Below are 72,089 nucleotides of genomic sequence, written 5' to 3' on the forward strand. Positions count from 1 at the left end.
CGGAATGCGGCTTTGGTGGTTGCTGAGACAAAAACTCGGGCGTGGGAGGAGTTTGGGGAGGCCATGGAGAACGACTTTCGGACGGCTTCGAGGAGATTCTGGTCCACCATCCGGCGTCTCAGGAAGGGGAAGCAGTGCAGTGTCAACACTGTATATGGTGGGGATGGTGTGCTGCTGACCTCGACTCGGGACGTTGTGGGTCGGTGGGGGGAGTACTTCGAAGACCTCCTCAATCCCATTAACATGCCTTCCAATGAGGAAGCAGAGCCTGGGGACTCAGAGGTGGGCTCCCCCATCTCTGGGACTGAGGTCACCGAGGTGGTCAAAAAACTCCTTGGTGGCAGGGCCCCGGGGGTGGATGAGATACGCCCGGAGTTCCTCAAGGCTCTGGATGTTGTAGGACTGTCTTGGTTGACACGCCTCTGCAACATCGCATGGACATCAGGGACAGTGCCTCTGGATTGGCAGACTGGGGTGGTGGTCCCCCTCTTTAAGAAGGGGGATCGGAGGGTGTGTTCCAACTACAGAGGGATCACACTCCTCAGCCTCCCTGGAAAAGTCTATTCAGGGGTCCTGGAGAGGAGGGTCCATCGGATAGTCGAGCCTCGGATTCAGGAGGAACAGTGTGGTTTTCGTCCTGGTCGCGGAACAGTGGACCAGCTCTATACCCTTAGCAGGGTCCTGGAGGGTGCATGGGAGTTTACATGTCTACATGTGTTTTGTGGACTTGGAAAAGGCATTTGACCGTGTCCCTCGGGGAATCCTGTGGGGGGTACTCCGGGAGTATGGGGTACCGGACCCCCTGATAAGGGCTGTTCGGTCCCTGTACGATCGTTGCCAGAGCCTGGTCTGCATTGCCGGCAGTAAGTCGAACCCGTTTCCAGTGAGAGTTGGACTCCGCCAGGGCTGCCCTTTGTCACCGATTCTGTTCATAACATTTATGGACAGAATTTCTAGGCGCAGCCAGGGCATTGAGGGGGTCCGGTTTGGTGGGCTCAGGATTGGGTCACTGCTTTTTGCAGATGATGTTGTCCTGTTTGCTCCATCAGGCCGTGATCTTCAGCTCTCTCTGGATCGGTTCGCAGCCGAGTGTGAAGCGGCTGGGATGAGAATCAGCACCTCCAAATCCGAGACCATGGTCCTCAGCCGGAAAAGGGTGGACTGCCCTCTCAGGGTTGGTAGCGAGATCCTGCCCCAAGTGGAGGAGTTCAAGTATCTCGGGGTCTTGTTCACGAGTGAGGGAAGAATGGAGCGTGAGATTGACCGGCGGATCGGTGCGGCATCCGCAGTAATGCGGGCTCTGCATCAGTCTGTCGTGGTGAAAAAGGAGCTGAGCCGCAAGGCGAAGCTCTCAATTTACCAGTCGATCTATGTTCCTACCCTCACCTATGGTCATGAGCTATGGGTAGTGACCGAAAGAACGAGATCACGAATACAAGCGGCTGAAATGAGTTTCCTCCGCAGGGTGTCTGGGCTCTCCCTTAAAGATAGGGTGAGAAGCTCAGTCATCCGGGAGGGGCTCAGAGTAGAGCAAACTGAAGCTTCTGGATTGGTATACAGTAGTTTAATCCATGCACAAATATTCGGGCCAAACCCAAATTTCTCTAATGTAGTGAAAAGGTAGTTTCATTCAATCATATCAAATGCTTTTTTTGCATCCAATGATAATAATATCCCTGGGGTGTTTGACTTTGCAGGTGAATATATTATATTAAACAGGCGTCGAAGATTGGAAGCTAAGCCTTTATTAAGTCCAGATTGATCTTGTGATATTACCGAAGGCAGCATTTTCTCCATCATTCTAGCTAGGAGTTTGGAGAGTATCTTAACATCATTATTCAGAAGTGAAATTGGTTTGTATGATGCACATTGTAATAAGTCCTTATTTTGTTTAGGAAAGACGGTGATTAATGCTTGGCAAAAAGTTTGAGGTAGAATTTGATTGTCTCTAGCTTCAGTAAATGTTGCTAATAAGAGGGAAGCTAGCTGAGTGGAGAATTTCTTATAGAATTCTACAGGATAGCCATCAGGGCCTGCTGCTTTCCCGCTCTGAAGTGACTTTATAGCATCTAGTAATTCTGATAGCGCCAGAGGTTTATCCAGTTCCTCTGCACTAAAAGTATCTATTTGTGGTATCTGTAATGTATCCAGAAATGCATTAGATTGTGTATTGGCTTCTTTAAACTAAGTAGAATATAAGGATTTATAGTAGTCTCTAAATGTGTGCATTATATTTTTATGGTCAATGATTTTATCTCTGTTTGTGTTGGTGATTGCTGGGATTGCATTGCTAACTTCTTGCTTGTGGATTTGTTGAGCTAACAGCTTATTAGCTTTCTCTCCGTGTTCATAGTAATGATGTCTTGATTTAAAAATGAGTTGTTCAGTTTCTTTGGTTGTTAAGAGGTTGAGCTCTGAATGCAGAGCCTGCCTTTTCCTATGATGAGCCTCACTTGGACAGCTGACATGTTCTTGATCTATTCTAGTAATTTCGCTGGTTAGCTCTAATACCTTCTTGGTTTCTAATTTATTTCTATGAGAAAGATATGAAATAATCTGTCCTCTTAAGAAGGCCTTTACAGTTTCCCAGGGTATTCCTGCAGAGACCTCAGAGGATGTATTTGTCTCTAGGAAGAAACTGATTTGTTTTCATATAAATGCTGTACAGTTCTCATCTGCTAATGGTAGTGGGTTAAGACGCCATCTGCGAGATGAGTATGTGGGGCATAATGATTTTAGCTCCAAGATCAGAGGGGCATGGTCGGAAATAACAATAGCGTCGTACTTGCAAGATTTAATAGTAGGCAACAAATTATTATCTATAAAGAAATAATCAGTTCTTGAGTAGCAATGATGCACTGGTGAGTAGAAAGAATATGTTCTTGAGTTTGGGTTTGGAAACCTAAAGGGTTCTGATAAGCTGTGGTCAGTTAAAAATTTTTTAATTGTCTTTGCAGTGTTAGATGTCATCCCCCCTGTGACAGGAGACCTATCTAAGAGTGGATTTAAAACACAATTAAAGTCCCCAGCCATTATAATTTTATGAGTGTTCACATTGGGAATGGATTCAAATACATTTTCTATGAATTCCTTATCATCGACATTGGGTACATAAACATTTATCAAAATCACTTTACAGTTGAATAAATTGCCCATGACAATCACATATCTCCCTTAAGGATCAGATACTACATGTGATACCACAAATGAGACTGTTCTATGTATGAGAATTCCCACACCTCTAGCTTTCTTTGTAAAGCTGGAATGGAACATTTGGCTAGTCCAGTCTTTTTGTAGCCGGAAATTATCCTTGTTTAGTAAGTGGGTCTCCTGTAAAAATACTATTTTAGCGTTTAGACCTGTTAAATGAGAGAATACTTTCTTTCTCTTTAATTCGTGATTCAGGCCTTTAACATTCCAGCTCACAAAATTAACTGTCCCATCATGGAGACATTGATTCTGAATTTTTGATGTCATTTTGTAGTCTTAACTGGAAGTGAGACAGTTTTAACCTTAATTTCCAATTTTCCCACAAGCTGTTGCCATGCAGCCTATTGTTACTTTGGTAGTTATAATTATAAAGATTAAAAGGATAGATTAGATATAGCTTACTCTCTTTTTCTCCCCCTCTTATCCCCCACCCCCCCCATTGTGACCTGCCCACGTGAGGCTGGACCCCACTTCACAAAGTCCCAGTCCTCTGACATACCTACAGACAGAGCACGTCCAAAACAAAACAAGCCCCTCAGCAGCGGCGTTTGAGGATTAAAAAGTAGAAATATCTATTGCTGATAACGTCTAAATACTATAAGCATAAAATATAATCTTCAGCAGTCTTGAAATATTAAGACAGTAAACCCAGGGAATGGTGTTAAATAGTCCCCTGGAATTAACTTTTAGAAAATCTGGTTCTGTTGATGGCCCTGAGGACTTGTGTTGGGCTGTAATGGGCACTCTTTGAGACCTCACAGTTGGCTCAACTCAACAAGTTGGCTCACTCTCAAAGGCAGAAGATCGCTAGGATCAAGTTGTGTCTCTCATCTTTAGAAGGCACATTCTCCCGTATAGTGGCTCTGGCTGAAGTTAACAACCACAGGTACTAAACTGAACAAAATCCTTTTCTACTACATTGAGGTGAATCTATGATCCACTGCACAAGGGCACAATATTATGTGTCAAGAGCTAAGCTTAACAAATATTGGTACCTAGACTGTGTGATACGTTCACTTCTGTCTTGGCTATTAAAATAATTCATGACTGTTTAAAAATAATTCTATTGAAATTGATTAGCTATTTTTTAATTTTTATTTTTCAAAAACTATTAACTGCTCTGCCCTTCAATGTGATTTGTCTTTAGCCATCATTTCCTTTTCTAGGCTCAATGTGGAAGAAACTTTCTGTTTGCCTCCCAAATTAGAGTTTGGGCTCTGCAGGCTCAAAAAAGTCACCATTCCCTTTTGCCAGTACCTTTCTGGCTGCTACTTTTTGGAAAATAATGCTTTATATATGACTGCATATGTGTCATTTAAAGCAGCAGCAGTATTTAAGCCCTAAAAACTTTACATTACAGCAAGATAATTGCTGCTTCCAAGTAAGTGCCAGTGAAAGGCATGGCCTAGGGTGTGTGGTAATTCAGGAAAGAATCACAATGGCTATATTTGACACCCTGCTTTTACATATTTTAGGCTAGCAAGTGCAGAAACATTATAGATAAACTAGAGGGCATACCCCTTCGCGTCTCTACCACTCATGTTGTGAAGAGGGGGGCTGAACACACCCTTAGGAGATGCGGTTGCTCCTCCGAAACCCCCTCTTAAATGGTGATACAATGGGAAACAAATGCAGTTTTTTTTTACCTCCTATTTGCTCGATCAACTGCTGCCGTGCCGCGTGATCTGTATCTCACATGGCGCTTCGAACATTTAAAAGTCTGTACAGCTGCTGTGTTTGTCATCTACTCTTTCTGTCTTTTATTTCCGGCCCTGGGCGTGGTTAAATCTCTTGGCACAAAGTTTCATCTCGTGGGTTGTGAGTTCTTGATATTTTAGTTTTTAATTTAAAAATGGAATAAGAATCTGAAAATCATTAAAGTGATAAAAACCATTAAAGAATGATACCAAACATATATATGTAGGTTTTAAAAAAAGCCTGATTTAAAGCGTGAAAAAAATGTCACATAAAATCGTTGCACTTTTAGATTTAGGATTTTATATATATAGAGCAGATAAATTCTGATTTCTGGAGCATTATGCTTTAAGCTGTCTACATTTCTGATCCCAGCTTTTTTCTTTTTTAATTTTGTGTTTTCATCAAGCTATTCCCCTCTTGTTTTCCTGTTTAGTTTATTAATAATGGATGAGTCTTCTTTTTATATAGATAGATAGATAGATAGATAGATAGATAGATAGATAGATAGATAGATAGATAGATAGATAGATAGATACTTTATTAATCCCCACGGGGAAATTCACATACTCCAGCAGAAGCATACTGATAAAAAACAATATTAATTAAAGAGTGATAAAAATGCAGTGCAAGTTAAAAAATGCGTGGAGAGTGCTTTGCAGGTATAATAGACAATAATCTTGTATAGTGTTAACGTTTACCCCCCCTGGTGGAATTGAAGAGTCGTGTGGGGGAGGAACGAACTCCTCAGTCTGTCAGTGGAGCAGGACATTGACAGCAGTCTGTTGCTGAAGCTGCTCCTCTGTCTGGAGATGATACTGTTCAGTGGATGTAGTGGATTTTCCATAATTGACAGGAGCCTGCTCAGCGCCCATCGCTCCACCACAGATGTCAAACTGTCCAGCTCCATGCCTACAATAGAGCCTGCTTTCCTCACCAGTTTGTTCAAGCGTGAGGCGTTCCTCTTCTTTATGCTGCCTCCCCAGCACACCACCGCGTAGAAGAGGGCGCTCGCCACAACCGTCTGATAGAACATCTGCAGCATCTTATTGCAGATGTTGAAGGACGCCAGCCTTCTAAGGAAGTATAGTCAGCTTTGTCCTCTCTTGCACAGAGCATCAGTATTGGCAGTCCAATCCAGTTTATCATCCAACTGCACTCCCAGGTATTTATAAGTCTGTACCCTCTGCACACAGTCACCTCTGAAAATCACGGGGTCTGTGAGGGGCCTGGGCCTCCTAAAATCCACCACCAGCTCCTTGGTTTTGCTGGTGTTCAGTTGTAGGTGGTTTGAGTCACACCATTTAACAAAGTCCTTGATTAGGTCCCTATACTCCTCCTCCTGCCCACTCCTGATGCAGCCCACGATAGCAGTGTCATCAGCAAACTTTTGCACATGGCCGGACTCTGAGTTGTATTGGAAGTCCGATGTATATAGGCTGAACAGGACCGGAGAAAGTACAGTCCCCTGCAGCGCTCCTGTGCTGCTGACCACAGTGTCAGACCTGCAGTTCTCGAGTCGCACTTACTGAGGTCTGTCTGTAAGATAGTTCATGATCCATGCCACCAGGTATGAATCTACTCCCATCTCTATCAGCTAAGGAGCAGAGGTTGGATGGTGTTGAATGCACTAGAGAAGTTCAGAAACATAATTCTTACTGCACCACTTCCTCTGTCCAAGTGGGAGAGGGATCGGTGTAGTATGTAGATGATAGCATCCTCTGCTCCCACCTTCTCCTGGTATGCGAACTGCAGTGGGTTGAGGCCGTGGTGGACCTGTGGCCTCAGGTGGTGAAGCAGCAGCTGCTCCATGGTCTTCATCACATGTGACGTCAGGGCGACAGGCCTGAAGTCATTCAGCTCACCAGGATGTGATACCTTTGGGACTGGGGTGATGCAAGATGTTTTCCAAAGCCTCGGGACTCTCCCCTGTTCCAGGCTCAGGTTGAAGATGCGCTGTAGAGGACTCCCCAGCTCCAACGCACAGGCCTTCAGCAGTCGTGGTGATACTCCATCTGGACCCACTGCTTTGCTGGCACGAAGTCTCCTCAGCTCTCTGCTTACCTAGGCTGCTGTAATTGTGGGTGGGGGAAAACTCTCTCCTATGCTGGTATCAGCAGAAGGATGGGTGGAGGATGCAGTACTCTGAGGTGAGAATGAGAGTGGGTTAGGGTGGTCAAACCTGCTAAAAAAGTTGTTCATCAGGTTTGCTTTCTCCCCGTCTCTCTCAATGGAGGCACCCCGCTTCAAGCTGCAGCCAGTGATGATCTTTATCCCATCCCACACTTCCTTCATGCTGTTATTCTGCAACTTCTGTTGCTTCCTGTACTGCTCCTTTGCCGCTCTGAGTTGGACTCGAAGTTCCTTCTGCACGCGCTTGAGCTCATGCTGATCACCACCTTTAAAAGCCCTTTTCTTCTGGTTTAAAAGGCCATTGATGTCACTTGTAATCCATGGCTTGTTGTTATCATAGCAGCGTACTGTTCTTACTGGAACTACAATGTCCATACAGAAGTTGATGTAGTCAGTAGTGCAGTCAACAACCTCCTCAATGTTCTCACTATGTGACCCCTGCAGGATATCCCAGTCCGTAGTTCCAAAGCAGTCCCTCAGAGTCTGCTCTGCTTCAGGGGACCACTTCCTGAATGAACATGTGGTTGTAGGTAGCTCCCTCTTGGTTTGTAGTGAGGCAGAAGCAGAACCAGGTGATGATCTGCTTTCCCAAGTGCAGGCAGCGGGGTGGCGCTGTATGCGTCTTTAATGTTTGCATACAGTAAGTCAATAGTCTTATTTCCCCGGGTGTTACAATCCATATACTGGGAGAAGGCAGGTAATGTTTTGTCCAGCGTCACATGGTTAAAATCTCCAGCAATTAGCACAAGCGCCTCAGGGTGCTGCGTTTGTAAATTAGCAACCGTAGAATGGATGATGTCACTCGCTATCTCCACGTCCGCCCGAGGAGGGATATAAACAATGACAACAATGACATGTCCAAACTCTCTGGGCAAGTAATAGGGACACAGACTTATGGCCAACAGTTCGATGTCCCTGCAGCAAGTGGAGATTTTGACGTTTACATGTCCAGGGTTGCATCAAATTCCTGCAGATGCTGTGGCAATAGGACATACTGCCACAGGTAAGAGAGATGTAGTACTTTTATGAGAAAGGACCAGTAGATGAAATGTGTGTCAAAAGTCATGACAAGCACATTAATGAGGATCTGTTATTGTAAAGCACTTTGGCCACAGCATTACTATGTTGTTTTAAATGTGCTATATAAATAAATTGACATTGACATTGACAGTGACATCTGTCATCAACCTCAAAACAAAGTCCAAGGGTCAAAGCCAAAAGGTACAATGCCCTAAAGTGTTTTGCTTGAGAAAATGCCAACTAAAGTACACACAGCAAAGTTTGTAGTTTCTTTCCGCAGTTTCAGATAACCAAGGAGCATACAGCCCAAATATTTAAACTGTTGTGTTTATGATATCATGCTCTGCATACTATAAAAATATACCCAAGGTTGAAAAAGGGAGTGAAATATTGTAAAACTCCTTGGCAGGCCATGAAGGCAATGGAATAAACAGATGAAAACCTAGTCAGCAGACATGTAGAAGTTTAAACAAAAATTGAATGATTAAAAACCAAACCCAATACATAACCAAAAGTCACAAAAGACAAGACAAAAATTCATTAAAACAGAAAAACCCACAGAAAATTGCATTCTAAAAGTTGAGAAAACATCCACAAACTGAGACAACAGAATGATAATCCACAGCAGTTTAAATAGCATCATGTTGCTGATGTCAGGTGATGAGACGTTGGGGGGTGGCATAGGGCATTGGAGGTCTATTTGATCTAATGAGGTTACAAGATAAACAAACTGGGGTCTTGAAATAATGATAAAATGAAACAACTCTTAAAACAAAACACTGAAACAAAATGAAAGGGAAACCAGACAAATCCATCTTCAACAGTCTAGGAAAGACTTAAGTAAAAAAAAATGAAGGCTTAGAAGCATTGGGTTGAACTGCCTGTGCTCTGGGGCAGTACTTCTACATTTGCCTATATTAAACTTCCCAAATGTATGCGTTTGCATTGAAATGTTTGTGGAACATAAACCTATACTTGAAAGTCTGTTATTTACTCTTGCCTGTTGTCATTATCACCCCAGACATCTTTATTGAAGTGTGCTTAATTTTACAAATTGTAACATAGATTGTTAATATGCTGTGTGGCGGACGGCTGAGACCCATCCCGGCCCGGCCTGGATGCCCCATTGACACTAGATCTGGGGGAGCAGCCTTGGGATCCACGCTACGTCCCCTGGAACACTTGGTGGAAGCCCCCTTGGGTTGCATCGGGGCCACTATCCTGGAACACTGGAGCTTATCCCTGTTGGGCTCCATGGCCACCACCAGGAGGAGCTGCAAGGCTTCCTGAGCCCGTGTGGGCTGCCTGGGAGGAGTGGAGGAAGAGTAGTTTTTGGGTATTTTTGTTTGGTGTGTTTTGGGACTGTGCTGTAGCTGAGGGACACGGGGAAGACGGTGAGCCCCAGCGGAAGAAAAATAAAATGTTTATTTTCATTTTCACCTGTGCCTCCACTGTCAGTCTGTCGGGTCGGCACCAGCCAAGCGTTTCTGCCACAGCTGGAATGTCCTTTCAACATACCTTCCCATTGATTTTAGAAGACTGAAAAAAGGAAAATTGTGAATTTCCAAACAGAATGGATCTAAAGTTGAATAGTTTATTGAAATGGCAATAAGAACAAGAAATGCAACAATAATCCACAAGGAAAATAAGCTCAAAAAAAGAATAAATATAAAGAAAGAACAAATACTTAAGTACTCAAAAAAAGAAAAAATACCTAAATACTTAAAAATCCAAAGAGAAAAAAAATGAAAAAACAAATCTGAGCAGAAGGATCCAAAGGGGGTAAAAACATAAAAAAAAAATACTTAATATTTTGGCCTTAAGTTAGCCTGAAGCCCATGCAGCTGTTAAATAAGAGTTCTGTTAACAGCCCCATTAGGTGCACAGCAGCAGCACCAGACTCAACATAGAGAGGAAGGGGAGAAACTATCTATCTATATCATAAAACGCTAATAACTGTGTGTGTATGTGTGTCCCCATCCATTGGAGCAATCTTATTAGTCAGTTTGGCGTTGGTCTGATTGGTCAGTATTGCTTTGGCTGCACCGTCAAATGTGATTGAAACAGGAAAGCACCTGGCAAAGGAGGCTGACACACATAAGGATACAGAGAAAAAGCATAGGAGGAATGCTGAGAGTCGCCTTCAAACACGAAAAGTATTCGTCAGAATATGAATGCTGTTTTCACAGTGGGTAATGGGGTCCCATCTACCTTTTGTGGTACTCAAAAAGTGAACAGGGGGTGAGTGAAGTGCCTAGAAATGATAGTGTCTGAAAAGCAGGCTTTACAGAACACACGAGGATACTGCAGAAAGATATAGGACAAATTCTATGGGTACGTGTAAGGCAAGCAATATCAAATATTTTTTAAATTATTCTATTACCTGTTTTCAACAGGTAACGTAGCTAGTATTATAATTAAAGGACCAAAAAATGATTGCAAAATAATTAACAAATAAGGAAAAGTCTGAAAAAGAAACATAAAAGAACAAATACAGAATAATAAACAGAAATAATGAAATGATTTATAAAAATTAACAAAGAACAAAACTCATCACAGGACAGAGCTCCAGCAAGGCAGTAACACTCAGATTTATTGACACTCAATTGATAACACTTTCACAACTAATTGCATTCATGGCTTTAATTAGTCCTCTGAATAATTAGCTTTGTTAACATTAATCAAGTTTAATAACGCACAAAATATGAAATGGCTTCCACTCACACAATATGCGAACATATAAACTTTGAACTTTACCATCTCTCCCTCATGCCTAAGTTATTAAGTGCAGCAACCACACTCTGTGGTTTGGATGGATTGAGACTCATACTTCTCCAGCTTAGGTTACTACTGTAGTTGTGTGATACTGGAGCAGAGGCTGAGACCCCACTGGCAGCATCGCTTAGGGCAGGTCTGTTGGCATCTCTTCTCATCTGGGTTTTCAAATGTCAATGTGCTATAAGTGGTTAACTTAAATATTGATTTCATTGTTGTGTATTTAAAATATAATACTTAATGACATGTGTGACCCTACATTGTTTTAATAGTGTTTAAAATGGGTGAATGGACCATTGAACTAGCTTTATTTGTTAACATTACTTCTTACTTTTATTTGTTTACATTTTGTGCATCTTTAATGAATTACCATATATACTCACGTATAAGTCTGGTTTAGAAATCCGAAAAATCCATCATAAAATCAGACCCCGACTTATACAACAACAACATTTATTTATATAGCACATTTTCATACAAAAAGTAGCTCAAAGTGCTTTACATAATGAAGAAAGAAAAATAAAAGACAAAATAAGAAATTAAAATAAGAAAACATTAGTTAACATAGAAAAGGAGTAAGGTCCGATGGCCAGGGTGGACAGAAAAAACAAAAAAAAAAACTCCAGAAAGCTGGAGAAAAAAATAAAATCTGTAGGGGTTCCAGGCCACGAGACCGCCCAGTCCCCTCTGGGCATTCTACCTAACATAAATGAAATAGTCCTCTTTGTAGTGAGGGTTCTCACGGAGTCACTTGATGCTGATGGTCATACAGGCTTCTGGCTTTTAATCCATCCATCATTGTTGGAATATCATGGTGCTTTGAGTAGATGGTGGTGGTACAAGCCACCACCAAAAGGACACCGGAAAAGGAAACAGAAGAGAGAGTAGGGGTTAGTACAGATTTTAGAGCCACCATGAATAGTTATTACGCCCAGTCAAAATAAAATTTTTTTTTTACATCTTCTTGTCTCCTCCAATCTTGCATCAGTTTCTCAGACGCATCGAATTTTATTGCAGCAGCACAGTTACCAATTTCTTTCGCTGCTTCAACAATGTTTAATTTAAAACCAGCTTCATATTTTCTTCTTATCAAACACTCCATCATAGATAAGGGATGCTCTTACGCTAAAGGTGTATAAATAAGGGTGTGAGACCCAGAAGCGTTCCAGGTGCTTGATTACCTGGTCCTAATTGACCTTCCGGGTGGGGCTGACGAGTCAACCAGCTGGGCTGGAAAGTCCATGCAGCTCCCCCTGGTGGCCATCCAAGCCCCCAACCAGGCTGTGGAGGACTCCATCTCCCATGGAGCCTTGCGCCAGGTTGGGGAATCATCGTCCACCAGGGAGGCTGCCACCAAGCGTCCCGGGGGAGGTACTGAGCTGCCCATGGTGGCTCCCCAGGAACAGATGCAGCAGGGGTGTCCCTGCCGGGCATGGGACCCGGCTGTCCTTCACAACACACAAAACACAAAACAGTGCTAACGTCACTTCGTATAGTTCATGTATTACCGTGTGGTCACATAGGCACAATACATAGAAAAAGAAGTCAGTGTGCTCCGTGGTTACTCTCTCAGGTGGGTGTTAGCATATCATAATCTTTTGGATCAATAGCATGAGTTTTCCGCATTCGACTTATATGACCGACATTATAAAATATCAGAAATTATACAGTAAAATCAAGTCCCGACTTATCAACAAGTATATACAGTGAACCTGAACCTGCAATTATGGCAACTTTACTGTGTTTGGTTCTGCCATATATAACAGGTCTAGTAATATTCGTTTTTTGTTCAGTATAGGTCTAGAATTATCTGGAGACTAAATGCAGTACTTAATATGTAATCTCTCACTGAAAGCTGAACTCATTTTAATACTGAATGTCCCATGAGCAGTCAGTCAGTTAGCCAGTCATTGTCCAACCTGCTATATCCTAACACAGGGTCACGGGGGTCTGCTGGAGCCAATCCCAGCCAACACAGGGCGCAAGGCAGGGACAAATTCCTGGGCAGGACACCAGCCCACCGCAGCCCATGGGCAGTCTTGGGGTTAATGCATTAAATGTAATGTGTGTCAGATTACTTTTTAAAGTAATAATTAACCTAACGCAATATTTATTTTATTGTAATAAAAATATCTGCATTATTTAAAAACATATGCATTACAGTACAACCTTATTCTTAATACTCCAAAAAAACAAAACAATGACTGCATTTTTTCACAAAGACATTTCACACACATGTGTGCTTCAGCCAGTCAGGAAGAGTTTAAGAATGTGCGTAGCATGTGTCATGGACAATAAAAAGTCCTAATAAGTTCCAAAAGTACTTCCATAAATGCCCACTAGAGGGAGATATCACTGTCAAACCCCGTCTAGCAATAAGGGCAACCACTGAATATTTATAAAATAGAAAGTTTTTTCTTTACAAAAAGGATACCCATCACAATGAAGCTTTGTGAAGCGCAAATATGTTCAAAATGAACCACCAGGAGACCCTCTGGATTTATAGGGCAGAGAGCAGGTCCTGTTGGAGATTGGCAGGTGGCCACACCTCTTGGGGGACCACCAACAAAACACATGGAACATAACACAGGCAAGTTATAGTCACAGTCAAAAACAAAGAATAACGCACACAATCACCAAAAGTATCATCAACAGAAATAAATGGCACAAAAAAGTCATGAAACAAGACTTTGAACCCAAGCTAGAAGAGGAACTGTCGCTGAAACATGAAAGTGTGAATTCAAATGTAAAGAACTGTATAAAAGTTATAAGCATACTTTTAATCTTGCATGTGTTGAGGGGTTAACTTAATTGGCCCATTTTAAAGTCCCAGGGAGCCAGTGATTATCACAGCACCAGTAGGTGAAAGGCAAGAAGCAAATATGGTGGACAGGGCCCTGGTCCCACTCAGGGCTCAACACACAGCCAAGCAGAAAAGACTGTGGTGCGATTTGGTAAAAGAAACCTTTAAATAAAGTGTCCGTTTGCTTTTCATCCAGCTGTTTGCTTTAGATATGTTGAAACAGTGGGATGTGGTGGTGCAGCAGCCAGTGTTCATAACGCAAATCTGTGGGTGCACATTTTAGGGATAGAAAAAAGAATGGTTGTATACTTCACAGCACATTAAAGACTGAACGTATTTATGAAACAAGAAAACCTGGCTGTATTTCTAGCCCGTTTCATGATGTTTCAAATACGGGCTTAGCATTTAATAACAAATGCTGGCCAATGAGATGTGAGGCTTTTCAGACAAAGGAAGAAGAAGTAATGTACTATTTGTAATGCATTACATTTTATAATGAGTGACTATATAATATATTTAGTAACTTTTTTGTAAGTAATGAGGAATGTAACTAAATTACTGCCCATGAGGAACACGAGTGAAATTCAGAGGAGTGGGACAAATATTAATATGAATTGTATAATTATTGAATTGTTCTGTAAAGGCAAGGGCTGATAATCATTCTTAATGCTCATGAAGGTAAGTAATTGTAATTAGGGAAAGTGTCCCAAAGCCGGAATGTATAATCAGGTAAATATCTTGATAAATTAAAAGCGTCTGTTTAGGGACAGCAGTGATATAAGCAGATGGATGGGATATGTCACTTTGGCAAATGAGCACAAACAAGCTATCAGCTTGTGGAACACATAATCTAAGAGACCACTCACAGTAAAATATTGAGAGAGAACTCTTAATCCGGAGATCACAGGGTGGGAAACTGATAGCAGACATGCATTATGACTATTCAAGACTGCCACTTTAACAATCAAAAAATAACATTCAGCCACCTAGCCCGGTGTTCCTATTGTAGCCAACGTAAGGGCCTAGTGTTTCAACAAGAGAAATTCAAGGGCAGCGTCAGTTAGCAAGCTGCATCTGAAGAGCGAGCACCCATTGGAAGAGTCGCCTGTCAATCAGTTACATTCTGCTGTCAGACTGAGTGAAATGTTGCTAGCATGGAGACCAGCACAAATGAAAAGTAGCCACACATTCACAAACTGAAAGTTAAAATAACTTTTTATGTTTATTCATGATTAAGATACAAACAAATGCATGGATTTGGAAGACATGGACAGAAATGTTATGAAGAAATTGAAGATCTGTGGAGCCAACAGCTGCCTGATGGATGGTGAGGACTGAGATTTTTCATTCTGTGGAGAAAGATGGTAGTCTTCAGATGCCTGGATCCCTGAGAAAGATATTACATCGACTAAACTGTGGCATTCAGAATGAAAAAGACATAATGCCCAGTTTGTGTAGGTTTCTTGGTGATGGTGCCAAGGTCTGTCTGTTCTAGTTGCCAGGAGGCCATACCATTCCAAGACTACCTGGCAGTGTGAATGGTTCATGCTTTTATTACCTCTCTTTGGTTATTTTTGCCCAATTCCTAATGCAATGCCCTGAGGTGCCATGCCTCTTTTGACCAGATTAGCCAGACAGTCCTCCTTAAAACCTCAGTTCATTAGTTTGATCAGTTTGGTTTAAAACAAGAAAAAAAGTAGAAGCTGACTGAAAACAGATCATCCATACAAATTCAGGTGCTCAGTGGCAGGCACATGTGTTATCTGTTGCTCTCATTATTTTCCTGGACTAGGATGAAGATGACCTTTTAGCATATGAAGTAGAAGACCTGGCCTCCATTATGCCAGAGAAGGCTTGGTCAATCAGTATGAACCTGTGACACATGTCTGTCTCTGAGTGGTTCTGTAGCCTGTCCTGGTGATATATATAATTTATACTTCCCCTCTGCTTTTCCCAAAACGTGCCCACTTCTAAGGGCTACATGAAGTGGCAGATGCTGATTTCTAAGCGGTGAACTCAAAGCAGCCCCTTCGGTACCACTGCATATCCTTCACTCTTCGGATGGACTGGATCTGAGGGTGAGGGCTTCCCCATTCATTCCAATGCTTGAAGGGCCCACTCTCAAACACATACTGGTAGCCACGATATCCAGGGTATTGGTAGCCCACCCAGCTGAAAAAAGACCAGAAGTGAAAAAAGACGTTAGAATGAATGCTGGCTTTGGTAGTTCAACTGCCCAAATCATTTTCCAAATTTTTCAAGAAGATGTCCAAGTTAAAGTAATGTTGGAGGTGTAGGTATCTACTATTTTCTACTTCCTCCATTACCAGAAATCCAGAATTTTTGATATGAGCTGTCCTGAACTAAAGGCAAGAAAGACAACGTGATGGATTTCGTGTGCTCTGTGAATGCTTTCCAAAAGGAAGATGTCTTCATGTTTACTGTGGGTTGGAATGACTCCTCCTCCTAGATGGTGTTGTTAGACAGTAATGAGAAGAGTAAAGTCCTGGAAAGTAATAATGGAAGACAAGACAGTTGTCTTGTGACAATAAAAGGTTTTCAAAGCTGTCTGCCTTATCCAAGAGGTGCTGATTGTTAAATTGTCATTTTTTTCCAAACCATCACAGTTGCCTACAGGCCCTCTGGATTGTAGAACTGGATTCCTGAATGCACTTACAAATTATCTGGACCTATTGCATTGAGACAGAGAGAGGTTAAGAGTCCAGAAAAGGTATTTGGGAATAACACAAAATGATTCCTCTGATGTATTTTAGTGGAAAGACAAAAGGGTCACCTCAACTGCCATGCAAAAGCCTTTATAGATGTTCAGTCATTTAGGCTTCTGGTTGCTTTTCAATTAAATAACAAATCCCCAACTGAAACTAAATAATGTAAGTTAACTATTACAAATATTCACTTTTATAAGAAGAGGCGACAATGGCACAGACTGACGCATGCTGGTTTTCGAATGGCTCTTTATTGCCACCTCATGGCCAAACATATTAATGCCCACTCCATTCATAAATGACCCTGCTGAAAGACATTTGTTCTGAAACAACATGACTATTGTACGACAGGGACTGGAGCAAAGGAGGCAACAACAGAATCTCCTAAGCCATAGCTGTCAAGTGAAGTTCAATCAGGGCAGTAGCCACAGAAATCAGTTTCAAACAGCTAACCAGGAAATGAAATTCTCAAATGCTCATTTTTACCACTTCCCCAGTCTGAACTGTTTTCAGACTGATTTTAGTTCATGTTAAGTTTAGTTTAGTTTAGTTAATAGATTTTTAAATAATCTTGTTAAGTTTCCTATGTGTCCTGTAGGGGGTGCTTTTGAGCCCATTCCTAAATTCACATTCACAATTCATTTATTTCCTAAAATATAAAGCACTTGGGGTGGGGGGGATGAACACAAGGACTAAATACAATACACGATTAATTAAAAAAACTAAAGAAGCCAACCGGCATTCCTTCTCAGGGTAGGATTCCTACAGCGCTTACCCACTAGTGTTGACTCCTCGAAACACCTTCTGTACTTTTCTCATCATCTCTGACATTTGAGAGCTCTTGGCAGCACAAGGCCACTCCAAGTTTACTGAGTCTTCTGACAGAAGGGGATTTTGATCTTCATGCTGGAGTCACCTCTGGGCTACCCTCATTGACAATTTTTGCTCCTGAATTCTATTTAAATCACAGTTTAACTCATTTTGATGTCTAGTTATGCAAAGTGTTGAGCGTTTTGGGGTTCCTCCCAATTTTTGCCCTTTAGACCCAAAAAAACGAATTTTAGGCAGTTTTTGGACCATATTTTGTACAGGAAATTACACCTTTGTGATAAAGAGTAAACCAACATGAGTCTCAATCAAAAATGATCAGAAGCACTTGGAGGTTGTGTATGCCACATCAACTGACCCCAGAGGTTCACCCCCTAATGGGATATGAGGAGTCAAAGTTACTCTTTTTAACAAATCTTTGAAAACATGGGGATCAGTATTATAGGCATATAGAATGTTGTTTTAGATAGATAGATAGATAGATAGATAGATAGATAGATAGATAGATAGATAGATAGATAGATAGATAGATAGATAGATAGATACTTTATTAATCCCAATTAATCTTGCTATTTCAAGATTACTGATCATGAATATGATAATATTTTTGATATCTGATTCTTTACCGGTGGTCCTATCCCTCTTAGAGCCATTCCCAGGAAGTTAAAAATCACACATTTCAAACATAAGCATGTGGAGTATTGTTTTAGACTATTTCAAGGTCAGTTATTATGAATATGATGTTATTTGTGATCCTTCACTAGCGGTCTCGGTGTCTGTGGAAAACAATCAGATGGTAAAAATGACAAATTTGAATTACAATCGAGAAAATTTGAGTTTAAACATTTAAACTGAAGCGCACATTATAATGTTCCAAATATCTGACCTAAGTATTCTTGTATATTATGTACTTCTACCTCATGGAGCAAATCATTCAATTTCTAATGAAAACCCTGAATTAGAGCAGCTTATACTAATTTAGACTTTATTTATGACACTCTGACTGATTGATCGTACTTGTAGTTGAAATTATGATTCACATACTTTCTCATCCTACTGAAATTTATTTATTGCTAGGATGTGGGAGGAATTTAGAGGGTCAGCAGCAAAAACACAGGTAGGACAATGTTCAAATGTTCTAACTACTTAGAATTTCTAGTAATTTAATATAATTCAAGCAGCAACCACCATCACAAGATGTTCATTACAACCTACAGAAGCACAGGCTCATTGATTTAAAGATATTGATAAACTGCCTGTGTACTACTTAAGGCAGCCTTTAGCAAACCTATAGAGAAATTGGAATCCATTAAACACTCAGTCTATTTTTATGTAGTGTCTTTCATGGGTCCACAATTACTGTACATGTACTAATAATAAACTACAGCAGCAAAGACTCAGTTAGCTTGGATCCAGTCAACTTCACCCTGCACAGCCCTTCCCGAACAAAATTTGGGATTGATGAATTAATCAAAACCAACCTTTTAAGAAGTTCAACTGCAAAAAGCACTCATGATATCCCGAAGAAAGCATCAGATCATTCACTTGGGAATATAAATCAACGCAAAAGCCTGTCTGAATAGGCAAGCAATACAAGCTTTGTCATCTCTGTACCTCCACCATGTTTATACCTCTCTCTGAGCCGTGGTGAGGAAAGGCGCTATACTAGTTTTTAAAAGACACAGTAATGCTAAATTGGAAGCAGGAGATGTATTTCATTATTTTAGGCTTTGCAGCCACATGGCCACAATTTTTATAACTGTCTGGCTGGCCTAAATGTTGATCCTAAGCCTTCTGTGAGACTAAAACATTGGGATGATTTCCCCAGTTAACCTTGATATTGATTACTTCTAGGGCAGATGTGGGCAATGTCGGTCCTGGAGAGCCGCAGTGGCTGCAGGTTTTTGTTCCCACCCAGTTTCTTAATGAGAAAACAATTATTGCTAATGAAACACTTATTGCTTTAGTGACATTTTGATCCTTCATTTTAGTTGTCTTGCTTGTTAAGGTTCCCCACCCTCGATTGCTTATTTCAATCTTAAACAGCTGCATTAATTGTTTTAATGGCTCCTTATTAGCAATAAAATATAAATGACAACGCAGCCAGCAGTTCTCCATCTAGCTTGTGTCACGCACGCGCGCATGGGGAGCCTTGGAAAGACCCAATGAACAGCGTAACACATCGTGCCAGGGGATTAAGGCGGGGTACTTACCTTTCTCTCTCTTCTTCCCACAGAAAGACAGAAACAACGCTACCGTAACCCTCCCTGGACTCAGTAAAAACACACGCTGCCACTTCCACATTCCATCCCTTCCTCTGGTCCACCCTTGATGACGTCACAGCTCCCATACTACACCTCGGTTCCTCCCAGCATTCTTGTCGCCAGTTTCCGGTCCCTCCTTATTTAAGTTCCCTCCAGACACTACGAGGATGTCTGTAGTAATGATTGAATGTCATAACTTTGTCCGTGTTTTTTGTTTGAAATAATTTCTGTACAGTATACGGGGCTGGAAACCCCAAACCTTCTTGACATTTCTGACTCCTTATTACAGTGGCGTAGCCGGCAGGATATATTGTCCGAAGAATGTCGGAAGGACAAGACCTAAATACAGTCCTAACTAGTTTGGCGGGCCAGCTTCAAGTCCTACAGCTGGAACAGGCCGCCACGAAGCAGGAGCTGGTGGAGACCAAGACACGGCTCGTGGCAGCAGAAGCGGCTAGACCGGAGCCCACGTGGCCTCCACCTCCTCTGATAGTACCGCTCATGGATGCGGATGATATTGAAGCCTATTTATCCACTTTCGAGAGGACTGCCTCTCGAAACCAATGGCCATGGGCGGAATGGGTGTCCATACTCGCGGCGTACTTGAAGCCGCTGTGTATGACCTCCTTAAGGCTGAAATCCTGAGTCGGTACGGCATTACGTCGGACCAGCAGGCGAGTGAGTGGAGGCTCTGGAGGTATGATCCTGATCGCCCAGGGTTTTGAATTCTGGGGTAAAATGGGGAGCCGCGGAAAGACTCGACGAGCAGCGTAACACATCGTGCCAGGGGATTAAGGCGGGGTACTTACCTTTCTTTCTCTTCTTCCCACAGAAAGACAGAAACAACGCCACCGTAACCCTCCCTGGACTCAGTAAAAACACGCGCTGCCACTTCCGCATTCCATCCCTTCCTCTGGTCCCCCCTTGATGACGTCACGGCTCCCATACTACACTTCGGTTCCTCCCAGCATTCCTGTCGCCAGTTTCCGGTCCCTCCAGACACTATGAGGATGTCTGTAGTAATGATTGAATGTCATAACTTTGACCATGTTTTTTTATTTGAAATAATTTCTGTACAGTGTACGGGGCCGGAAACCCCAAACCTTCTTGACGTTTCTGACTCCTTGTTACACTTGTTTCCATTTACATCTGTGTGTGTTCATCATGCACCGTTTGATTTAGTCAGTCAGTCATTGTCTAACCTGCTATATCCTAACACAGAGTCACGGGGGTCTGCTGGAGCCAGTCCCAGCCAACACAGGGTGCAAGGCAGGAACAAATCCTGGGCAGGGCACCAACCCACCGCAGATTGTTTGATTTAATAAAACTCTTAATAGAAAATGTGACAGACTGAAAATGATCTGTTTTAGGCTTCAAATCATTTGGATGATATCTTTGGAGAGTAAAAAATCTACGATATAAGACTAAATAACACCATCCCAGATGCCAACGTGGAGCTACCCGGGTTTAGCACAGTTAGAGCGGACAGAGACGCAAGTACCTGTGGGAAGCACAAAGGAGGAGGACTCGCTCTCTATGTTAATACACGGTGGTGTCACTCTGGACATGTTAACGTCAAAATCTCCACTTGCTGCAGGGATATCGAACTGTTGGCCGTAAGTTTACGTCCCTACTATTTGCCCAGAGAGTTTGGACATGTCATTGTTGTTATTGTATACATTCCTCCTCGGGCAGACGTGGAGTCAGCGAGTGACATCATCCATTCCGCTGTTGCTAAGTTACAAACGCAGCACCCTGAAGCGCTTGTGCTAATCGCTGGAGACTTTAACCATGTGACGCTGGACAAAACATTGCCTGCATTCTCCCAGTATGTGGACTGTAACACCCGGGGAAATAAGACTATTGATTTACTGTATGCAAACGTTAAAGACGCATACAGCGCCACCCCGCTGCCTGCGCTTGGGAAAGGAGATCATAACCTGGTTCAGCTTCAGCCTCACTATAAACCAAAAGTTAGAGTCCTACCTGTAACCACACGATCATTCAGGAAGTGGACCCCGGAGGCTGAGAATACTCTGAGAGAACTTTTTGGAACTACAGACTGGGATATCCTGCAGGGATCTCATAATGAGAACATTGAGGAAGTTGTTGACTGCACTACTGACTACATCAACTTCTGTATGGACATTGTAGTTCCAGTAAGAACAGTACGCTGCTATGCTAACAACAAGCCATGGATTACAAGTGACATCAAGGGCCTTTTGAATCAGAAGAAAAGGGCTTTTAAAGACGGTGATCAGCATGAGCTCAAGCGCGTGCAGAAGAAACTCTGAGTCCAACTCAGGGCGGCGAAGGAGCAGTACAGGAGAAAGCTGGAGCAGAAGTTGCAGAATAACAGCATGAAGGAAGTGTGGGATGGGATGAAGATCATCACTGGCTGCAGCTCGAAGCGGGGTACCACCATTGAGAGAGACGTGAAGAGAGCAAACCAAATGAACAACTTTTTTAACAGGTTTGACCACCCTAACCCACTCTCACTCTCACCTCGGAGTACTGCACCCTCCACACATCCTTCTGCTGATACCAGCATAGGAAAAACATCCCCACCCATAATAACAACAGCGCAAGTGAGCAGAGAGCTGAGGAGACTTCGTGCCAGCAAAGCAGCGGGTCCAGATGGAGTATCGCCACGACTGCTGAAGGTCTGTGCATCGGAGCTGGGGGGTCCTCTACAGCGCATCTTCAACCTGAGCCTGGAACAGGGGAGAGTCCCGAGGCTTTGGAAAACATCTTGTATCACCCCAGTCCCAAAGGTATCACGTCCTAGTGAGCTGAATGACTTTCGGCCTGTTGCTCTGACATCACATGTGATGAAGACCATGGAGAGGCTGCTGCTTCACCACCTTAGGCCACAGGTTCAACACGCCCTTGACCCTCTGCAGTTTGCATATCAGGAGAAGGCGGGAGCGGAAGATGCCATCATCTATATGCTACACCGATCCCTCTCTCACTTGGACAGAGGCAGTGGTGCTGTAAGAATTATGTTTCTAGATTTCTCTAGCGCCTTCAACACAATCCAACCTCTGCTCCTTAGGGACAAGCTGACAGAGATGGGATTAGATTCATACCTAGTGGCATGGATCGTGGACTATCTTAAAGACAGACCTCAGTATGTGCGTCTTGGGAACTGCACGTCTGACATTGTGGTCAGCAACACAGGAGCGCCACAAGGGACTGTACTTTCTCCGGTCCTGTTCAGCCTATATACATCGGACTTCCAATACAACTCGGAGTCCTGCCATGTGCAAAAGTTCGCTGATGACACTGCTATCGTGGGCTGTATCAGGAATGGGCTGGAGGAGGAGTATAGGGACCTAATCAATGACTTTGTTAAATGGTCCGACTCAAACCACCTACACCTGAACACCAGCAAAACCAAGGAGCTGGTGGTGGATTTTAGGAGGCCCAGACCCCTCATAGACCCAGTGATCATCAAAGGTGACTGTGTGCAGATGGTGCAGACCTATAAATATCTGGGAGTGCAGCTGGATGATAAATTAGACTGGACTGCCAATACTGATGCGCTGTGCAAGAAAGGACAAAGCCGGTTATACTTCCTTAGAAGGCTGGCTTCCTTCAACATCTGCAATAAGATGCTGCAGATGTTCTATCAAACAGTTGTGGCGAGCGCCCTCTTCTACGCAGTGGTGTGCTGGGGAGGCAGCATTAAGAGGAAAGACGCCTCACGCCTGGACAAACTGGTGAGGAAGGCAGGCTCTATTGTTGGCATGGAGCTGGACAGTTTAACATCTGTGGCAGAGCGAAGGGCGCTCAGCAGGCTCCTATCAATTATGGAGAATCCACTGCATCCACTAAATAATGTCATCTCCAGACAGAAGAGCAGCTTCAGCGACAGACTGCTGTCACTGTCCTGCTCCACAGACAGATTGAGGAGATCGTTCCTCCCCCAAACTATGCGACTCTTTAATTCCACCAGGGGGGGTAAACGTTAATATTTAACATTATACATAGTTATTGTCTGTTTTTTTCACCTGTATTATTATCATTCTTTAATTTAATATTATTTATTGTATCAGTATGCTGCTGCTGAAGAATGTGAATTTCCCATTGGGATTACTAAAGTATCTATCTATCTATCTATCTATCTATCTATCTATCTATCTATCTATCTATCTATCTATCTATCTATCTATCTATCTATCTATCTATCTATCTATCTATCTATCTATCTATCTATCTATCTATCTAACAAGCCATAAAATTAAGTAAGGTGCAAGACTGGCAAGGATTGGTTTCTAATTAAGCAGTTGGGTTGGAATGTAAACCTGTAGGCACTGCAGCTCTCCAGGACCGACATTGCCCACCCCTGTTCTAGGGTAAGTCGTCACACTAAAAGACCTCCGTCACCCATCTGATCAGCGTACTATAAGTACATTAAGTGCCCATGTATCACTCAATAAAATTAAATTGAGGAAAGTTACAGAAAGCAACTGATACACACTAACAGCACCCCCTCATGATTCAAGAATATGGAAGGCTTTGCTAAACATTTCAGCATCACCTTTACTCCTCGCCTGTCAGCCTTCCCACTCGTGACTTTTCTTCTGGTGTCATGCCTATTGTGCCCTGGAACATAGCAGTGTTGTGATGTGTGCCTACTAATGACACTCATTTCCTTAACCTACTACTATAATTTCTTTTTCTTGAAAAAATATATTTCCCATAGACCGTAGGTTTCTCTTTCCTTCTTTGTTACTAGAAGCCTGTGGCATTTAATTACGGCTCTGGACATATGTTGCTTGTTGATTGGACATACAAGTAAGAATTTCAAAGTATTACTTCTGCACACAATGATGAACAGTATAATATGATTGTTAGATGCAAAACAGAACTGTGCACCAGAGAGCAGGACTGATGAGTTTGTTTTAAGGAATGGTTAAAAAAGACATACTTCTAAAAACATTTCAGGACTGAACAGCAATGGGGAACAGATAGGCCTTCTAATGTATTAATAAAGGTCTAACAAGAAAAACAATTTATTTATTTATTTGTTGCTATTCAGTGGCAATACTTCAGTTTTTTTGGTAAACCTTAAACTTCGAAAGTCCACAGAATGAACTGAGGAAAACACACAAAAAAAAACAAAAAAAAAACACATTTTACTCACGTTCCCCCAGTGACTTGAATGCTGGCTACTCTATCCTGAAAGCCATATGACCACAGGCTGGGGATGTCTTCATCACACACCTCCATTTTGCGTCCTTCAAAGTTTACACACTCATAGAGACAAATCTTGTGGTCCTGTGCATCCTAGTGAGCAGAGAGAGAAAGAGAGTGTGTGGGTTCAGCCTCTCCCATTCATCAGAAGCAGTGCAGTCTACTGCGGCCTTGAAGAGAAAAGCCATCAAATCAAATCTTGTGGCTTGTCTATAATATACTATTTGATTACTGGAGTATCATGTGTAATTAAAAAATAGTAGACAAATATTTCAGCCAAAGCCATTTTTTGTTTCCTTTCTTAAATGAAGTGAAGTGAATTTCCCCTTGGGATTTATAAAGTATCTATCTATCTATCTATCTATCTATCTATCTATCTATCTATCTATCTATCTATCTGTCTGTCTGTCTGTCTGTCTAAAAGCCTTCACCACTTTGGCCATGACTGATTATGGAGATGTAATGTTCAAACCATGTGTCATTCTCCATTTGATAAGCAAGTTCACTAAAACCAGTGCCTTGTTTCTTTCCATTATACTGTCTTAATATTTCTTCTTTTACCCCTGTTCCCACCCAGGAATCCTCTCGGTGGAAATCTCCAATTGTTGAGTTGGCTGATAACGCCATTGCCTAACAACTGCAGGAAAGTTTTTCCTTATGCTTGAAAGATTTTTGCTCATATTTGTAGCCAGGGTTCGTTAAATAATTTGTTACATCCACTTACCATGCGGACAGGACGGAAGGACATGATTCGGTCATTCCTGTAACTGTTTGACCAGGTGTCCCATCGAGGATATTCTCCTTTCTCAAGCAGGAACATCTCTCCACAGAAATTCTGCTGCTCATAAGCTACCCATCTAAACAGTATGAGAGTCGAGGGAGTTTGTGTTAGGGAAAGATTACCAAAAGCAGGGCACATATACCTCAAAAAAAACACAATTGGGAACTGTTCAGACCTTCTAAGGCATAAGTAAGGGCCTAAGAAAAAGAATTTACAACTTAAAAAATGCAAATGAAGTCTAGTAAATAATAAGAGAATATCAGTACTTTCAATCTACTGTAGATGCCCTAGAGGACACATGGGCATAAATGGGGGCAATACCCAGCTGGGGCGCCTCATGATTCCCATCCCGATTAGGATGCCGAAGGCTACCGGAACCAGCAAGAGAGGACAAAAGGGAGCAGTTCATCCTCCATTATGCTAGATGGCAGTGTCCCTCATATAGAGTCCCCATTCTGGACACCCGCAGGCCTGAACGCTAGTTGGAGTTTGGAAGTGCAGCCATGTAGGGATTCCTGAGGGATAGAGGGTGCTGCCGCAGGAGGACCTCCTTGACTTCCTTATAAGTACTTCCAACTGACCATGCCACGTTACCGGAATTGTTCCTGGGTCCACCTTAAGAGGAGCCCACTGCCTTAGCTCAGTGAGTCAGAGATGAGAGGCAGTGGGCGAAGCTCATTGGAAAAGGAAAGACAAAGAGAAACGGAGAAAGAAAGCAAGCAAGCACTTAAAGTCTGCATATTGGCTGGAATAATTGTCATTTGGAGATGTGTGGATTAAATAATCTTTTATTTGAACCCAGAGTTGTGTTTGGTTGTCTGGTGTTTGGGGTCACGATACATGCATACATACAAACCTGCTTAATTCAATTCACAGGGGCCGGAGTCTGTTCTGGCATAAGGCAAGAAAAACCTCTGGACAAGGCTCTGTCAACTACAAGACCTAATGTATACCATTTATTTGGTAATGTTTACATTTTATTTTTGATTTAGCTTGTTTCACAAAGGTGTAGTTAATTTTATTTTTTTATTACATTTTATACTCCTTTAGATTATATTACAATGAATTAGCTACAAGTCAATCAGACACATGAAGCTACATCTTATTTAGAAATCTGACCTTTGCTCCCCTAACTTATTTAGAGAGCAAAGAAATCCAAACATTTAATACAAAGTTTTCACCCAGAGATACTGATGCGTTCTAAAGATTAGCAGAGGTACATCATGTTTAATTAAAGACCCTAATAATAAAAGGCTGCCAAACTCTAAAAACATTTTGAACTGTTCCTCATGAAGAGAGATTTTTTTTCTAACTTTAAATTAAATAGGACATTATCTTCCCACTGTGTTTTGGTTACAATTCTTTTGGTGGAGTAAGATAAACATTATGTGCTGGCAGAGTCACTGTTAGGTTCACTGCTCTGATTGTTCACCAAGCACAAATGTCACACTGGATGTGACTCTGAGCTGTGCTGCTAGATAGTTAGGGATCATTCTAAAAACCACAACTGTCTCGTAAATAAGTGGACATTTGATTCTAATAGGGTCAGAGTGTGGGACAGTCCCAAAAACGTGAAACAGGTGCCTGATGACATTGTCCACAATTAGGAGTCTGAACCCAGGTACATTTTGGATAATCTGAGTCAGAAGAAATTACTTTTTTTAGTGGCAGGATGAAAGCCGCCATATATTGGATTGTGTAATTGTTTGAATAGTGTAATGTTATTATTCCTGATTGCATTTTTTACGTCATGTGCTGTGCCAAGATTTATGGTGACTCTACGTTCAGAAAACAAAGCATGGGCCAGGTAAGGCTTTAATGGTGCAAATACATTGAACGATAACATTTCTGTTACGATTTGAGAGTGATAGAAGGCAAAACACAGACAGTTGGGTACAACAGCGGAAACAATGAGGAAAAACTCACGGGCCACAGTCCACTCGAATGGAGCCAACGCGGTCAAACCCCTTGTCACACAGGTTGCGGCATTCGCCATTGAATTCCATTCTACGTCCCTGGAAGTTTTCATACTCATAAAACACAATCTGCATAGAGAAAAGCAAGAAAAACAATCAAAATCAGATATACAAACTTGCCAATATTCAAATTTTAGTCATGCAGTTCTTTTCTATTGCTCTGTGCCAGCTCTTCTGCTTCCTGCAAGACCAGAGGGAGACAATCACCACCCCGGAGACCAGATTGGACTTTTTTTTTTTTTTGTTTCAATCATCTTCTATTAAACAAGCACATTGCTTCATTAGACTCCTTGTTGAGAGTGGCTTTTGGTTTCTTTTTATTTGGCCTTATAGCAAACATTCCTATTAAGCAATTTCTGAAAAGTAGACACGACTCTATCGGCAAACTCATACACCCACTGGGACAGTTTAAGGTGGCAAAATAACCTAACACACATGTTCTTTAGATACTGAAAGAAAACCAGGTACCTGAAGAAAAGCCTACAGATTCAGACAGAAAATGTGCAAACTTTACACAGTGGCTGGGCAGGGGCCCAAACCAAGGACTTTAGAGCACTAAGATGGCAGTAGCATTATCTATCCATACATCCATCTTCCTAACCCACTTATCCAGGGCAGGGCTGCAGGGTAGCTGGAGCCTAGCCTGGTAATCATAGGGCACAAGGCAGGACAGGGTGGCAGCCTATCACAGGATGAATACACACACACACGCACACACTAGGGCCAATTTAGCATCACCAGTTCACTATACTGCAAGTCTTTGGAATGTGGTAGGAAACAGGAACACGCTGAGGAAAGACACGGGGAGAACATGCAAACTCCATGCAGAGAACCGGTCACCATACTGTGAGGCAGCAGCACTACCACTGCACCATCGTGTCACCTGAATTATATTACTGTATATTATTAGGGGGCTTCGCCCCCTGCTCGCTTTGCTCACCAACCCCCCCAGCCTGTGCTACGCACTAGCCACTTTGCATCTCTGCTGCTCGCGTATGTGAATTTCACTTCCAACAAACAACAAATCTTTTAATTCTCACGGATAGGCCTCTTCATTGGGAAGAAACACCACTTTTCCCTGATGGCAACACGAATTAGATGATCTAAAAGTCTCTGACTTAAAGTTTAAAGCCAAACAATATCTGCATACTTCTGTCATATCACCTATGTCCATATATTCGATCTCTTTTCGCTGTTCCGTTATTTCACCGAGTAATAATTTCCATTTGTTAGCGCTAATGTGATCTTTACTATAATTTTTTTGAGACTTTCAAATTTTAGTACTTTCATAATCCCTAACCTGCTCTGCATGTGTATGGCGCAAACATTTTTGAACCTCTTTACAATGTTCTACTTTGTCTTCTAATCTTCGTATTTTATTTCCGACCCCGCTTGGAGCTGAGAGCGCAGGAACTGTGTCTGAGAATAGCTTTCACATGAATGAGAAGTAATTGGAGTGTTGGTGTGGCTGTAAATGTTTGAGAGGAGGGCGGGACTTGTCCAAATCTCTTGGAAAAAAGTCTCGTTTCACAGGACCTGAAATTATCTCTCGTGGGAGTTGAAATTATCTCCGAGAAAGTCTCATCCCAGGATTTCCTTTTATAATATTATATTATATTATATTATATTATATTATATTATATTATATTATATTATATTATATTATATTATATTATATTATATTAGTGGTTCTCAAGTTTTGTTCTAGGGTCTACTGTGACTGCAGATTTTTGTTCTTACTGGTTTCACAATCAGTGAGTCATTTTACCTCTCATTTTTTTAGCTGGCCTTTTCTTATTCTGCACTCAGAAAAAATACAGCAGTGTGAGATTTACCTTTGTAAGAAATTTATAAATATTTACATTTTCACCATAGGTTTAACAAATAATGATAAATTCATTATATACATACATTTGGCAATCCTGAAAGAGTGCAGATACTTTGGTGTCTAATATGCTCAAAAGTAAGCAACAGCTTAATTAACAAGTACACCTGGAAAAGTTGAATGAAAATCGTAAAGATGATGATGAAAATCTTAGAAACACATATAAAAATGATTCCCATGTAATATACATGAATGTGTGCTCCATTTCAATAAAAATGAAGCAAGCCTACTTTTGTAATTTCTGGAATGATACCAAAACATAAATGCTGGTAAATATTTGGAGTCAAATTTAAAGACAATAGAGGAAACATGAATGCCTGCACAGTCACATCAGGGCAGTTCAGGGGACAGTGAGGCAGAAGCATTAACCACTTTGCCCCATCATATATCATATTATATTATGTATATATCGTATTAGATTAGATGAGATTTCGATTACTACTAAGGAGACCTGGGTTCTCTTCCCGGGTCCTCCCTGCGTGGAGTTTGCATGTTCTCCCCGTGTCTGCGTGGGTTTCCTCCCACAGTCCAAAGACATGCAGGTTAGGTGCATTGGCAATTCTAAATTGTCCCATGTGTGTGTTTGGTGTGTGTGTGTGTGTGTGTGTGTGCCCTGCGGTGGGCTGGCGCCCTGCCCGGGATTACTTCCTGCCTTGCGTCCTGTGCTGGCTGGGATTGGCTGGCAGCCCCGTGACCCTGTGTTAGGATATAGCGGGTTAGACAATGACTGACTGACTAACTGACTGAAATTTGAATTCTGTATTTCATTAACACCATTTTGTTCTGCAATGTTAAAGTAGAGTCATTCAGACCCTTTCTGTTTATATATATATATGGAAGAGAAGGTCTGTGATACGGTTTGCATATTTGCAGTTGGAGATCCACAAAGGGAGAAAAAAACGAATCACGTATCATAAAATAATTTTATTCCTGAGCTTTCAACCCCTATGAGGGGTCTTCATCAGAGGATAATGCTTAGACTTACAAGAATCAAAGGCAATATATATATATATATATATATATATATATATATATATATATATATATATATATATATATATATATATATATATATATATATATAAATCATAGGGCACTTAGGGTATATATATACCAGTTGATCTACAAATACCACCTTAAACAATTGACAGACAGACAAATCTTGGTTTTAAATGTTTATATCAGTGTTTGTTATATAAAAGGCTGAAGAACCAGAATATAATCCTTTTAGTAACTTTTAGAAAAGTAATGAGAAACAAATCTAATAAATATTCGGCTTGTTCTGTGCTGTTGAATACCTACAGTATATAGAACAGTAAATGACTTTATGCCCCAAATTCACAATTTTTTCCATATGTTTTCTCCTGTACTGTATTTCCAGCAAAGGACAATGTCTCTCACTGATCATCATACAACTGTCAAATAAAACCAACTTTCCATTTCTCATCAGGCGAGTATGCAGTAAGGGTAACAATGCATTGCAGTACTTAAGGCTTTAGACTTTAAACCATAAAGCTGTCTGTTTAATTCTTATACAGTATCTGATTGTACAAATTACAGTGTATTTGGATCTTGTACGTTTTGACAGATAACAATGTCTGCCAAATTAACCATAATAATAATAGTAATAATAATTACAATAATACCTTGTAGTTGCGCAGCCCAGCAGCCGAATGACTTCCGATGCTACCCTGAGCTCCAGTGTGAGACATGGTGGGCAGAACTGTAACCAAGAAAATAAATCAAACATATACTTTACTGAACATTTGTACCTTTTGCATAAAAGCTGACAGAGGTTAATGTCAATAATACGATTGTCACTTTTCTTCTCTCACTACAATGTTTGACCCATTCTAGCCCATATACAGTCGGTTATTCAAAACGCTGTTCAAGCACTACATCCTAACTAAGAATTTATTAATTAAATAAAACATGCTTCCCAGACATGATTGTGGTCATTTGTATATAAATGAAGTCTCACAACCACAATATACAAAATACCAGCCAAAGACTTGTTAAAAAGCATAAAACACACATTGGTGACACAGAAGACACCTGCTGCTGTTATTCTGCTTTCCCACTTCTGGTTGTAAAGAAAATTTCATGCTTTTTAATGCAAAACTAAGACTATCAGTAATGTACTTCCATTGACTTTCCAGCCTCTCAAAATGGAGAAATAATGCTTATCAGCTGCAGTATAATCTCATTTTTCCTTTCAAACGTCTTGTGGCAGTACATGTTGTCAATAGTGTTATTTAAGAGAACAATTGCCTGATTCGTGTATATGACACATATGACAGACCGCTAGTACAGTGTCTTACTGGATTTGCACACTTTGTCATGTCAATGAAAGGCTTTTCAGTATGAAGCAAGTATCTGTTTTTCAAAGGATGCTATCTGCTAAAATCTGGTTTAGATTTTCATAAAACTGTGAGAAATCCTTCATGTTCTAACCGACCAAACTCTCATAATTCAATTTCAGGATCGTGTGTGGGTCTCCATGAACAGGTACCAGTTCTTACCTTTGGTCAACCATCAACCCATCCATTATCCAACCTGCTATATCCTAACCACAGGGTCACGGGGGTCTGCTTGAGTCAATCCCAGCCAACACAGAGCGCAAGGCAGGAAACAAACCCCATGCAGGGCGCCAGTCCACCTCAGTTTGGTCAACCACTACACCCTTTATTGTAGGACCTTGGTAACTGGCTGCCACATCTTACACCCAAACTGTAAACTGACTGGTCAAAGAAACACACATCAGCACTACCTGAACTGAAGTTACATGGTGCCTGTCACTGGTAACCTGTAAAAAGCAGACTGGCTAAGCAAAGGCCAGAACATGGTATGGACAGCAGTCCAAATACCAAATTTACCAAATAAATGAGAAACAATACGCCTCAATAAGATCCATCCTCAAAAATAAAGCCGATTATTACACCACTCTGGATGCACTCTGGCCCAATCTTCAACAAGGTCATAAGTATTCAATGCCCCTGACAGGACAATCTGCATACTCATGATAGCCTTGATCCTGAAAAGTATTAGCAAATCATTAGATCTTGAGCAGTCGTTCTGTTTTTTAGCAGACTATTTTTATCTCTCTTTTTCAGTGGTAAGACACAGCAACATGGAACAGAAAAGGGAAAAGGACAGCGAGTTTCTCACCTGTAGTACACAGTGGCAGCAAAGAGGAGAGACAGAGAGAGAGCGCGAGTGTGCTACAAGGAAGACTTATGCTTGCTGGCTGCCTCTCGTCGGGTTATATATACATTCTACTCAAATCCCTTGATTCTTTCTTTCTCCATATTCCTGACTCGCATTGTGTGCCTTTTGGAATAGCCACGTGACCTTTCCATAATAACAGCTAATACTTTGAAAGGCCGTTTATCTCTTTTGGCCGCTGACTCCACACAACGTTTTGTTCTTTTTTTGAGTTGGCAGAGCAGCCAGTGAATTCAGCAAAAAAAAAAGAAAGAAAGATGCAACTGAATGTGCAGCGAGCATGAAATGTGCTGAGGTAGAGCGTCTGTTTGGACTCCTCGTTGAATAATGAGTAATACTTCATTTTAACAAAAACTGAAGGAGATGGCAAAGGATAATATTTGATTTCTGACACTTTAGATCACACATAGGGAGAATTTTGTTTCTGCTCTAGTGCTAAAGAGTTGCTTTTCTGATTAAAGCCACCAATTCCATTTAAATACATCACAATTCCAAACTGTTGAACAATAAAACTGAAAATAAGTCACTGAACTTACCCGTCTCACCATTACTAGACTACAGCTTTTCTTATTTTAGCTACTTTTCTCAATCTTAAGCATATTATGGTGCTGTATTTTTCATGCCAAAACTTTTATATGCAATTCTAACATCGCCTGTATGATGCGACGACAGCCATTATTGCCCCAGTACACTTGCCACACATTAACTATTAGGTGGAGAAGGGGTGAAAGAGAGATAGCCAATTAGAGACAGGGGATGATTAGGGGGCCAGAACGGACTGGGCTGTGATGGGCAGTTTAGCCAGGACATTGAGATAAACCAAACTCTTTGCAGAGGATGCCAAGGGATCTTTCATGACCACAGAAAGTCAGGACCTCAGTTTTACATCTCATCCAACTGGAAGGGGCAGAGTCAGTTGCCCTCACTGGGCATCTTCTCTTTGCTGTTGGCACAGAAAGGGATGCTACCATTAGCAACAGTTCCCCCTCTCGTCTCTTTCTTACCAAAGATGAGCTAGGAAGGTGATGCTCAGACGTGCATGTGTGACACCATCTAATAAATATTACTACTGTTGGTAAAGTCACTAGTCTGTTTTAGTCTGATCAGGTTGATTTAGACATTTTCATTTCAAAAAGATCCTACAAAGCAGGGTATTGCTATTGAGCAGACAGCCGTGTGAGTGGTACGTGTTAATCACAGTGGGATCCACCAAGCAACCTGACTTTTAGGATATAAACAAACTGGCATATAGAGATATAACATGCGTAATCCTGTAACTTGTGTAGTGATTTCTTGGAAAAATGAAAACTTTAACTTTACCATATTACTATATTTACAGAAGTAGATAAACAAGGAGTGTAATTAGTGAATAAGTTCCATCATAGGAGCTACTGATTATCTAACTGGTGAAAACAAAAGTCGGAGACCACATTTACAGGACCAGACCCTGATGCAGTGACAGTAACACAATACTTTAAACTTTTAACACTTCGATTTTGACCCTACAGCAACAGATGTAAAATTCTGTTTATCTGTTTAAGACATCTATTAGCAACGAACTCCAGAAGGTTTCAGATGACAATGTGAACATCACAATATACCATCCCTGGAATGTTATTTTGCAGAGTTCCCTAAAAGTAACTCAAGATGTTTTTTTGGAGTCTTTGGGTTTCTCTAAAGGTTGTCTAAAGGTCTCTTTGTAATATTTTAAAGACTGCCCAAGACTAGATATAAATTTGGGTTATTGTTCTGTGCTGATGGTGGAAGGTCCCCCATCTTAGCAAGATGAAACAAAGGAGAACTCGGACAACTTAAAAAATCAATGGAGGTTCTAACATTGGGAGTATTTTCACTCTGCAGCAGACTCACTCTACCTTTCAGGCCTAAACGATCAGGCACCATTTCTACTTTTTTATTGGTACCCCATATCTTCATTTCAATATGAATAACACTGTGGCAGAGCTCAACTGACGTGACGTCTGCCGCAGAGTAAAAATGCCCTCACAATTAGAAGCCCCATTACTTTTTTACGTTGGTTGAGTTCTCAGAAATTTTATCAGGCTTATTAAAGCTTTCAAATGATATAATATCATCGTCATCATCACCTTCCTCCTCAGAGGTAACTATTAGTTAACTAACCCTTAAGCCTCTCTGCTTGGCTGGCAATCCTTCCACTAAAGGAGAAATTGAATGCCCTTCTTTTTCAAGAGATGATATCAGAAGCACAAAAGAGGCACAACTCTTCCTGTTCTATACATATTATCAGCAAATAAAATTAGAGTGAGGAACAGGAGAAAGAACAGAGCGAAGGGCAAAACAAAGATCAAGACCAGAAAACAAAATGAGAGAGACGTCAGAGCCAAATCACAAATCAGAACTCAATGTCAAAAGGCAGAGCTAGAACCAGTATCAAAAAATGAAAAGTATCACAAGCTGCTAAGTTTTGTCCAATCTCAGATGCAAACCGGACGATGAGATGACCTTTTAACCTTTCTCCAATTACCCCCATTGTCATGACCCTAGAGTCCACACCTCTAGCAACCACAAAATGGCCATCCCCATAATCTAAACAAAATGGTGTCCGAAAAGATATTAAATATTTTTAAATTAAATCTCTAATCAAAACAATAACCAAATAATTTAATTCCTTGAGTGTATAAACCCTAGAAACAACACCTCAACGATATTTATAGCCTCAGAAATTTCTAGAATGTTTTCCAAAGAAACTCAATTCATAGCACCATAGCTTCAATTTATGATGGTTGTAATTGCATCCTGCGATTGGAACAAATTATATCAGACACAATGGAGTGTATGCTGTGGTTGGACACCTAACCTCCTTTAGATAAAAAAATGTTTATAATTAAGGTTTTGGGAGTTTGTTACCTAAACAAAGGTTCACAAAAGTCCTATAAATATTCTGAATGTAACCTCCCATCCATACTAAAATAGGACTAACTAATCAAAGGGTCCTGTTATTGCTACAGTAACTCCTGAACACTAAAATCTGACTCAATGATACCAGAAATCAGCTATGAAGAATATTATCACATAGAGTATGATAAGCATATTTTAAATAGACAATTCATATCACACTAGGAAACACAACATGCAAACCAAAGCCACACCACTTTGTACTTCTGAGCCACATCACACAGAACAAGCACTTTGCATGAGACATTTGTACTTAGGCGCAGTGCTAAAGTTACTCTTTTTATCATGTGGATCATCAGTAGGTAATGCATCATTTCAATAACACTGACAACTGCATGGTGCTTCTAATAATACTTTTTCTGTAAAAGTTTCTGCTCTTTTTTAAATCCTCTCCACGTTTGTCAAAGAATGTTCTTCCCTTTCCTTGCCAAACAGGTTGCTTCCACTGAAGCATTTAGCCCTAACCAACCAGTGAAATGCTGTCTGATGACATCTTTACATCCAGACCCAGTAATGGGCACTGAGTATTGTATAAGACCATACTTTTTCAGATTTACAGGCTTTTAGGAGGTCCACAGGGTTATGATTAGGGGAACCCCAGACCCTTGGGATCTGTTCTATTCTGTTTATGCTATGAATAAAATATTTTGTCAAAATCGCAAGAGGACTAAACAGAAATATGTCTGAATGATATGTAAATGTTCTGAAATATAAAGTATTAAATAACTAAAAAAGGACTGAATTGAAACATTCCTAAAAGTTCTATTGACATCCTGAATGTCATAACCAAATTAGAACAGTTTACTAACATTCTGACAATGTCCTACAGATGTTTGCAGTAGATGGCAATGTGATATAATAATTAATGGGTTGGCCAAACATGATGTCCCTTTACGCATTATGTTAAAATTATTTTTCACTGTCACATAGGCCAGAAGGTTAGGGTGCAGAGCTAGTGAGGTACATGGAAGTCGCCACTTGACTTCAGTTGAGTCCATCAGCCTTAGGTTTGAGCACAGCTCTCTGGCACATGCAATGCTGTCTGAAGAGAAATGAGTAGCTGAAAAAATGTTCAATAGTGTTTCTGTGAAGAGATAAAACGCAGAACAAAAGCTGCAGCTCTTAATGAGACAAGAGCAAATCTCTCTATTATAAAAAAAAATCTTGAGACAACACAAGACTATTGCCAAGAGATTTATTCAAGTCCTCCCCTCCTCTCAACCCTTTACAGCCCACACCCACAGTCCTCTCACCTCTCATTCGTGTGAACGCTTTGTCAGACACAGTTTCTGTGCTCTCAGGTCTTATAAATTTATTAGTTCCAAATCTTAATGAAGAATTTCATCCCGAAGGGTTATGGGCAGAAGAAATGAGTACACAGGCAATGATAGCACAGAGAAAAAATGAAGTCAAATGAATTTACTCAAAAATTGTTGATTGGTTACACAGCAAATTGGTTAAATGTGTATCAATAGACTATGCTGAAACAGTTGGTGATGATCGTGCGGAAGATGAAAACATCAACTTACAAGATCCTGTAGAATATTTACAACCGTTAACACTGTCCGGTCTTCCACTGGCCGAATTACTGTTGAAAGAAGGATGTATCGTCATAATGTTATTGTGTAATTTATGTATGAGTGATGGGCTATGCAGTAGGACAAGATTAGTTGTATTAAAAGTTGGTTGAACAATTCTGACATGTAAAATTTTAACAGGTGACAAGAAAGGTAATGTAGTACATCTTCCGTGGATAACATTAGACACCAAAGGAGATCTTGATATGCTGTTTGTATTAAAACGTTTACAGTTTCCCATTAGAATAGATTTTGCTATGACAAATAACAAATCACAGGGACAAACATTCCAAAAAGTCGGTTTATTTATTAGAGAGAAAGAAACGATATTCACTCACGGGCAGTTATACGTTGCGTCGTCACAATGTAACTCCAAACACGGAATCAAAATTCAATGCGATATTGACAAAAAAGTTAATTCCAAATATTGTTTTTACTGAAGATTTACAGTAAAAGTGTAAGTTTAAAAAGTATTTGCATGTTAATTTCAAAGCCAAACAGAATGAAAACATATAACTTAATGAATACCTCTAACACAACATGAAACATAATTTTCTTTCAATTTATTATGTTTTACTATTTTTTACTATGGTTAATTACTCACTGTAATGTAAAATAGTTAGGTCTATTATGCATATGTAACAATTCCCATGAAAATAACAATCTGTTTAAATTGTACATCCGCTTCCACATACGCAAGTGACAAAGCCGCGAAGTTGCTAGCGTGTAGCGAGCATGGGGCAGACCCCCCTAGTCTTATTAAAAGTTATTTGTAAAGTCAAATCTAAAACATGTAGTGCTTGGAGATGTCACCTGCCTCCCAAGTACTATTTAAACAATATTGAGTTGGTTCTGCAATATGGGCTGCTGTCTTCTGTAAGTCAATGACGTTGTGTTCTCTGAGGAAACTGAGCAAGCAGAGTTTTGGTTTGGGAACGCAGCAGCTGAGGCTTCTAACTGAAAGACTAAACAAGCTTCCATAAGCATTCATTATAAGAAAAATAAGCAAGCTTTCACATTAGTACACATATATATTTTGCATAGCTTTTAAACTTATATGTCACTTCTTCTTTATGAATCATTATAATAATGAATCAAGTTACTGCAAAATGTATTAAACTAGCTAGCTTTAAACTTTGTTGTTATATGCTGTCACACACAAGCAATTAGGGAGAAGCTAAAGAACCCAACAAGCAGCGCAGCACCGTAAGGCAGGGGACAGTGACAGTGTACTAACCGCTCTCTCTTTATTTCAACAGGAAAGACAAGAAAACACTGCCTTGAATTTGTCTCCAAAACCCTAGCCAGAAGTCCGAGCCGCTTCCGGGTTCCTTGATTTCCTCTGGTCCTCTAATGATGACGTCACTCCATCCCAAGATCCTCAGCACCTCCTTTCCCAGCATTCCCACTTCTGTTCCCATCTCATAAAATGTAAGTGTTTCGCTATACTCATTGTCATTTTTGATGTACTTCATGACTGACCGTTTTTTGCTTGGAACATGTTCTTTACAGTATACGGGGATGGAATCCCCAACCCTTAAAAGTTGTTTCTGTGTTTTCTTCACAGTGCTTGTATTTTGTCTTTCTTCCAAGCAGTCAGGTAGCACTATGCTTGTCTGATCAGGACCTCTGCACCTTAGCCCTTATCAGTGAAGTTGCATCCTGCCACCTACCAGCCCATGATTTTAGCCTGAAGAGATGTTAGTGCAACAAACAAGTATTAGTTGAGCAGTCCAGTTTTCACATGTGGGTCCTCCTGGTTCCAGTTGAGCAGTCTAGTTTTCACATGTGGGTCCTCCTGGTTCCAGTTGAGCAGTCTAGTTTTCACATGTGGGTCCTCCTGGTTCCAACTAAATTCTGAGAACTGATTAACCAAAAAGTCATCAATCTTTAACAGCCCAGGATTAGGAGTGTGAGAATGCAGGGAGGGGTAATTGGGTGATGCTAATCTCCAGGTAGCACATATGTCCTTCGAATCAAAGTGGCTATTATGAGAATGTGTGGATTTGGAAGGACAATTGTTATGAGAAGGTGAACTGACTGGGAAGGAACATTGTTATGATAAGGTCTATGGGGCAAGGTAACTGTTGTGAAAAAGACCACAGGACCAGGTGATTGTTATGAGAAAAGGTATTGAGCGATTTCATTATCATGAGAAACCATGTACAGCAGATGATGAGAAACAGTGTGAAGTGGGGACATTTTGAGGTAAGAATTGTAATAAATATGAGACTCACCCAAAGCAAGGGGCTCACTTCATTGAACTGAGACAGGCTTTATGTCCTCTGCTGTGATTTCAAGGGCTTTGCAATAAAGTCTATTCTGACTGGTCATCCAGAGACTATGTGTGTTTTTTCTGAAGAAGTTTTCTCCACGACAGTACTTCTTACTTTTCCTTTAGTTTAACAATAGAATCCTGATCCATCCCGACCGGCTTCAAAGATGTGTTTCTAATTTGATTGGCATCCTTAAATTACTTGTTGTGGGCATGTACAGTATGTCTCATCCTCATTGATGTTCTTTGCTGTCAGAAAAGGCTGCAACTCCTCCTGAGTTATACCGTTGAGAAATCTGATATAAGCACTGCTGTATCAGATAGATAGATAGATAGATAGATAGATAGATAGATAGATAGATAGATAGATAGATAGATAGATAGATAGATAGATAGATAGATAGATAGATAGATAGATAGATAGATAGATAGATAGATAGATAGATAAACTTGGTTTGTTTGAAATTTGGAGTTTTACAGAAGCTCGTTAAAAATGTAATAATATGTGAAAGGGAATCTTGTGTTCTCATCTCTCAATCAACACAGTGAAGATTCACATTTAACTTGAATAGAGATATTTTACTTAACAAACAACCTATTAGGAATATGTTAACTATATTGACAAAAGTCATCAAATACACAAACACACAGAATGTGACATACAAATCGCACTAATATATGCAACACATCCCTCTTATCAAATAGTTTACTCCAGCACTATATACTGTACATATATTAATTCTAGCACTCATTGGTTGTTATTTACTATTATAAAAATTATTACTGCAGAACAATCTTACAATACAAAGTTATTTATATCTGATTAATAAATCTTTGATGAGGTTTAATCATTCTATGAGACCCTCTTAACAGAAGTTTCTCCTTTGTGTCCCTTTGTTTGGTTCTACCTCAGAATCATTTATATCATGCTCACCATTTAATTGAGACTCTCATCTGTGACATTTTCTTCATTGTCTGGTGCATCCAAAAAAAGTCTGCAATTCACTGTATAAATTACACCTGACATGACCTATGTGCCATATTTTGCAGAACTCGTGCTTTAACATTCCATTTTTTAACATGAGGCAACTCTACTTTGTCATTTGGTTTCAAATCCTTTTGCAACTCTATCATAATAAGTTTTCAGTAATTATGTTCTTCTCCCGTCCATTATGCTTGTGCTGTGCATTTCTAGTTTTAAGCTTTCTTTAAATAACAACAACAACAACAACTTTTATTTATATAGCACATTTTCATACAAATAATGTAGCTCAAAGTGCTTTACATGATGAAGAAAGTGGAAAAAAAAAGACAAAGTAAGAATTAAAATAAGACAACACTAATTAACATAGAACAAAAGTAAGGTCCGATGGCCAGGGAGAACAGAAAAAACAAAAAAACTCCAGACGGCTGGAGAAAAAATAACATCTGCAGGGGTTCCAGGCCATGAGACCACCCAGTCCCCTCTAGGCATTCTACCTAACATAAATGATCAGTCCTCATTGTATTCAGGGTTCTCATGGAAGGACTTGATGATGACGGTCACATGGACTTCTGGACTTTAATCCATCAATGTAGGGACATCACGGAGCTTTGATTAGGTGGTGGTGGCGGTGCAGGTCGCCACCACAGAAAACCGGAAAAAGGACAGAAGAGAGAGTAGGGGTTAGTATGGATTTTGGAGCCACCATGAATAGTAATGATAATTAATTGAATATACAGAGCATCAGGATTAAACTAAAACAAAGCTATGAGAAAGCCATGTTAAAGTAATGTGTTTTAAAGTGCTCCACTGTATTAGCCTGGCGAATTTCTATTGGCAAGCTATTCCAGATTTTAGGTGCATAACAGCAGAAGTCCGCCTCACCACTTCTTTTAAGTTTAGCTCTTGGAATTCTAAGCAGATACTCATTTGAGGATCTAAGGTTACGATTTGGAATATAAGGTGTCAGACATTCAGAAATATAAGATGGAGTGAGATTATTTAAGGCTTTGTAAACCGTAAGCAGTATTTTAAAGTCAGTTCTGAATGACACGGGTAACCAGTGTAGTGACATCAGAACTGGAGAGATGTGCTCGGATTTTCTTTTCCTAGTTAGAATTCTAGCAGCTGCATTCTGCACTCATTGCAATTGATTGATGTCTTTTTAGGGTAGTAAAAGCTCAACTGTAGATATACTATTTCACAGATGAGTAGACCTGTAATTCAACAAGGTAAGATATGGACCAAAATCCTAGTATGTAGAGTCAAATGCCTAATTTTATTACGTTAATGGTCATTTTACACAATTTTCTAGCAAACCATTCAACTGTGGATAATTTGGACTTTGAGCTACATGTTTACACTCATATACAATATAATCTTGTCTATTCATCCATCAATCCATTTTCTTAGCTAAACTATGCACAGCTAAACTGCAGCCCATTGTCAATCATTCTCACATCAGAAATACCTTTGACACGCCTCTAATTTAATTTTAGTTATTACCTCCAATGCAGAAGTATATTTTCAGCAATGCCATTTGTGGATAGTTTGGATAATAAATCCTGTAATAATATATAGGTTTTTCCTTCAAAACAAATAAGTCTGCTCCTAACCTGCTTCGTGGTTTCACCATTTCTGGGTTCTTGTTCCACACTGGCTCCTTTCTCTGGCTTGCTCTGAATGTTTGACATGTTTCACATGACATTGCTTTTTCAATATATGCACTTATGTTAGGCCAATAAAGTACAGTCTTCAGATTTCTTTTTGATTTCTCCACACCAAGATGTCCTTTGTGGATTTTAAAAAGTATGTTACGCTGTAGGACCTTAGGTAAAACAACCCTAGAACCTTTAAATGATTCTCCATTTACTGTAAGACTGACCATTCATCTCTGTACTGATTGTAAACACAAACACCATGTAACTTCTTTACTGTAATGACTTCTTTCAAAACATCATCTTCAGCTGTAGCTCTTGTTACCTCATCTGAGACAGGACAATTCTTTCTAATTACGGTAATATGAATAATTTCACCCCACTCATACTTTTCCAGCTCCACCAAATAGTCAAATGTTTGGGACAATATGTCACCCATCAATAGTTGTTTACCAGAATGTATTTCTCCATTTTAATAAATAGCTTTTGTACCCTCTGATTGCATTTGCTAAACCTTTCTTTGCAATAGTTCTCTTCCACCTTCTCTCTGTCTTTATCACACCTCCCTTCTGGGATATAGGCTGTCAACTGGAGTTCTCCAAACATCTCGGTACTGAGTCAGTTATCCAGCTGTCTCCAGGAGTATGCCATCCTCTTAACATCTTCCTCTATGTCATGCCACCAAGAATTTCTTAGCCAATCTCTTTCCCTCTTTCACTGGGGGCTCTATGTAATGGCTTGTCTGGTTTGCGGATGCTGTGGCCTAGCCACCTCCATCATTGCCAGAGAATCTCTTCCTTCCCTGGCTCTTGTTTTGTTTGCTGCCACAATTCCTGGTTTCAGGGGTGAACTTCTCCAGACTAGTGGTAAGGTTGTCCTCCTTGCATTGCAAGCAATCTTTACTTCTATTTGGGAGACAGGTGTCATCTCAGCTGACTGGAAAACAGGACTTGTCGCCCTGCCTGGAAAGGGAAGGGTGATCGCCTGGATTGCGGCAATCACAGGGTGATAACACTGCTCTCGGTGCAAGGTAAGGTCCTTGCTGTGGTCATCCTCAATAGGATCCATTATAATTTGGTCTCCTACCAGCAATAGGAGCAGTCTGGTTTTACGCCTAAGAAGTCTACCATTGACCGCATCCTGGCACTGAGGGTTTCCATGGAGCACAAATGCGAATATTGGCAGAGTTTCTTTTTTCAGCCTTTGTCGATTTTCATAAAACATTCGCTCAGTTGATGGAGCTGCCATTTGGGATATTCTGAAATTTTGTAGGACCCCTCGAAGATATCATGGCCAGCCTGTATACTTATATTGGGAGTGCTGTGCAGAGTGGAGACGTGTTTCCCAGTTGATTTTGGGGTTTGTCAGGGGTGTGGTCTTGCTCCTACTCTGTTCAGTGCTCGCATGGACTGGGTGTTGGGCAGGGTTGTTGGGTTCAGCGGCTGTGGGGCAATCCATTGGTGAAGAGTCACTGATCTTGATTTGCCCATGATGCTCTAATCTTCGTGGAGTCAATGGAGGCTCAGATCAGGGCTCTCGAGAGACAGAGAGGAGTCTGAGTGTCTGGGCTTGCGAGTGTCCTGGATAAAAAGCTCCAGGCCTTTAATGAACTCTTGGGCACAGACATCAGCAGTGGGTCTGTCTGCGGAGAGAATGTTGACCTTTTTGAGAGGATTACTTACCTCGGCAGTGACATTCATGTCTCTGGTGACTCTTCCAATGAAGTCAGTAAACGGATTAGGAGAGCATGGTGAGCCAAGAGGTCGCTGGAAAGGGTGTGTGGCGCTCCTGATATCTTTGCAAAAGGATGAAGGTCCAAGTCTTTAGAGTCCTGGTGCTTCCTGTTTTGCTATATGGTTGTGGGACATGGATGCTATCTAGTGATGTGAGATGAAGACTGGTATCCTTTGGTACTGTATCTCTTTGGAGAATCCTTGGTACCACTGGTTTGACTTTATGTCGAATCAGTGGTTGCTCACAGAGTCCGAATGAAGCACAATACCTGCATTGTGAGGGAACATCAGTTACGGCCTATGGCCATACAGAGCAAATCCCTGAGGGTGATCAGGCTCTCAGGATCCTCATTATTGAGGACCCAAGCGGCTGAACCAGGCCAAGGGGACACCCATGTAACACCTGGCTGCGGCAGATAGAGGGTCATTTTCGCAGGGTGGGACTGGATCGCGTGTCTGCATGGGGGATTGGCAACCAGGATCCCGAGCTGTTTCATCATGTGGTAGGTGCAGCAACACACTGTACCTGTGCATGCTCCCCAATCTGACCTGACCTGACTCTAAACAATCTTAACTCTATCTTGTGTCACTTCTCTCCCGAGAATGTAATTTCAGTTTGTCTGAAATGACATTTATTAGCATTTAGTTTCAAACCACTAGCTTTAGCAGTTTTTAGTGTTAATTTAAGCCTTTTGTGATGCTTCTCCAGTGATCATCTTCATATTAAAGTACACTGGTACATTCTGAAAAACTTGTTGAACTTGTTGAAGCTTTTCTTTAAAAAGCTTCAGATGAAGATGTTAATTCAAAAGATAACCCTTTGAACTAATACCTTCCAAACGTAGCATTAAAAGTGCAGAGTCTTGAACTCTATTTGTCAAGACATGTTTGCCAGAAGCCTGCCAAAGCATAAAGCTTAGAGAACGTCCCCGAAAATATGTCCTCTGGTTGGCAACTGAAAATGTTTTCTCATAATATAATATTTAATTCTTTCGGATCAACACAACCTGGGAATTCCATATTTTTCAACTATTTCAAGAGAATGCACCCATTGTGCTTTTTCTGTTTTGCATAGTTATATTTTTTGCTTTGAAGTTTTTTTCATTTTGTGAACAGTGTCTCCTAACTTATTTGAGCCCAAAGATTTAATTCTGTTTTGAGTTATTTCTCTTGCTTGGGAAATGTGTGTGACTTTTTCATGCATGAGATCAGCTTCCCATAGCAGCTGTTCATGCATCCCGTTGTCTCACACACCCATAACAATCCTATCATAGATAAGTCAGTCAGTCAGTCATTGTCCAACCCGCTATATCCTAACACAGGGTCACAGGGGTCTGCTGGAGCCAATCCCAGTCAGCACAGGGCGCAAGGCAGGAACAAACCCTGGGCAGGGCGCCAGCCCACCAAAAATCGTGGATTAGTGAATCAGTGAAATGTCCAGAATTACATGGCTAGCTTTTCAATTTGAAATCCATGATAAATTCGTACAGACTCTGTCCCATTCTAAACTTTACTGTTAAAACAAATATCTTCCATAAGTTTCATTTTTCTTTGGAGTTCAAAAAAGTTAAAACTTTTCAGTTACCAGTATGTAATTTTGTTGTTCCTCTTCATCCACAGAGCATCCATGCCTGCTGAAATTAAGAATATAGAAACTTTTTGACTATGTTCTTTCTCATCTGACTTCTGTTACAGTTAGATGCACTGCAAATCTTTGTATATATTTGTTCAAGTGATCTTTAACATTTGTTCTAATTCAGTCCATGATTTTAGGTATTGTTCTATTATGAAATTTCATTTTTCAAGTTTAGCTTTCCACGTAATTATTTAAATTTTTTGTGTCCATGCTTTTGTGTGTGGTATCATGTCATGTTCACATCTCAAATCCTTAATTTGACAAACATTACAATGATGTGCATCCCATTAAGAATAAAATTAACTTATCCCCATAAAACAGAGCCATGCCTCATGTATACAAACATGCAGAAAGTGACATACAAATCACAGTACTTTCATATAACACAGGGAACAAGGTACATTTCCTGAAACCGCAGAAATAAAGTGAAAGATATTCCCTAATGAGCTTTTTGAATTTTAGATCTTGCAGTTGGCATTGAGGGTCTGCACAGAATGGATTTTCTCTGGGCCTTTTTCCCCTTAAGTACAAGTCTGTCCATCTTGTATTAGCTTTTCTGGTTTTATTCAAACTGGCTGTACTTTCTGGTCATATATGATATACACACTAACACCACATTACATTTATACATATGATAAATGTTCACAGTGTTTTGAAGGACACCCCAAAGCCAGATTCTATTTTCCATTTGACTTCTATTACACTCAACAGAAGTCCTAGCCTAATCTCACAGCATCACATGCAAGGCAGGCCAGTAGTGAACACTAACTCTATCACTCATACCTGGCTAATTCCATTCCTCCCTTTTCTGAACATGCTGTTCCAAAACACCTCAAAAGCACTTGGTGCAAGGCATGTGAAAGATTTAACCAGTTTAGCAAGACCCTTTGTAGACCTTGTTCCTGTCCTGTGTCATCCTAAATGTCCTGGCAATATGTGGTGATAGATAGTGTGATGGGTGGCCGGCTAAAGTTTCCGGCCCTCACCCCCAGGCCGCCAGGAGGAGCTCTCCCGACAGCATGGAAGTACCCCGAATTCCAGCAGGGCCTCATGGACTTTGTAGTTTCAATGCACAACCCTGCTGGATACCTTGGGGACCACCGGGAGTCGCTGTAGGGAGGCTGTTGGACTCTTACGTGCCCTATAAGCCAGAAGTGCGTCATGATCACATGACAAGAAGAAACAACGTGCTTCCAGGTTGAAGAAAAAGGACTTTTTACCCTGACCCGGAAGTAATAAGGACTTGTGGACTGTTGGGCAGGAACACCTCCGGGTCAGGGGCTATAAAAGGACTCTGGGAAAGCCCAGACATTGAGCTGAGCTGGGAGGAAGGGTGGCGAAGTGTCTGGGAGTGGAGGATTGGTATTGTGATTAATTGTTGGATTGAAGAATTGATTATTAATATTTATATGTGTAGTGTGGAGTGTAGTGTGCTTGGTGCACATTATTATTATTTAATAAATAATAATTATACTTTTACCTCGTGGCTGGCTTTGTACCTGAGGGTTCAAGGGAGCTCTAGCGCCCCCTACTGCTACAATAGATAGATAGATAGATAGATAGATAGATAAAACCTATCTATCTATCTATCTATCTATCTATCTATCTATCTATCTATCTATCTATCTATCTATCTAATTCATCTTGCAAGAAATACTGTGTAGGAACCAATCTTTAATGGGATACTAGTTTATCACATACAAACTAACTCACACACCCACCACCAATTCTGAATCACAATTCAATGTAAGAACTAAAAATTTAAAGGCAGCTTACCCTTTAATGCTGGTACCTGCAAGCAGATGAACATAACAGTTGTATTGCATTTTCACATAAACTACCTGCAGGTGGATGTACTTCTTCTATTGTTCCACTAACTTCTTCATTCCTTGGGAGAAGATACTTTTCGTCTGCTCCCAAATCCAGGTCTGCACTGCTTCCTTAACCTCCTCTTCAGAGGTGAACCTCTGACCATGCAGAGCATCTTTAAGTGGACCAAAAAGGTGTCAGTCAAATGGTGCTAGATCAGGGCTGAAAGGGGGATGTAGAAGATGTTCAAACCACATTGCTTCCACCTTTGTGGTCGCTGCATGAGGTCATGAGTTGTCATGGAGCAGCAATACTGTTGCAACCTCCACGCTCTGTTGCTTGTGCAGTAAGATATTGGGTACCCATCTTGCTCAAACTTTATGGTACACCAAGTCATCATACACTATGGCATGTACAGATCCATAAGTGATATCTGAATGTGCTGTAAGAGCAGATAAAAAATCTGTCAGTCTTCTCTCATGAAGGCATTCGCCATGTTGATGTGGGCTTGAGTGCATGAGGTTGATGGTCGACCAGATCAAATTTCATCAGTTACACTTGTTCTTCTTGCTTTAACCCTCTCTTTCAATTCATAAAGTTTTCCCTTCTGTATAGTACCAACATCCTCTGATGAATTTTAGCATGTTTCACTCCCTCTGCCCAAAGAAATCTCATTATGGTGTGCTGTTCATCAATAGTGCAATCAAATAGATGCATTTTCCCCATTGCTTCACATTTACAGTAGATAGTTTATTTGTTTTTTTAACAAACTAATAGCTTATCACTTTATTTTTTTTGTAGATGTAAAAGTAAATTGCTTTGGAATTGGAGCAGAGCATACCATTGAAAGACATCTAAAAATAGTTTGACAAATTGATTTTTTTGTCTCATAGATTTTATTGAGTGGTAAGATATCATGTACATCTGTCTGTTAATATCTATTTGTCCATCCTCCACTGCTACAAAAGGAGCTCACTATGGATACGCTTTGGCTATCAGACTTACATCTATTCCCTTCCTGAGTAAAACTAGCTGCCTTATTCGGCTTGTTGGTGGCCAAATCCCATGGCTCAAGAGCAGACAATGGAGGCCAAAGTAAAATGCTGACTTCAGGGCCCAGGATGGTTGGCAGTACTATTCAGTTGCATGGTATATAAATAGCCCACTTGCAGCGCTTTGGGACTGAAGAGCGCTTTTGTGGAACCTTCTTTGTGCACAGCTTTTTGGGGAGGTCAGGTGAGTGTTGTCTATTCAAATTATTTAATTTTGTTTTAAATATATTTGTTCTCAGCCAAAAAGCATAGTTTGTGCTACTGGGTCAGGGAGGAAATAAAAAAGCAAACAATGGTAGTATGGTATGTGTGTATGTGTGTGTGTGAGTATTTATGTAAAATCATTTGGATTAAAATAACAGCACTTCACTGTGGCATATGAAGCATGTGATGAAATAAAAATAACCAACCAATAAACATAAGATGCTATTTACATATATTATTACATTCTTAATAGTAATTTAATATAATCATACACTATAAAAGTATATATTCATCACACTGCAATTTGATACATTTTTAATATACAGGGGACATGAGGGTTTTCATCCCACAACCCGCATACATACAGTATGTTAACTGGTGATTCTCTGTGGGCCCAGTGTGAGTGAGTGCCCACTGTGATGGACTGTTGTCCCATTCAGAGTTCATTCCCACCTTGCACCCTAATGCTGCTGGGACAGGCACCAGCTCGACCCTAACATGAATGGATTAGCAGGTACAAAACAGATCAATGGATGGATTTTGTTGTAAAGGACAATCTCTGCTCACCTTTATGTCTGCATGGATTGTTCTCCCATACTCTCCTTATAAGTAAAGGTGGGTTTGCATTCAACTAGCATCCTGTGCAGGAATTGTTCGTGTCCAGCAACAAATACTGTTGGAATAGGCTTTGGCCATCAGAAACCACATATTGGGTTTAATGTGTTCAGTCAGTGGATGGATGGATATTTATGTATGTTGTAGAGCAGAGGTTACCACTGCTACTTCACAATTCTAAGAACCTGAATTCAAAACCCAACTTGGAATGGCATTTACATGAATTTTCTCAGAGTATCTCGGCTTCATTCTACATCTCATAGAAGTGTAGGTTACTGAATGTTAGTTGGTTTGGTTTTCGAAAGAACGTGCATATGTATGTCCTAGGATGGATGTGACATGATGTGACTTTGTAATGGAAAAGGTGGACAATCTGAGAATATAAAAGCTATAAAATGGAGCAAGCGCACAGCCTTATGACATAAAATATCTACCTCACATGAGGGGCTGCAGTGTAGTTGACAGTAAATTGATAGCCTTGGAGTGACTGCCCCCACCTCCCAAATTTAATAATGTTTGTTGTTTCAGGTTTCAGAAAAATCAGAAAACAGGGAAAATGGCGCAGATTAATCCTATGCCGATGGGACCCTGGAAGGTAAGGACACTTTTTAATAATCTCAATACATGTTCTTATAGTTGATTTGGGGGGGGGGGGGGGGTTTGGGGGTTGGGAGCAACTGAGAATACGTTGCCACACCCACCACACAACAAACCCCCTGGATCAGGACCAGAGTGCTGCGGGTGACACCTCTGCACCACACTGGAACAATGTGAGTTTCTTTTACACTGGCTGGAGTGCCAGTCCTGTCACCAGCCCCCAAGTTTGTTCTGTAAGTTGCAGGACCTGCTGGCAGCGCTGGATGATGATTAACATCATACCCAGGATGTTTCTAGCTCATGTTGAAATTTTATTGATATGCATGCATAATGCAGTTGGATGCTTTGCTGCATATCTCAAGAAGTATAAAACAAGCAACAGACAATGAAGATAACACCAGACTGTATACACACATCAGATAAGCTCAAGCAGTTGTCAATTTCAAAGGTTCTTGGGTAGCCAATGACATTTTCTAAAAATGTCACGTATTCATAGAAATACAAGCACATAAGGTCAGAGAAGTAAGAATCACTTGCGTAATTTTGCATCTACATATGCATTAAAAATAAAACAAAAGTCTAGATGAGAAACAAGGCCAACGCAGAAAGCAGAAACATAGGCTGATAGTGTATAGTGTATCTTGGTTAATAAAGTGTTTGTCTGTTATAAAATAAACCCCCAAATATTATTGTACTCAACATTTATTTGCTGCTAGCTCCAGGCTTGGCACATGTCATTTGCTCATTCCCCCCATTTGAATATCTTTTCTTTCCACATCCCAGATATGTGTGTTAGGTTAATTAAACTGGTGTATCCAGAGCAAGTGTGGCTGTCCTGCAACAACCTCTGCTCTGTCCAGTGTTGTGCCCTCCTTGTACCCAGTGCTGTCTGGATGGACCCCAGTCCTCTCTGACTGTGAGCTGGGTAAGGGGATGAAAGGATGGACAGATGGTTTGAAGTCTCTTCCTTCAAATGGCCATATCAGATGTTGCTCTTATCCTCGCTTCTTTCATTTTAGTTTCAGTGTCATCAACCATAGGCAATTAAAAGTTACTTATTTATGTAAAAGTGACATTACAGAGCTTATAGACTTCGGTCTTTTTTTAATTCTCAACTAGTATCTGTGCTTATTTTTCAATTTTTTTCATTTAGCACATAGCACACATGGTATTTGGTGCTGTTCTTGTCATTACATAACACTACCCCTTCTTTTAATAACAACCTGGCAACATCTTTTTTTGGTTTCTTTGCCTCAGATCACAGTCTACGATCAAGAGTGTTTCCAGGGCAAACGTATGGAGTTCACAGCTTCCTGCCAAAACATCATGGAGTGCGGCTTTGATAATATTCGATCACTTAAGGTGGAATGTGGCGTGTAAGTAAGGTGCCCAGAAGAGGCCAGCTTATCCTGCAATTTCATAAACTACATGAAGTGATTTAATTCAGAAATCTTAATTTATATTGTGCCATTCTCAGAGCATACCACCCAAAGCAGATTTATAGACACAGCCCAACTGAAATCAGTTCATATACAGTGTTTACAAAGAGAACAGATGTAGATAACAAAAGTAACTTGAGATTTTAATTGTACTCTTGAGTTTTAAGGTTGTGACAACCAGGGGGTGTAGCAGCTCCTCAAAACCCAGACACAACTCAACCAGACACAATCACTGGTTCAAATAAAGTCTTCTTTATCATTGGCAGTATCTTGAACAAGTGAGCTTTGACCAAAATAGCACAATCAATGATTCTGTAAGTTCCTTTCCTCTCTCCCTTCATTCTTCCAAATTAATTTTGCTGCCCAACTCTGATTCATCTGGGTAAAGCAGAGTGGTTTCTTTTCTACAAGACCAGGGAGTACTTTTGATGGCAGGGTCATAGCCTGTAGAAAGCACTTTCATGTCAAATGGAAGCCCCCAAAGTAGGGAGAACTCTCGGCAGTGCCCTCTGGTGGCACCCAGTGACCCAAACAGGGTTGCCCTTCCAGACTACAGGTCCCATGATACCGTGTGGGTATCCAAACTGGGATCATATCAGACCAGCACTGCCACCTCCTGTGTTGGGGGATAAACTGTCTCAGTCCATCCATTATGGCCCATATGCTCCAACTGGCAATCCTAGTTGGGTTGCTTCCCCATTACATTGTCCATCCATTATGGCCTCCCAGCCGGGTAAGCCATTCTTCTCCATCCCATTTGCAATGCTAGTCCTTCCACTTCAGTCCTTACAATGTTTATATCCGTAATATCAGAACTGAAAAATTATTTTTTGCAAGTTGTTGCATTCCACTAAAGTGAAAAGAAGTGCAACAGAAATAAGAAAAAAAGTAAGAATAACAAATGATTTGGCAGTAAGTCAATGAAAAATATAGGATCTTGTCTTTGCACCTGCTCTGAAGCCCATTTGAATCTCCAGTTTGGCTAGGTGACAGGTTAGCACTCAATGGGGTGAAGGACTAATTAGGCAGGGGACCACATCTCAATGGACATTTCTTGAGCCTGTCCTCAGTGTAGAATCTACTCTCTCTCTCTTTATATATATATATATATATATATATATATATATATATATATATATATATATATATATATATATATATATATATATATATATATATATATATATATATATATATATATATATAAAAGTTTAGCGAAATTGTGCAATGTGTTCATGTGACGTTTTCATGCAACGCTCATTTTTCTACAAAACCATACATCATATAGTATACATCTATATATCATTGTCTTGTCTTCATTAGGAATGATACTCTTATGTCAATATAACCAATTTAACGTGCATATGTAAAATAAAATACCTTATACACATCCTCTCCACTAAGAACAGTAGTAGTTCAGTTGTGTGTTAGCAGTCAACAAATAAAGCCTATGTTATGGCACATGCTTACAAATTGTAAAACTGCATAAATATTAAATTCCAGCAAAGTCATCACTGGTGATCATGCAGGAGAAGTCGTATTCCTTCTGTGTATTAAGTTAGATACTGGCAATTGGCAATACTTCAGCAAGCAGATTACCATTTATGTTGCACAGATGACAATTTCCAATAGTTTTAGCATTTGCTAAACTATAAGCAAATCTCAGGGCCAGAGTTTTGACCATGTTGGACCCCCCCCCTAGTGTTATATAAAAAAATTAATTCAACTAAGCTGTTGTGCCTCAAAGCTTCTTGTGCAGTGGACATTAAAATAGAGTTGAAATTAAAAAAAAGAAGATCTAAAAAGCTCTTTACATATGTTCATGTCCAGCTTCAAGGGGAGTGGCAGGAGTGGAGGATGCTTTAATGGGTGCAGTCATCAACTCAGGACAAACTTTTCATTCTACTTCTCAATATGTTCCTTTTCTTCTAATTTCCAGCTGGGTGGGGTATGAACACTCCAGTTTCTGTGGGCAGCAGTTTGTCTTGGAAAGAGGAGAATACCCACGCTGGGAAGCCTGGAGTGGCAGCAATGCCTACCACGTTGAAAGGCTCATGTCCTTCCGCCCCATCTGTTCAGCTGTAAGTACTAGTCTTTATACACTTTGCTCAGCTCACATTATTTTAATCAAATTCACTGTAATTGAGATGCTAACCAACTAATTTGCTTTTTTTATTTTTTTTAACTTAGAGGCTAATCCAGTATTTATTTGCACATACTGTAGTGGCATGTTGCTTCCTTCTTTCAGCATTTACTGTGTCTTTACAGCAATGCCCATCTTTTTGAATGTAATCTCATTTGTATATCAAACTACTGGTTAAGATTTTGCTCTTTTATTTCTTTTAAAATATATTTTGTTAAAGCAGCAGCATTATGATGAGCACACAGTGGCTGACCACAACTTAAGACTAAAGGCAGTGCCACATTTTTTGATATAAAGTTGACGACTGCAGTTGCTGATCTTTTTGCCTGTGGATGTCAGGTGACAAGAAATCACAGCGGTTGTCCAATTAGACAGTTCAATAACAACATTCTAGGACAGTTTCACGTTTCCAAAGTATCATGAACTCACCTCTTTTTCTGACAGCTAATAAACGTGCTGCCTGACTGCACTGGTGCTGTATCATAGCTTACCAGCTATGCCGAGTTCAGCCACAATCTTGACTTTTTTTTAAAAAAACTTTTTCCATTCTGTGGAAGACATTCAACAGATAAGCCTCTCTTCTGTTTGTAAGATACAAAACTCCCATGTTCCTTTTTCCTCGTAGCTGCATTAGAATATAATAACAAGTATTACGAGAACAGGTTATTCAGTTCAACAAGCTTAGCCATCTTATTCACTTTAGATGTGTCTATCATTCATTGTAGGAAGACAAACTTTCTACCACTTGTGCAAAATCTGCTCTTAACAAGTTTCCACCCATGTTCGCGTGGTCTTGTTGCAGAATGTATTTTAAAATAACAGCTGGGATCCACTGTATTAATTACTACCAGAATTTTAATAAATTTTGATCATATCATCTCTGAATCTCCAGTTGCTTAAACTGAAAATTCAAACTGTTTCAGTCTTTCTTCATAGCTCATACCTCTTAGGAATCAGCATAGTTGCTCTCCTCTGAACTTTCTCTAGCGCTGCTATGTCTTTTAATAATATAGAGACCAAAATGGCACAGAATTCTTCAGGTGAGGCCTCACTAGTGAGTTATATACAGCTTAAGATGTACTCCACACATTGTGATCTTTAACATAACATCCTATAAGCTTTTTTGATTGCTTATGTACACTGTCTAATGAGTCCACCATGACTCTGACTGCTTTGTACTCCCAGCAGGACGTTCTTTCCTTGGTTGTCAGCTTCCGCATAAAAATCAGCCTGCCCCTACAAGTTAAAAAAAAAAAAAACACACAACGTAATAAGTTCTTGTTGCTGCTGGTAAATGAAACTACAGAAAAACAAGATCAAACACTTAATAAAAATGAAGCTACTTAATAAAGGGACTAAATGGACTTCTGCTTGTCCATGTCAATAGCTTACATCTTTCTGAAAGCCATATGATGTCACACGTAGAAGTATATATTTCTAACTCTAAGGAAAGAGAACACAAACAACATCAGCTAGAATAAGGGACAGGTCATTGATTAAATAAAGAGATTTCAATGAAATCCTGCAACCATAATGCTCCTCCTAACTCAGCTTGGGAAGCTTACCATTTTCAAAAGAAAGGGCCAAGATGTGCACAATACCTCCATAACAACGCTACCAGCTCATAAGGAACCATAGTTTTTCTGGATTTAATCTTTGAGATTTGAAAAAAAAAAAAAACAGTTCAATTATGTGACAATTTACTGCTATATCACAAACATAACTTGTTGCTTTTTTAAGATATTCCTAGTTGATGAAGTGAATTTTCTTTTTGCTTTCAACAAGTTGTATTTTTTTTTCTACTGGGTCAAGTCTTCCCCGACTTTCCTGTTAGTCAGAGCTTTAGTATATAATTTGTATTCTATTCAAAGCACAGGAAAATATAGTTTGACATACTGCAGTGTAGAGGGGGCAGGAGTGGGGGTGTCTACTCCTAATTCAAAGTTGCTCCAGTAGACGATGACAGCTCAGGGATTTCTGAAAAGAATCACTAGCTTGCCCCACAGATATGGTAATATGTCCTGTATAATCCTAACCAGTTAACAATTCTCCTTCTCTCACTATCTAGAACCATAAAGAGTCCAAGATGACTGTGTTTGAACGAGAGAACTTCATTGGCCGACAATGGGAAATCTGTGACGACTATCCCTCATTGCAGGCCATGGGGTGGTGCAACAATGAGATTGGATCCATGAAGATTTTGAATGGAGCGTAAGTGAATTTTTCTGAATTCAAACTTGCTGCCAACACTGCATTTTACTGAATGACAAGACAAATTCAGATATACCCTTACTGCTGTACATCTCATGGGGAGCAAATTAAGACGATACTGCCATAATTCAAGTAACGATAGCTTGAATTGTATTTTCTGATACTTAGACATGCTGGTTTCTACACTGTAACTCAGTTCATTATTTATTACCATTATGGGTGGCATGGTGGCACAGTAGGTACCACTGTTGCCTCTTGGATCCAGTGTCCTTACTTTGAGTCCTGTGGATGGACATTCTCTATGTGAAGTTTGCAAACAGAGTTTCCAAATTGGCAAGACAAATAGATTTTACTGTCTGGGTTTTTAATCACGCATAGATAATTTGGTTTAATTTATTATCGTATAGCGCTCTTCACTAAATGCTGACACAGAGAGGTGTGACAGGTTCACAGGTAGATACAAATACAAACTTTATCAATACTAATCACATAATGAGTTCACATAAAGACAGATTTGCTTAAATAGACAGGAAACAAAGTGGCTTGAAGCCTAATTAGCATAAATAACATCTGTCCATTAACTCATCATTGAAATATTGATCACTTGAGTCAGATCAGTATATATGATTTAGTAATATAATAAATTGAGTTTGGAGTCTGTATCATCCATTCAGCATATAAGTCAATGTGATCCATCTATCCATTTTCTAAGCCTGCTTATCCAGAAAAAAGTCACAGGGAAGCTTGTGCCTTTCCCAGCAAGCACTGGACACAAGGTAAGAACAATCCCTGGACAAAATACCAGCCCATTACATAGTGATCCCACACACATCAGGAGCCAACGTAGCATCACCAACCCATCTAACCAACTCATCTTTGGATTGTGGGAGAGAACCCATGGGAACATGCAAGAACATGAATCTCCTTGAACCCCAGTCTCCTTGTTGTGAGACAGCAGTGCTAACACTGCACCAGTGTACTACTCAGTCAATGGCATCTCACAAGAAATGGCAAGCTGGACCATGAGATTACAACAGCATTCTTACCACAAATTTCAAATCCTTCTTGCAAATTCTGTCCACATAATGAGGAATCCCTATGGGATTTCAAGGTGCACTGAACCTAGGAGGGCATTAAATATAAAAATAAAACCTACCTGAAAGTAATTTCACTCCTGAGGCTTACATGAAAATATTGACAAGTACAATATAGATACACAGTCAGTTGTACATTTTACAAGAGAGTGTTTTGAGCTAACATATGCTAATGTGGCTGCACTTCACAACAAGTTGTTGCTATATTTAATACCACAAGTTGAATTTAGAGATGCATTTAAGAAATGACACACTGATATGCTGTGATTTTTGTAAATCAAAGAACAGTCAAAGTGCTATGCAGTCACAAAGCAGCAAGCACAAGTCAAATATGGAACTAGCTATATATTTTAGAGCACAGGAGAGCCCAGTTCAGCTATTCCACTAATGCCATATTTTACAGCGGTAGCAAGCTAAGCTAAGAAACATTGTGACTGTAGAGCAAGCTCCATCCTTCCATTTTGTAACCTCACTTTTTTCACTAGGCACTTAGCAACTGATAGATATTTCAGATATTTTGTTAATGTAACAAAGGGTAAGTCTTGACCTTAGATACTCAGCCAGTGCCACATTTCACAGGTAAGATAAACATCAGATATGCAATAAACACATACATACCACTTGACTGTACTGTATATCTCACACTGGAACTGAGCCTCACTCCAAAGCTGCTACTGAAGTGCTGGTCTTTCTACACTACACCCTTCTAACCCTGATCCCTTAACATTGGCTGCAGCAATGCATCTACACATACTGAGTTGATAGTCTTTAGGGCCTACTATTCTTTAATTTTATGATATTTGACCCACAATACTCGGGCCGTGCCTCATATATTGTATGTTACTTGCTGGAAAAGTCCTGGCTCTTGAAATACTTAAGTTGTTTTTATTACCAGCTTTTGTCTTTATTCTCAGACCAGTCTTTTCTATCCATGCACAACAAAAAGCCTAATAAAAACCATACATGTGGGTGCTCAAACAGATAAAGGTCCAGTGTGAAGGTTTACATTACCCCATGATGACCAAAACACCAGGGGATGATGAACTGACCTCAAATGTGTATAATTTCTGTAAACATATCATTGACCCCTTTCCATCCAATGTTCCCTTTAAATTTCCTCTACAGTGAGATCATTGGAATAGCACTGCAGAAACATCTGACCGAATAACCTAAGACATATGTTCAACGGACAGAGTATCATTGAAAGTACACTATTCCTCCAAAAGCTCCCACAAGTGGATAAATGCTACATTTTCCATGAGTAAATATCATTTAAATTAGAGGCACACATGTACTTTCTTTAAAGTGAAAACTATAAAAATGTATGAATGGGAGCCAAAAATAAAAGCCCTTATGCCATCCACTGAGCCCAAACTATTTCTTAGCCATTTTCCTTTACTCCACAGATGGGTGTGCTACCAGTACCCAGGATACCGTGGTTACCAATACATCATGGAGTGTGACCATCATGGTGGCGAATACAAACACTGGAGAGAATGGGGATCTCACGCTCAGACCTTCCAGGTGCAGTCTATCCGTCGCATTCAGCAGTGAGCAGGACTTCTTCTTGATCCCTACCTAAAGTATCCCTTTTCACATCAGAGAGCAGCTGCAGGCTTGCAGTTTGGTGCTAACGTCTACTCACAGGTCTCTCCTATCCTACAAATGACACAAAGTCTGTACTATACTGTGAAACATCCCAGACTCTCACCATCTTCTACTTTCAGCTGTGCAAGAATAAAGTACAACACAATTATCATGCAAATGCAATTCTGCTTTGTGTGTTCTTCTTTAGATTCAAATGCAATTAGAAACTGGCTGTCCACCCCACTTTGTTATTCACAGGCAAAACAAAATTGTGTAAAGGTTTGCCAGGCATAATAAAAAGGTTCCTGCTTAAATATTAGCTGATACCTCTTGGAACTGTTAAAGCTTCCATGGAATCTCTTACACATCTTAAGATCTGTGCCTTGATTGGAGGAAGCTATGTTTGACAAGTCATTTTCATGTGTACATAGTAGTAGGCTGGTGAAGTACTGTGTTAGCCATTATGGATGGAATGAGAAGTGAAGCAAAATTACACCTTTTATTGGTCAGTTGAACAGGTTACAACAATCAAGCTTTTCAGGCAGCTCAGGTAAGTTGCAGACATGTGTCACACTTCTTATGTGTACACAGCGAAATTCTATGTAGTATGGCTTAAAACAAGCTGGCTTCCTCCATTCATACAAGTCTTCTGGCACAGAGTGATATAAAGGATATCACAAAAATGTCATCTTTTCTATTTCCAGGGGTGAAAAAATGAGAAACCTACAGAAGTGACAGGTTCCATGCATGTTCCCCATCTAGCAGATAATTGAGCTTTAGTTCTGTAAAAGTTTGCTGACATCAATGATTTACTATAGTACTATAAGGTCACTTGCATAATACAGTAAAACTTCATCATAAAACAAAATTTACTTGCCTTTAAAAAAAAAAGCAACACACCTTTGAAGTCTTTGCCAACATAGCACATTAGTGCTTGTCCCCAAGTCGGTTTGCTGCACATTTGGGTTATATGTTAATTTACAGTGCATCCAGAAAGTATTCACAGCACATCACTTTTTCCACATTTTGTTACGTTACAGCCTTAATCCAAAATAGATTAAATTCATTTTTTTCCTCAGAATTCTACACACAACACCCCATACATGACAACGTGAAAAAAGTTTACTTGAGATTTTTGCAAATTTATTAAAAATAAAAAAATTGAGAAAGCACATGTACATAAGTATTCACAGCCTTTGCCATGAAGCTCAAAATTGAGCTCCGGTGCATCCTGTTTCCCCTGATCATCCTTAAGATGTTTCTGCAGCTTAATTGGAGTCCATCTGTGGTAAATTCAGTTGATTGGACATGATTTGGAAAGGCACACACCTGTCTAGGTCCCACTGTTGACAGTTCATGTCAGAGCACAAACCAAGCATGAAGTCAAAGGAATTGTCTGTAGACCTCCGAGACAGAATTGTCTCGAGGCACAAATCTGGGGAAGGTTACAGAAAAATTTCTGCTGCTTTGAAGGTCCCAATGAGCACAGTGGCCTCCATCATCCGTAAGTGGAAGAAGTTCGAAACCACCACGACTCTTCCTAGAGCTGGCCGGCCATCTAAACTGAACGATCGGGGGAGAAGGGACTTAGTCAGGGAGGTGACCAAGAACCCGATGGTTCCAGAGGTCCTTTGTGGAGAGAGGAGAACCTTCCAGAAAGACAACCATCTCTGCAGCAATCCACCAATCAGGCCTGTATGGTAGAGTGGCCAGATGGAAGCCACTCCTTAGTAAAAGGCACACGGCAGCCCGCCTGGAGTTTGCCAAAAGGCACCTGAAGGACTCTCAGACCATGAGAAAGAAAATTCTCTGGTCTGATGAGACAAAGATTGAACTCTTTGGTGTGAATGCCAGGCGTCACATTTGGAGGAAACCAGGCACCGCTCATCACCAGGCCAATACCATCCCTACAGTGAAGCATGGTGGTGGCAGCATCATGCTGTGGGGATGTTTTTCAGCGGCAAGGACTGGGAGACTAGTCAGGATAAAGGGAAAGATGACTGCAGCAATGTACAGAGACATCCTGGATGAAAACCTGCACCAGAGCGCTCTTGACCTCAGATTGGGGCAACGGTTCATCTTTCAGCAGGACAACGACCCTAAGCACACAGCCAAGATATCAAAGGAGTGGCTTCAGGACAACTCTGTGAATGTCCTTGAGTGGCCCAACCAGAGCCCAGACTTGAATCCGAATGAACATCTCTGGAGAGGTCTTAAAATGGCTGTGCACCGACGCTTCCCATCCAACCTGATGGAGCTTGAGAGGTGCTGCAAAGAGGAATGGGCGAAACTGGCCAAGGATAGGTGTGCCAAGCTTTTGGCATCATATTGAAAAAGACTTGAGGCTGTAATTGCTGCCAAAGGTGCATCGACAAAGTATTGAGCAAAGGCTGTGAATACTTATGTACATGTGATTTCTCAGTTTTTTTATTTTTAATAAATTTACAAAAACCTCAAGTAAACTTTTTTCACATTGTCATTATGGGGTGTTGTGTGTAGAATTCTGAGGAAAAAAATGAATTTAATCCATTTTGGAATAAGGCTGTAACATAACAAAATGTGGAAAAAGTGATGCGCTGTGAATTCTTTCCGGATGCACTATAACTTGTTCTAATGGGAAGCTATATTAAGAATAAAAAAGGTTTATAGTTTAAAATGTAATTCTAAGGGGCACTAATCCAAAAGCCATAAGTTTTCCAAAACTGATCATTTTTTTCCCCCCAAGCCAATGTTTGGCTACTGAGATGTTTCTTCTTTCGGCTGCTCCCATTAGGGGTCACCACTGCAGATCATCTTTTTCCATAACTTTCTGTCCCCTGCATCTTGCTCCGTTACACCCACCACCTTCATGTCCTCTCTCACCACATCCAAAAACCTTCTCTTAGACCTTCCTCTTTTCCTCTTACCTGGCAGCTCCATCCTTAACAACATTCTCCCAACATACCCAGCATCTCTGTTCTGTAGATGTCCAAACCAACGCAATCTCACCTTTCTGACTTTGTCTCCTAACTGTCCAATGTGAGATGACCCTCAAATGTACTTGTTTCTAATCCTGTCCATCCTTGTCACACCAAATGCACATCTTAACATCTTTAACTCTGCCACCTCCAGCTCTGTCTCCAGTTTTAAGAACATTACAACAATCTAGACGAGAACAGGCCATTCAGCCCAACAAAGCTCGCCAGTCCTATCCACTCAATTCTTTTACAAATACTGTACATTGCGTTTTGAAAGTCCCTAAAGTCTTACTGTCTACCACGCAACTTGGTAGCTTATTCCTAGTGTCTATGGTTCTCTGTGTAATGAAAACCCTCCTAACGTTTTTGTGGAATTTACCCTTAACAAGTTTCCAACCGTGTCCCCGTGTTCTTGATGAACGTATTTTAAAATAACAGTTTTGATTCACTGTACTAATTCCCTTCATAATTTTAAACACTTCAATCATGTCGCCTCTTAACCTATTTTTGCTTAAACTGAAAAGGCTCTTTTAATCTTTCTTCATAATTCATCCCCTTTAGCCCTGGAATCAGCCTAGTCGCTGATCTCTGGACTTTTTCTAGCAGTGCTATGTCCTTTTTAGAGCCTGGAGACCAAACCTGCATACAGTACTCCAGATGAGGTCTCGCCAATGCATTATGAAGCTTGAGCATAACTTCCTTGGACTTGTACTCCACACACTGTGCTATGTAACCTAACATTCCGTTTGCTCTCCTAATGGCTTCTGAACACTGTCAGGAAGTTGATAGGGTACAGTCTACTATAACTCTTAAATCCTTCTCATAAGGTGTACTCACGATTTTCAGACCTCCCATTCTTTATTCCAACCTAATATTTTTACTTCTTATGTATAATACTTTACATTTACTGACATTAAATTTAATCTGCCACAAATCTACCCAATCCTGGATGCTGTCCAAGTCCTTCTGTAATGATTTAATGGATTCCAAATTATCTGCCAACCCACCTATCTTGGTATCATCTGCAAACTTAACTAGCTTGTTATATTCCTATCAAAATCATTTATATACAGTATATTAAAAATAGCAGCAGCCCTAGCAATGACCCCTGTGAATACCACTCTTAACATCACTCAATTCTGATAATAATAATAATAATACATTTTATTTATATAGCGCCTTTCCCATGCTCAAGGTACTTCACAGAGTTTAAGAAAGAACGGCAGGGTATACAGTATATATTGTATTGTACTAAACCAGATAAATAAATAAAGAAGAATAAGATAGACTTTTTCTCTGAATTTACTAACAAAGTCTTGACATAGAGGTAAACTGAAAAAAGGGTAATAAAGTCAAGTAGAGCTAAAAGCCTTCCTGAACAGATGAGTTTTGAGTTATTTTTTAAAAGAATTCATGGAGTCAGCTGACCTGATTAATTTCGGTAGGTCATTCCAGAGTCTGGGCGCTATACAGCTGAAGGCCCTGTCACCCATGGAGTGTAGATTAATGTGGTGTACAAGAAGATTGCCAGAATCAGAGGACCTTAGTGGGCAGACAGGCACATAGTGATGGAGAAGGTCACTGATGTAGTTTGGCGCAAGGTCATTTAAGGCTTTGTAGGTTATTAGTAGAATTTTATATTCAATTCTGTAAGACACAGGGAGCCAGTGAAGGCGAAGCAGGATGGGTGTTATGTGTTTGCTGCTGCTGGTCCGTGTAAGGACTCTTACAGCAGAGTTTTGAATAAGCTGGAGCTGTGATATAAGATTGGAAGGGGCACTTGCCAGTAGGGAATTACAATAATCGTTGCAGGATGTGATAAAAGCATGGACAAGTTTCTCAGCATTAGAGAAGGAGAGGAAGGAGCGAACACGTGCTATGTTACAGAGGTGAAAGTAAGAAAGTTTCTTAATGTGATTTATGTGGGCGGAATAAGAAAGGGAGGAATCAAAAATGACACCAAGATTCTTTGCAGTAGAGGTAGGTCTGATGAGATCACCGCCAAGATTGACTGGGAAGGAGCTCATTTTATTAAGTTGCACTTTAGTTACAATATGCAGAAGTTCAGTTTTGTTGCAATTTAATTTTAAAGAGTTCTGCTCCATTCAGGTTTTAATTTCACTGAGGCAGGTTGTGAGCTGAGAAAGCTCTGATGAAGTTCCACTTTTAACACTGAAATAAAGTTGAGTATCGTCTGCATAAAAATGATAACCCAGTCCAAAGCTATGAATAACGTGGCCAAGGGGAAGCATATAAATACAGAAAAGCAGAGGACTGAGGACATACAAAGCCCTGTGGAACTCCTTGTATGACTGGCGCTGTGCTGGACCTGCTGTTGCCAAGACTAATAAACTCTTACCTATCAGTCAGATAGGACTTGAAGCACTGGAGGGCAGTGCCAAAGATACCCAGCATGTTCTCCATTGTGGAAAGTAAAATGTCATGTCTGACAGTGTCAAACGCTGCACTGGGGTCTAACAGAATTAATATGCTGGTTTGTCCGGAGTCTGCAGTCATAAGCTAATCATTGGTTACCTGTAGCAGAGCAGTTTCACAGCTGTGCTGTGCTCTGAAACCAGACAGAAAGGGTTCCATCAAATTATTAGAAGTTAAGTAGTTGGTGAGTTGGGAAGCTACAACACGCTCAAGAACTTTTGACAGAAAAGGTAAGAAGGAAATAGGCTGAAAATTGTTAAGATTGTCAGCATCAAGACCAGACTTTTTTAATATTGGGGTTACAGAAGCGGTTTTAAAAGTGAGCGGCGCAAAGCCAGTGTCAAGGGATGAGTTTATTATTGTTGTAATAGTCAGGATTATGGCATGAAGGCAGGATTTAAGTAGTGTGGTGGGGATGGGGTCAAGTACACAAGTAGACGGCCTAATCTTACAAAGCAGGTCATTAACAAAACGAGATGTGACTGGTGAGAACTTAGAGAAGGAGCTGGATGGAGTTGGAAAACATGGAAAGATATAAACAGATGGTGTATTTGTTAGTTGAATTATTTAGATCTTTAAATTTGTTATAGAAAAAGTGGAGGAATTTCTCAGACTTCAGTAGAAAAGGTAGTTGGGCCAGATGCGAGATGGAGTAGTTTATTAACTACAGAGTAAAAAACCCTTGGGTTATCGTGGCCACTTTCTATTATTCTGCCATAATGGATGTTCTTGGCAGCAGTTAGTGCTTCTGTGTAAGCTCTTTGGTGGTCAGAGAAATCCTGGATGTGCACGGTGAGGCCAGACTTACGTGACATTCTCTCAAGGCATCGGCCAGCTGCTTTCATAAATTGCCATTCTGAATTATACCAAGGAGCTGAACGCTTTAAGGAAACCTCCTTATGTTTTAAAGGAGTTGTTTTATCTAATGCTGAATGAAGGGCTGTGTTATAGTGGTCAACAAGACTATCTAGTGTTGATGGAATAGGTGAAGACAGTAAAAGATCAGAAATGGATCCAGAAAGGATAGAGGGACAGATATTTTTAAGGTTTCTGTAAGAAATTTGTCATTTACAGGTAAGAGGAGGGAGAGGTAATGAGACCGTGAAAAGTACTGCTTTATGGTCAGAGAGTCCCAAATCAGTGCTGTACATGTTGGCAACAGATGGTCATATACTGGACTTGATCTGTACATCTGGACTAGCAGAGTAGGTGGGAAAAATCAACACGTTATGTCAAGTCAAAACAGTCCAATAAGGATAGGAATTCATTTCTCAGTTTAGACGTGGGGATGTCAACATGGATGTTGAAATCACCAAGAAGAATGATTCTCTGGGAAAAGGAACTTAAGTGGGTTAATAGTTCAGGCAGATCAGATAAGAAGGATGCATTGTATTTTGGAGGACGATAAAAAACAATGAGTAAGACGGGACCCGATTCCGTTATTAGTTTAAGAGCCAGTGATCTTTTCATTCGCAGCCCGGCAGTGACCTGACCCGCGATGTACATATTTTGGGCGCCAAAAAATACCGTTGCCTTTTAGGATATTCCAGTCTGACCATTTGCTCTGGACAAACGGTTTAATATGAAGGAGTTTGTCACAAAAGAGTATTTTAGCATGGTACTGAGCAATACTTATCTGATAGCAGTAGAGACGCAGCACAGCTGAGCCGGTGAGACGGGCGGGTGCGTGCTGCAGAAGAGCGGCAATAGCAAAGCAGCAGAAGGCATAGCAGGATTTGGAGGTTCCAAACAGAGCCACAAACAAGTAACACTGGGTACTACAGGCGTGATCACCTCAGAGCCACAAGCCAGGTGGGTGTGAACATCAGATCAGTTCTTAGTCATAAAGCACAATAAAATGAATCGAGAGCAGACCAGCATAGCAACTATAATCAAGGAGACAGATCCTCCCAGGCTCCTAGAGCACCAGGTACAAAGAAATGTTCGTAGGTCTCATCCTGTGATCCACAGATTCAGTTGTTCCCATTCAAGGTAAAGTCCATAAAAATTAATCCAAATCCATACAATTTGAGTCAGCTGCATCCACGAACTATACATACAATAAAAAAATAAAGTAAAAAAAGTGCAGGATTAAGGCAAATGTCACGAAAAGTGTTGAGGAGTGGCAACAGCATTCGTGTGCCAGCGTCCCCTCTGTTGTCTACTTGATAAGGTTCTTCGCGCCATCACTTGTGTCTGAGCCAATTCTGCACCCATCTAAAAGCATCACCCTGAACTCCCACTTTTTAGTTTGATGCCCAACCTGTCGTGTGGCACCTTATCAAATGTTTTCTGAAAATCAAAATTCGTATGCTCCACTTTGATCATATCCTTTTGTTGCTTCCTTGCAGAATTCCAGCACATTAGTAAAACAACCTCCCTCTTCTGAACTTATGCTGACTGCTCAGAATAACTCCTGTGCTTGCCATGTGCTGCTCAGTCTTATCCTTAATTCCTTCCATTTATTTTCCTGTGATGCAGGTTACGGTTACTGGCCTATAGTTGCTTGGATCTGCCCCCTCACCCTTTTTATATAATGGAATAACATTTGCCATTTTCCAGTCGTTCGGAATCGCCCCAGTAAGCAGCGACTTCCTAAAAATGTGTCAAGGGTTTATTTTACATACACACACATAGGTTTGTATGCATGTATGTACTAGCCTCATTAAGAACTCAAGGGTAAATATCTGCTACTGGTGATTTGTTTAATCTGAGCAGTACTTCCTCTACAATTTCCAAGTCCTTCACTACCTGTGTAGTAGTCCCATTTATCACTGGGAAGTTATCCACATCCCCACTTGTGAAGACCTCAGAAAAATACATGTTCAGTGTGTCTGATATGTCACCATCTAATTTTTTTTTTTTTTTTTTTTTTAATTCCCCTTTATTATTCCTGGTGCACTTAACCTTCTCCTTGACTGTTCTTGTACTACTAAAATACTGAAAGAATCTTAGGGTCATCTTTTGCCTTATCTGCAACTTTACCTCCAACTATCCTTCAATGACTGCCCTAATGTCCTCCTACACCCTACAATTCACTTTGGAGTAATTACGCTCATGTCTTAACATTCTCTCCCTCATGTGTGTGTATATATATAAAAAAACCCTCAACTGTTGCCACACTTAAAAAGGTTATCCCAGTCTATCTTCCAACTTTGCCGCATCTGTCCTAAAAAAGTTAAACTTAATTTTAGTCTTTGCATCTGCATGAACACTGAGAACTTGCAAAACTCACTTTTTGGTCAGTGCTGTTGTCTCCAACTCCTAAAACACAGCTGGTTTCACTAGTCTTCTACACCTTCCCTTTCACTCATGCTAGTACCCATCTGTCACAAATCACTCCTGCCACTCTTCTGCACATGCACACTCTGTTAATTCCAGCTTTTTAAACTCCCAACTTCACCAACTCTACTCCCTGCATCCCTATTCCTCCACCCTCCCTCACATTCACACATATTCTGTCTTGATTTCTACTGATCATTCATTAGAGCATATGTTCACCGCTACGGAGTCTCCTTGACCTGCTCCCTACGGATCACAATGGCACCCGCAAACATAGTCCATGGGTCTCCGGTCTAATCTTGTGTCAAACTGTCCATCACCATTGCAAATAAAGGGCTCAGAGCTCATCCCTCCTCTACCTTGACTACCGTTACTCTAACCAACGACCTCATCACTGCTACACTTCCCTCTTCCATACTTCTCTGCCACTCCAGACTTCCTCATTCAGTACCACAACTCCTCTATAGGCACCCTGTTACATGCTTTCCTCCAAGTCGACAAAGATGCACTGTAACTCCTAGCCTTCTCCATCAACATGCTCCAAGCAAACATCTTTAGTGCCCCTTCTCAACAGGAGATTATATTGCGGCTCACTAATCATCACCTCCCTTCTTAACCTAAAGTCCATGCCCCTTTCCCATAACCATGCTGTAGCTTATGAATTTTATACCTCAGTCATTACTTCAATTCCACACCTCCTTTTTAAAAATCCGTACCAGTACATCACTTCAAACATCCTTACTATCCAAGATTGCATTAAACAACTTGGTTAAAAACTCCACTGCCATCACTCCCTAAACCTGCCTATGCTTTCAGAGCTAGGGCACCTAGAGCAACAGCCTTCCCCAACCTTCTCATTTCTCAGCCTCTTGCCATCTGCTCAACACCTTACTTGTGTTTCCAGCTTTATCACCCTAACCTGCTGCACATCTTTCCCATATTGGTCCTGCTCTCTAGCCAATATGTACAGGTCCTTTTCTCCCTTAGTTTCCAACCCCTCCTATAACTCAAGCCTTTTCTTTAGCCTTCACCTTTCTCATACTCCTGCATCTTACTATCCTACTTAAAACCTCTTCCTCTGTACTTCCATTCCACCACCACCACATTTCCTTCCCTCTGTCTAGATGTCATCCTTACTACTTCTACTATAGTTGCCCAGCTATCTGGTACCTCTTCACTGCCAGTCTTGCTTCCTTCTGAACTCTGCCTTCCATTCCTTTTTCAAACTGCCACCATTTGATCCTTGGATATCAAGAGGTGGAGTGTGGACAGAGCCAAGATTATCCTACCCACCAGGATACTATGCAGCCTGCAAAGTGGTGGCAGGAGAAAACAGTTGGGCAGCAATCTCCTTCAGGCTGACCTGCCTAGGCAATATTTACCTGTGTGCATCTTTCTCCTCTTATACACCACTCTCTGTTCCTCAGTCTTAATGACTTCAGTCATACCTACCCTTCTTTGCTCTCTTGGGTACATTCTCCATCCAGCACACTAGAAATCTCTCCATTGCAGACCCAACATGTGAGGCATATGCACCAACATTCACTATCACACCTTTAACTTCATAATCCGCTCAAAAACCACACATAGTTCCTTCAGGATAACCCCTACCCCATTACTCCTTCCACTCCCAACCTAACTCCCCTTCCATCTGGTCTCTTGCACTCCATATCAACCTTCCTCCCCCCTCATATCAGCTACCTCCCTCCCCCTTACCACTCCTATTGCCAACATTAAGTTCCTACCCTCACCACCTTCCCCTGATGCACACCTAAAATCTGTCAAGATTAGCCTAGCTTCCACCAGGAGCCTGTTGGCAGATGGTATCCATGGTTAACCCAGGCCTGACTGATCCAGTAATTAAATCTGGACTGCTGCCTACATTTATCCAGCAAAATTTTACACGGTCCTTCCCGACAACCCTCTCCATGTATCTGGGCTTGACTAGTGCAAAGTCACACTGGTTTGTGGAGCCCACCCACACCCTAAAACACCAACAACCCTTTAAAACAAACCCAGGAAGGTTAGGCGTTAGCCAAAATTCCTTTTGGCTAGCCCCAGTACCACACCTTTTTCAAGAGATCTCTACACCAATGGCGATGAAAGTTCCAGACCAAAACTTAAACCTCAAATTATTGGTCATTATATGCATGCACCAACCCTTAAGGAATTAAAGTGTTAATGGACTATAGAACTAGGACACTACACAAAATGAAAAACTGAACAAGTCTTTATTGTTTTAGGGGAATATAAGTGGAGGTCTTCCTTCTGTAGATCAGAATTGGAGTGGCAACAGCTACTGCCACCACGGTCACCATTACCAGCACTATCCAAGGATTGCTTCTTACGAACCCTGCAATAAGACCCAAGGGCAAGTTTGTCATGTCCATTCAAGAAGAGACCATTCAGATTTCATCACCCACTTACAGCTCTGATATACACTTTCATCTTCCTGGAAAACAATGGGTCCACTGTGGGTCAGCTTTAAATCCCTCATGAAGTCCACATTACGTATGTGCCCTGTAAGTAAATGTAGGCAAAGTTTAATGCATTGAATTATGCTACTCTACAGTGCTGTTTGGGGGGGGGGGGGGGGGGGGGGAGAACACAAAAGAATTGGAGACAAGCACTAGCTTACTTGATTTAGTAATACAGGTAGTTGTGCAAGAATCTTCAGCAGAAGGGTAGCAAGCTGCTGCACTACAATACAGATAGATCTGCAAATAATTGCAAATGGTACATGCATCACAAAGTGGCAATTCTAGCACTTCAGAATGCTGAAGGTTTAGACTTAATTCACTTACAGGATTTTGAGATCCCTTCTTCAGAACATGATCAATAAATGTAAACATTCTTAGCACAAACCGTTTGATCTGCTTTGGGAATTGCACCCCTGTAGTTGCAGTTACAGGGATAGTCAGAGTCAAATATGGGTCATCGTGGTAAGAGCATCTGCAAAAAAAAAAAAAAAAAAAAAAAAAAAAAAAACACCCCATTTGCTAAAAGCCACCAAGAATAGTACTACAATATGGTTTCAACTTACCCATTTTCAAGAAGGTCCCAATGAGGCTCACTATATGGGCTAGGTGTGGAGGTTGCCCAACAGTTATCCAAGACCAGGGTAATATTAGGGTCAGTTCTCCCCAACAGAGCAACCTCAACATATACAGGTTGTTGCAGCAACTTTGTTATAGGGTAATCCTGAGTGGTGTAGTAAGACCCATAAGACTCCTCTGCAAAAGGATTAGTTATGCTAGATGCTTATTCTACAGGCAACAAATCTCAATTCCATCAATAAGAAAACCACCCCACACAAGTTACACCAGCAGAGCTTCCAAGTGGAGGAAGCATTCCATTGTATTCTATAAATTAACTAGGTCACTTAATTCCTTAGAATAGTTTGTCCTCCGTCTCATTGGGAGATTTACCCAAATTTTAGGTTAAATACAAGGGTAAATTTTAGGTTTCTATGCCACCCATAACTGAAGATTTACTGATGGGACAATACAGCACTCAGACTTCAGGCCTGAGGGTGACCAATTGGAGCCTTAAAGCTTGCTTACACTTAATCAGTTTAGTCCCGAGATACTCGGCCTTAAATATGCAGATTTAAATTCACTAGCTCAGATAGCATGTACTGCTGCATAAAAGGGGATGCAACCGAGACACTGCAAGCTTGTGTTCTTAAGTCACCATTTCTAATGAGTTGGGTTGAAGAGGACTCCTAGGAAGTTGACACCTACTGTATTAGATGTAGACACACTAAAAGGAATCCAATTAGAAATGGTACAATTTGACAATCAGAGTCCATTTACATATTAGTGATCCAACTACAGAACCTGTTCAACTCCACAGTTGAAAAGCTCCAGGTTTTTAGAGTGGCAGAATAGCAATGTGCATTGTGAATGGTAGGTATAAATCTAGTTTTTGCTGCAGTAACTTTCTAGAGAAGGGTGCTCAGTCTTTGACTACCCATCTTTGGGTCATTACTTTGTCTCCAACTATGCTAGGATCATCTGTATCAAATAACGACTTGTCCATACAAGTGACAGATTTCCAAATTAACCTCATGTTTAAAGCATTAAGCAGCTACTAGAATTTGACATGAAAGGACCATCTTCAATAAAGAGTATTAATTGCTATCCATCAATGGCAGACACTGCTGAGGCAAGCTGGTCTTTAGAATCAAGTGTCACTTTAAAAATTCTAGTCAGACCAGCAATCTTGTACCTTTTGCAATCCTGAGCTCCATGCGGAGAGGTCCTTGATCCATTGCAGGCAATGGTGGAGCAAGTGTGAAAACCTCAAGTTGTGCAGGCATAAACATAGCTGCTGAAAAGTTGCAACGGACAGTTAATCTAAAAAGATTAAAAAAAGGCTAGTTGGTAATCTAGCATTTGCACTGGTGTTTATGCTTAACAGATACAGAACTGCAACTGTATGGTGTTAGACCCTAAAAATATAACCAAGTTTAAAGTCAGTCTATACTTTGCATTTACCTGTAAGTAGTGTCCCGGGTAATACTACCATACTTTCCATGATCTATGTTCATATTCCCAGTTACTTCAGTCTCATACACAAGGTTATTCCCCACCATCTGAGATGTGTAGGACAGACTTAAGTTAAGTATCACTTGGAAGATAAGGTTCATGCATGGGTCCCATTAATTCCCCAGTTACCTTCAGCTCAGTTCCACATGCATCCAGTGGAAACTTGAACAGTAAGAAGCTGGGATTCTGGATAACAGGATTGCAAGGTGGATCAGTGCCACCACTTAAACTGACTGAATCTAGTAGGAGTGCTGGTTTGGTTACATCCTTATTGATCACAATCACCATGTTACCATCTTGCGTGCATTCAGCTTTTTCTGAAATACAAGAGTGCAAATTGCTACAATTTACCAAGCCACCACTTTCAAAGTCTACCATATTGTAGTAGCATCACATGGAAGATTTTCTTTTCTTGGAAGACCCATGCGAGTCAAATTCAAGTACTGCCCCTCACCTGCAATGGACAAAGGCAGAGGGCATAAATGTAGACATTTCCATTATACTGTGTAGCTCTGGTATTAAGGCTCTCATTCCAAGCAATTACATTCAGTCAACTCACCCTGGTTTGAGTAGTAACAGGATGTGTTCATAAAGGAATCAAAGCAACACCCTTTGGCCACACATTCCGTCTCATTTATGCCAGTATCTCCACAAGGAACAGCATCTGAAGCTTGAATGTCACAGCTGTATAGTGCTAGGTCTCCTAAAGACATTCTACTTGTAACTGTAAGTGGAAATTGTAAAATTCTCATTAAAACCCAAAGTATCTAACATAGCTAACAAACAAGGAACCATTCC

The 72,089-nt window shown here is 40.6% G+C and overlaps 3 protein-coding genes across 4 annotated transcripts in view; 1 reads left to right on the top strand and 2 right to left on the bottom strand.

The window, feature by feature from the left end:
- Positions 1 to 15,180: 15,180 nt before the first annotated feature.
- Positions 15,181 to 34,758, bottom strand: crybb1l3 (crystallin, beta B1, like 3). Of its 2 annotated transcripts, none has more exons than XM_051930566.1 (6): positions 34,660 to 34,758; positions 30,942 to 31,018; positions 27,361 to 27,479; positions 25,378 to 25,510; positions 24,604 to 24,746; positions 15,181 to 15,808 (listed from the first exon to the last, which is right to left on the bottom strand). In XM_051930566.1, exons 2-6 carry the CDS (start codon positions 31,005 to 31,007, stop codon positions 15,640 to 15,642), a joined length of 630 nt encoding a protein of 209 aa, XP_051786526.1. In that variant the 5' UTR covers positions 31,008 to 31,018; positions 34,660 to 34,758; the 3' UTR covers positions 15,181 to 15,639. The 2 variants fall into 2 exon arrangements, with proteins under 2 accessions (XP_051786526.1, XP_028664151.1); XM_028808318.2 differs by lacking the exon at positions 34,660 to 34,758 and adding an exon at positions 32,464 to 32,533.
- A 13,260-nt stretch (positions 34,759 to 48,018) lies between these two features.
- cryba1a (crystallin, beta A1a) lies at positions 48,019 to 58,252 on the top strand. The gene is made up of 6 exons (XM_028808319.2): positions 48,019 to 48,360; positions 49,524 to 49,590; positions 50,850 to 50,968; positions 52,971 to 53,112; positions 55,243 to 55,385; positions 57,886 to 58,252. The coding sequence occupies exons 2-6, from the start codon at positions 49,552 to 49,554 to the stop codon at positions 58,031 to 58,033; spliced, it is 591 nt and encodes a 196-aa protein (XP_028664152.1). The 5' UTR covers positions 48,019 to 48,360; positions 49,524 to 49,551; the 3' UTR covers positions 58,034 to 58,252.
- Positions 58,253 to 68,955: 10,703 nt separating this feature from the next.
- Positions 68,956 to 72,089, bottom strand: part of LOC114656687 (zona pellucida sperm-binding protein 4-like) — a 6,097-nt gene continuing 2,963 nt past the window's right edge. The window contains exons 4-12 of the mRNA XM_028808321.2: positions 71,851 to 72,015; positions 71,421 to 71,608; positions 71,241 to 71,338; positions 70,972 to 71,099; positions 69,785 to 69,974; positions 69,546 to 69,693; positions 69,380 to 69,458; positions 69,169 to 69,261; positions 68,956 to 69,094 (exon numbers count right to left, since the gene is read on the bottom strand). Coding sequence (XP_028664154.1) covers positions 68,973 to 69,094; positions 69,169 to 69,261; positions 69,380 to 69,458; positions 69,546 to 69,693; positions 69,785 to 69,974; positions 70,972 to 71,099; positions 71,241 to 71,338; positions 71,421 to 71,608; positions 71,851 to 72,015 — 1,211 coding nt within the window. The 3' untranslated portion in view covers positions 68,956 to 68,972. The remainder of the gene's footprint in view (positions 69,095 to 69,168; positions 69,262 to 69,379; positions 69,459 to 69,545; positions 69,694 to 69,784; positions 69,975 to 70,971; positions 71,100 to 71,240; positions 71,339 to 71,420; positions 71,609 to 71,850; positions 72,016 to 72,089) is intronic.

Source organism: Erpetoichthys calabaricus, chromosome 8 (genome assembly GCF_900747795.2).
Source record: "Erpetoichthys calabaricus chromosome 8, fErpCal1.3, whole genome shotgun sequence".
Taxonomy (NCBI): Eukaryota; Metazoa; Chordata; class Cladistia; order Polypteriformes; family Polypteridae; genus Erpetoichthys; species Erpetoichthys calabaricus.

What these genes read in the sequence shown, in the direction of transcription:
- crybb1l3 (XM_051930566.1), bottom strand. Translation starts at nt 31,007, where the DNA reads ATGTCTCACACTGGAGCTCAGGGTAGCATCGGAAGTCATTCGGCTGCT. An exon ending in CTGGGCTGCGCAACTACAAG is followed by an intron (nt 27,480 to 30,941) that starts GTATTATTGTAA and finishes TTCTCTATGCAG; the next exon opens with ATTGTGTTTTATGAGTATGA. An exon ending in ATTCAAGTCACTGGGGGAAC is followed by an intron (nt 15,809 to 24,603) that starts GTGAGTAAAATG and finishes GTCTTTTTTCAG; the next exon opens with CTGGGTGGGCTACCAATACC.
- cryba1a (XM_028808319.2), top strand. Translation starts at nt 49,552, where the DNA reads ATGGCGCAGATTAATCCTATGCCGATGGGACCCTGGAAG. An exon ending in TGCCGATGGGACCCTGGAAG is followed by an intron (nt 49,591 to 50,849) that starts GTAAGGACACTT and finishes TCTTTGCCTCAG; the next exon opens with ATCACAGTCTACGATCAAGA. An exon ending in ATGAAGATTTTGAATGGAGC is followed by an intron (nt 55,386 to 57,885) that starts GTAAGTGAATTT and finishes TTTACTCCACAG; the next exon opens with ATGGGTGTGCTACCAGTACC.